Raw genomic sequence first — 72,089 nt, forward strand, 5'->3', positions numbered from 1 at the left:
ATGTGATTTGGGATCTAGTTTTGACACTGTTTTATCTTTGTGGCATTTGTGATGATGATTTTTTAAAACTTTAAAAAAATTTGCTGAGGCAGTGGCATATGCAATGATGTCTAGACTTTTTATGCTGAGGCAGCGGCGATGATGATGAAATGTCCCTATGCTTGTGTGCTGCTAAACTAGGATGGCTTGTATCTCATATACAAGCAACCAGTGATGACAATAATGGGCAAATCTGAGCCAAATATGTAACTGATTCAACAATGTACTACTACTGTCTACTACTATGTGCTTGCTGCTGCTGCTGTTCTATTGATCTACTACTGCCTACACTCTATTGCCTACTGTTGCTGCTATACTCTGAATTCAATTGTCTTACTACTGCTGCTGCTATGCTCTGAATTCAATTGTCTTACTACTACTTATACTACTACTACCTACTCTACTACTCCTGCTGCTGTCTATACTACTACACTACTACTTATACTACTACTGCCTACTCTACTACTCTTGCTGCTGTCTATACTACTACTTATACTACTACTGCCTACTCTACCACTCCTGCTGCTGTTTATACTACTACACTACTACTTATACTACTACTACCTACTCTACTACTCCTGCTACTGTCTATACTACTACACTACAAGGATTTTGTTCCATATATTTTGTTCGATGCAAAAGAGCTTATGTGTTTGTTCTTTGACTAAATTCATGCAGCGACCACTGGATTTGTATAGGCGTCGATGTCGGGTGGAGCATGGCATGGGTCTTTGATTCAGCAGATTTTGAACGGGCGACATACAAGGATTTCGTAGCGATTGTCAAGACGTATACATATCAACAATCCTCATTAGCTTTTATATGTGTATATATACTAGTAACTTTCACATTTGGATACTAACAAGTTGCATCTGCTAACATCATTCGAACAGGGCATTCAGGCACTATGTCACATTCCATGGAGGGAGGCATCATCCAGAAAGGAAGAAAAAGTTGGTTGTCAAAACTATGTGTGCGGTAAGTGTAACTAACTTTGGTACTTCATTACATGGCTTTCAATAGCATTACTTAACATTTCGATATGCAAAACACACAGTGCCCCAAATAGAGGCCTGGGAGTCTACATTGTGGATACTACGTATGTGCTATGATGAGTAATACAACTGCCTACCGGAGACACCCTAGTCTGGTAAGTTTGAACCACTTCGCCCGTATGTAGTATAGCTCATGTTATGAAGTACTAGGCCTAAACTTGTTCTCTTGTAGTGGAGAGAAGAGAAGCACCATAGAAGGGACGTGTACAAGGATGACGAACCCTTAGAGCTAGTCGGCGACCTTTGCAACTTCATATTGGACCAAATTGTGAATGTCAAAGGCGATTACCATGATGTACTATCCGACTTAGGTAGTAGTCCTACATATCAACACCTTCGTGAGCTTGAAAGGCTAGCTCTAGGCCGATGATAACAATTTGATGGACTTGTGATTTTGAACTTGTGGATTGGACTATGTAATGATATACTTGTGAATTATGACTTGTGATTTGAACTTGTGGATGTATATATGTATAAATGTGGTGGTTCAGATCTGAATTTGAATTATATATTCTATAGATGTATATATGTATAAACTATGGATGTATATATGCTATAGACAGATTTGAATTTTTTAATTATTATTTTTACTAAAAATTGCACTATAGGGGCGGTTCTAGATTGAACCACCCCAACAAATAACAACTATAGGGGCTACTGGTGCTTCCAACCGCCCCTACAAATAACCTCTGTAGGGGTGGCTAAAAACACCAGCCGCTCCTACAAATCTATTTGTAGGGGCGGCTGGTGCCGCCCCTACAGAGGTATTTGTAGGGGCGGTTAGGGAGCCGCCCCTACAGAGGTCCTATTTGTAGAAACCCCCTGGGGGGACCGGCTGGCGCAGCCGCCTCTACAGAGGCTCTTAAGCCGCCCCAACAGAGCCTTATTGGCGTAGTGTCAATAGATTCGGTACATGCACTGTTTGGTTCGGCTCTCTCAATAACCAAACTAATTTCATATGAATCATTCTTCTCTTTGCTAATTTTATCAACTAATAATGATTCTTTCATAATTCTAGCTTTAATCTCATCACAATCTGGATGCTTTTGACCTTCTTTTATACTTTCAACAAAATAACTGTAAAACTTACTCATCCAAGCAACAAAAGCATCCGTTCCAACATTATCAAACTGCCACCCAACACTTGACTTATCGTATGCTACACTGCTAGTTGATGGCATATGCTTGCTTGTTGAAAATTCACTAATTTGGCTATGGTCATGAGCTAAGTATGAAGCCGAATTGTGAGCATCAACATGTGCATATGGTGCTGAAAAATAGTAACATGAGCTGTAGCATATGATGGTTGAGAATAATTAGCCGGACAAGTAATAGAAACGTGGCCAATTCTCCCATCCATCAACATATCTTGAGATGAACTCACGTATTGGGGATTAGTTGTCCATGAATAATAAGCTGAAACATCCCTTTAAATGTTATTAAAATTTTCGTCATGAGATGTTTGATAATGATTAACTGAACTTGTAACACCCTAGGTGTTTGTCACCAGTTAAGCAGTGGGTTTGAGCTAAAACATGACATGTTAAGTGGTGATGAAGGTGTCAAGGTCAAACTTACGAAAATGAGCCCCAACTTAAACTTGGACCATGCATCTTTGCTTACATGTTGACCCTTTTCTAAATATATGCCTGAGTAATGTTGAAAGTGCTTGTTTCATGTGTCCCACATCACACTTTATCTATATTGATCCCTGAAAAAGTTTTGTGGAATTTGGAATAAAAAAGTCACATGAAATGATAAGTTATGTCCTTGCTTGAATGACTTTACTAAGTGAATGGAAACATTGGTCATCAACCAAACCTTACAACCTTACCCAAAGGACTCTAATTGAACTCTAAAACAAAAGTCATGAGGGGTTTGTGTTGAGCAAATGTCAAGAAAACGCCTCAATCGGTCTAAAACTCTAATTTAGGGTTTATCGTGATCCTGCTTTGACCAAAGTGGAACTGTAGATTATATTCAAGATATGAGGTTTGACCTTTAAGTAAAGTTGTAGAGCTAGATGTGTACAACAAACTTTATTTTTGGACCAAGCCTTGATTCAACTTCTATGTATCTCAAACACTGGACTCAAGATAGGAAGTGATGATGTTCTGTCAGGCTCAAAATATTCTAAGTCCCTGAAGTGATAACAGTAAGTTAACTTCTTTGCGATATTTTATCATCTAAATTCATGTGGTAGCTCAATTTGATTCCTTAATATGAGTTGAATTACCTTTCATTGTGGAAACAATAACTCAAGTCTCGTCAAATTTAGAGTTCATTTGGATCTTCAAAAATAGTTTTCAAAACAGTAAAAGTTTACTTTGTCACTAAACTAACATTGACATTGGCATTCCATGTTCTCCAAAATTTGTTAAGTAAATCAAGTGGATCCAAAAATAAAAGTAGGACTATATGTTTTGGAGAAGAGCATGTAAAAAATGGCACCAGTTTGACTTCGTTTTGACCATCAATTTGGATTTTTGCTCAGCACTGTCAACGTGCTAACACTATCATGTTGGGCGCTAATTACCCACTAACCTATTACTCTAATGGACAAACACCCTAAATAGGAGTTGAAGAGCATCAGGGGAGGAACAATTTTGCTTCAAGGACCATAGCCCAGTTCAGCCCATAACCAGCCCAAACACATCCTCCAAGATTGGATGAATCACGCCCGCCACCTATTCGACCTCGTGCCCGCGTGTCGTCCATGCATGAGCAGCGCCCCCACCTCCATTGCCATGTGCTGCCCTGCTCCATGTGTCCTCTAGAAGTGGAGGATGACCCCCTCACGCACCTCACTCACCTGCGCCCTCACTCACGCTCGCCTCGCTGCCTCCCATCGCTAGCGCCGCTGCTGCATGAGTGCACACTCACCATGGCTGCCAAGCTTGGAGCTCCACCATTGCCTGCTCCTTCTCCACCGCATGCCCTCATGTCCCGCCGGCACTACCATCGCCTTCCTCAGCTAACGCCGCCTCCCTCACGATGTTTTTCCGACCGCCTCCACCGCTGCATTGCGCCGCCGTCGCGAGCAGCAGCCGTCACTCGCTGCTGCACATGGGTAGCCCACCACGGGCGGCCTCTGGCCGAACTAATGCCATCTGCAGGTGTGCACAAACCCCACATAGGTAGCTGGCCACTCCATCGCCGTCGGCGCCGCCCCTCCCGGACTCCCCGATGACTTCCCCTGCTCCAAGTTCGCGTGAGGACCTCGCGCAAGAATTAGAGGAAAGGGAAGGGCCTAACTATGAACCCTAGAATCATATGAATAGTACTTGTAGGGACCTATCCGCTGTGATCTATTTTGTGAATAGTTGAGGGGCCTCGGTGCAAGATATGTTTTCCTTTTCTTTTGTTTTATGCATTAAATAGCTGAAAATCCAAAGATTCATATAAAATCATAGAAAAATTATAAAATAGTAAATGAGGACTTTTTGAATCTTTATGAAATTATCTATGCAATGGATCTATAATATGGCATGCTTTAGTTTAAAGTTTTTGTTATAAAAATAAATTTATGCAGTTAGGTTTTTAATACTAGTTATGTCTTGTCTTTTTCATAACTGTAGTTGTCGTGCTCAAATAAATGTGAATTTTTTAAGGAATGCTAGCCAGGTGATGGTTGATGTCTGGTAAAAATTTCAAGATTTTAGGCTTGATGGTTTAAGAGCTATAAAAATAACAATTTCCCTGTGTTGCTTTGCTCCTATTCTGAATAGGCCTGCATGTTTGTGTTAATTGACTCAGCTAAGTTATGAATCATGCCTTAATGACAATAAATGAGTTGTAGTACTTTTCTTAAGCTTTTTAAAAAGCTAAAGAACATAATTTTTTGTTTAAGTAGATTTTTAGTTATAGTTGTTTAAATTTCTGTGGTTGTTTCTGTTCAAACCCAGATAGGGTTATCTTGTTGGTAATGTGTAGCCTTGTTAATAGTAGAATTAGCTTAGGTGTTTATAATAAAATTGTTTACAACTTTCTAAGCTTTCTAAAAAGTCTAGAACCACATTTATTGGACATGTGGAACTCTAGTTATAGCTGTTTAAAGTTGCATACCAGATTATGTCCATGTTTTGGATAGAGATGTATTTATTGGATTAATGGATCTTATTAACTGTAGAATCATCTTAAGATGAGAATAAAAAAGTTTTAGGTAACTTTATAAGCTTTTCAAAAAGTTATGAGTCATGTTTGTTGGAGGTCTAGAAATCCAATTATGCTTCTTTGAAGTTCCTATCAGTTTTCTGTCTATAATTGTACCACTGCTATTTGGGCTGCATGTGCAGTTTTGGTTGTGCAATTATTTTTGTGGCGTAAATGATGTTTGCTATGGTTGTAATGAATACCAAAGTTGTAGTTAATTTCATAATCTTTCTTGTGTTCAAATTGCATGACCATAGGCCTGATAGTTTAGGAGTTATGAATTTGACAAATGAACTATCATGTTTGGTCTATGCTCTGTGCAGATTTGAAGGATTTCATTGTTTGACCTAGTTAGGTATGAAATTATGTCTTAGTGATAATATAGGAGTTATAGTGCTTTCCTTAAGCTTTCCTAATTATCCTAGATCACCCCTTTTTGGTGTTGTAGAGCTCCAGTTATAAGCTTGTGAAGTTGCATGGCAGAATCTGTCCAAATCTGGGCAGAGGTACTCAATTGTGCTTGATTGACCTTGTTAATTATGGAATAACCTTATGATGATAATAAACATATTTTAGATAATTTAATAAGCTTTCTAGAAAGTTAAGGTTCATGCTTGTTTGATGTCTGTAACTCCAGTTATGCATTTTTGAAATTACTACTACTTTTTTGTCCTAGTTCTGTACAGATCTGAAACATTGGCATGTTTGACCTGGTTATCTTTGGAATAAGCTTTCGGTGATAGTAACAATGTTGTAGAGAATTTCATTAGCTTTCCAGAAAGTCTAGGATCACCTTCTTTGGATGTCTGGATCTCTAGTTATGGTTAAAACACGTGGCTGTTGTGCTGTTGTCTAGAAACTGTATGTGTAGGTTGATTGCTTTAGCTTACTCTTGCTTGGATAAATATGATTAACTAGTTTTTGTTTGATAAATACTTGTAGCAGCTTGAATGTACTTATCTTTTGTGTCATGCTGGATGTACTTGCCATCTCCTATGTTATGCTTAAGTGATGATTAAGTTAAATAGCTCTACGTGCTTATGCTAAGTTTGGTGTGCTTTCATGAATGCTTTGCATATTGTACTTCTATGCATTCATACATATGTATTGTTGCACCTCATTTAGGTACGCTAGATGCACCACGAGAAGGACGTGATGTTGGAGCCGAACCCGAAGATGGTGTTTGGAGATCTGTCCAGAAGACGGGAGGACTAAGCAAGTGTCAAGATGGGAGGTACTCGCCAAGCGAGTGCCATTTAGCAAACACTGACCTAGTGTTGGATCCTAGGCAAGCCCCGGAGCATTCTAAGCCTTTTATGTTTTTACAAATATCAAATTGAGTTATTTATGTTTGATGCATTAGGTTGTAGGAGTTGGATAAAAACACTTGATGCATATATCTTCCTTGTCTAGATATATATATATACCTTGAATCCTATGTAGGTCCAGGATCGAATACATATGCTTAGCCATGCTTAGTCGGTAGAAGTCGGGTGATTTCCTGTCACCTGTGAGATATAGGGAGATATCTGGTCATGGTTGGCTATATTTGCTATCGTGGAAATAACCATGTGTTAATAAATGAAGGGAGACCGAGCGGGATGGAGATAGAAAAGCGACAGGGCATGGAGGTCCTAGGTGCCTATCTATTCCCGTATATGTCGTTTAAGGACCGATGCACTGTATGTCCTCATGTCATGTTGAACGCATGCTTAACACTTAGTTGACCGGATAAGTCGTTCCGACCGCAAAGCCGTGTAGCTCAACTTAGACCGGAAGTCGATAAGTAAAAAGTGTGCACTCTGGAGGAGGTAAGGATGTGCGGGGAGCTATTGGCGTGAGTCCAAGGGCGGGTAACCAGTCCCGAAAGTCCTGGCAAAGTGGCGTCCTTGAGAGTGCGGCGCTGATCGGGCCCACGAAGTTGGTTCCTGAGTTGTACCAAAAGTGACCTTAGGCTACCGTGGCTGGTAGACCGGGGTTTGTGTTAAGAATAATTCCTCAGCTGGGTAGGAATCGATTTGAGTCGCCGTCTCTCCAGGATAGTGAGAACTTGACTGAGCAGCGGCAACGTAGAAACACCTAATTAAACTTAATGGTTATGATGATGATGATGATTCACCATGCTACACCGGATATGCTTACTAATGCTTGCTACTTGATCAAGTGATTGCTATAGTACATGTGCTAATCTAGAGATGTTAAATGAATAGGTTTTAACTTGATGCTAAAGATATATTATGCAAAATATGTAATTAACCTTTTTTGCAAAATATTGTCAAGCTAGCTCCATCCATAAAGCCTTGCATGCTCCTTGGTATCATTTATTTTGGTTTATGACGGGTAAGTCTAGCCGAGTACCCCTCGTACTCAAGGTTTATCCCACCATGTTGCAGGTGTAGTTCTCGGCCTGTTGAAGATGGTGGCTAACCATCGGTGGGCTCGGTGATTCTAAATAATGTTCTCGTCTATATGCTATTGTTGGAGGATGTCACTTATGCTAGCAATGTATTTGGAACTTATGTTATTGTACTTATTTGAAAGCTATGTTGTTTTTCTCTAATTGGTTTTGACACCCAAATTTGTACTTGTATTTGTGAACTCTTTTGTAATATTATTTCCGCTGCAACTCCATGTATGTGATGTGTGTTTGTTTAATCTATTACAGTCCTGGTTGTGAAGTTGATTTACCGAGGTCCTGCATGACACTCGGCGGACTAATGGGTTTATATGAGTGCAAGTATGTGCGTGTCAACGTCTTAAACGGGGACAGTCATACTTAAACTTGTATAAATTGAACAGTTTTGTCACAAAACTCATCATGCTGTTCATCGGCATATGAATTTGTGGGGTTGCCGATGCATGCAAGTTCAGAGACATATGTTGCCTGTTGCCTGTATCATAATAACTTGAAGCATGTAAATTATTTTGCATCACCTTTTGCATGTAATCAGATTCATAATTGAAAACATGAGGCCTAGCCGATATACCATGCTTATCAAAAAAATCTAGCAATATCAACATATGAATTATTTGCATCTACATAATTAAATTGGGTACTCATACCACCGTTGTAGATTGCAAATCCTTGATGACGACCTCCTCGCAGCAGCAACGATCACGGAGATCGTCGAAACTTCTTTTCCCAGCGGAGTCACCAAAAAGTGTGTTCGCACAGGAACACGTCACCGTGTGCCCCTGGCGATGAGCGCGATACGCAGGACACATCGCCGGAGAAGCCTCGCCGGGAGCGTGATACGCATGACACGCCGGCGAGGTCTCTTGAGACCTGAAACCCCACACGCCTAGGAAGGACCCCGTCAGGGCGTGCGGCGGCTATGGGGTACCCTAGCCAGCCTGACCGCTCTAGGGCCTTGCCTTCGTTGAAGCAATGAACATCGCCGACAACGAAGAACGAGAAGAAATAGTAGATTGGAAAAGTAAAATAAAAGATAAAAAGTAGATGTATTGATAGATTCGATTGTGTGTTGTCAATCGGTCGTCACCTTTTATATTTATATAGGACGGCTGGTCTTTCCTATACAGAGTCATCTAATCTGACTCGGTTAAACATCGTCCGAACAGAATACGCACGCAAGCCAAAATCTCGTGTGCACGTGTATATGCTTTCCGGGAACCAAACCTGTTTACGTAAGCTTTCCATCTTTAGCTCCCTAGTGATCACGGCATGCATGCTGCACCTGTAGAGTCCGAATCAACTTAAGCTGCTTACGCGTCTTGCATGCAGTGCCAGATCCCCGCGGGGGGGGGGGGGGGGGGGGGCTGCAGCCCTCCGTGAGGGTGAGCTTTGTATTTACTGTAGAAAAACGTGATTTCACCATTAATCTTCGACATTTGTTCTAAATCTCTATTAATTAGCCCCTCCGAGGTGCTCATCTTGGCTCCGCTAATGCATGCATGTTCACGTGTTAGACCTTCCATCTTTTCTCCTTATGTGATCACCGCGGCATGCAGCGGCATTGTAGAGCCCGAGTCACACAATTTCTCTTTTCCTTCACGTGAACAAACAATCAAATATAGCGCCTGAATTTCTTTGCACCGTCCACGCTGTTGAAGTCGATGAACACCACAGACCTTTGTAGTCCCTCGAAAGCTCAGACATAATCAATCATGTTTGATCCACATCCCTGCATGCTCCTATTACCTGACCCGTGCAATCTATTTTGCTGCTGCTACTTTCCACTGGAAAATCATCACCGGCTGCCTCCTGCCTTGGTTCCTGGCCAACGAAGCCACCTGAACATGCACTCAGCCAACCAAGCCAAATGACCACATGCACTCGGTCCTTCGAGCTCTGTCATCAAGTAATCGGCCAAACAACTAGATATAGCCAGATTAATCAAACTAAAGCACTAATCAATAAATCATTTTAATAATCAAATTTGGCTATTAGATGTGTTCACGTGAAATACGATCCGAGCCAAATTTGGGTATCAACAGGTGCTTCTCCACCTTTCAATTCTATATCATCATAGTCGTCAGCTCATGGCATACACCTGTGCTGCAGCCCTGGTTATGTACATGGTTTCTAAAGCTTTGCTACTTCGTTGTTTTGGTTCATCAGATTGTTCTGTTTGAATCAGAGGAACTACTGAAAGAGCAAAATTATATAATAAGACTTGAGATCATCTGATTTTTGAAGGCAGCACCAATTAAACATAGATGTCAGGGCTTATAGTATAGAACAGAGTTCGCGGATTGTAAAAGGATAGGGTTAGATATGTAAAAGAGACAAGCTTGGATTGGATTGAGCACCTTAAAACATTCTAGTGGTTTATTTGATAGAATAGCATGATTGATGCAAGAAATAAGAGAGTTTATGAGATTTGACATGGGTGATTTACACGACAAACATTCTAGAATAGCATGACAAATATCTTCTCTCATGTAATATCTTAAGATCTTTGTAGAAATTTCTTGCCATCTTCAACACACTCGTTAAATCAGTTGCTCTTCAAAGCCGACTAATTTTTGCACGGGTACTGCTTCTACTTCTACCTAGTGGCAGGTCCAACAGCAACAGTACACTTACATCCCCGTTCTCTTAGGGCAGCGCTAAAGCGCGACCCATCGCGCAGAACGGGAGCGAGTGACCCCAGTCCCACTGCCCCGGCTTCGTCCTCCGCGCGCGACCCCGGTCTTCTTCCTCCTCGCCGACATCGTCCTTGCCCCCACCCCTGCTCCGGCTTCCACCACACACGGCCGGCGACGGCCGCCTCACCGCTCCACCCACCTCCCGCCCTCACCCATCAAGTCCGCCCTCTTCTAATTACAATGCCAGTGAGCTCCTATGTCCTATCCTAGCTACCACCATCGGCGTTCCACAGCTCCCGCCGCCCCATCGCGCCGCCCTCCTCCCGCCCCTGCCCGTCAACCCCACCCTCCCCTAAAGATAGGGCAAGCTCGTGGGCGAACTCCGGCCATGGCGTCCCCTCCCCGACCTGGCTCGGCCGCCTACACCGCCGCCAGGGCCCCTAAACCACCGTCCCCACCGTCTGGCCGATCTGGCTCCCCCCAAACCCCGTTCTAAGCTCGCCGGAGTTGCAGAAGAAGAGAGGGACACGGGCTGCTGAAACCCTGGCCAGAGTTGGGGAAGAAGAGTGGGGCGCGGTCGGGTGTGGGTCAGTGGGGCGCGGACGCGAGCGAGGGGCGTCACGTCGCGAATTAACTTTTGCGTTCTCTTACAGCAGTTGCTCACACAAAAGTAAGCCGCAAGTAGACTTCTCTACTCGTATGCATATCACAAAAGCGAGGAGGAGGTATATATTCTAGTAGTAGCTAGCGCACTCACCGTTTCAAAACCGACCCCCTTTTCTAGCCAGTAGCTTACCTTTCGGATTCGAATGTTGTCTCAGTTTGGCTCTCTAACCGAGGACGGAGCTATATGACTAACTTGTCATTAAGTTCTACGGGTGCTACCGTCGGATATATGGGCCAGGGGTACCCGCACCACCTGTATATTTGACTATGTCCATCTATTGGTCCAAGAGCTACGGCGAAGGAGGCCCACGGAGGCCAGGTGAGTCCATCAGCTTGGGGATCAAGTTATTCCAAAGATATCTGGAGCCGTCGTATCTGGACGATAGAGTAGGATCAATCTATCATGTATTCTATGTAACAAACTAGAAAATCAATTTGTTAGTCGATCAGATCTGTAACCCTACTCCCGTAGGCTATATAAGGAGGAGTAGGGGCCCTGATCAGGATCCAATCCAATCTACTTGATTCTAGCACTGCGTTAGAAGAAGCAGCAGCTCCTGTAACCGAGCATACGAATACAAGAAGAGCAGCATCACCCTCGATTGGACTAGGGCACCCCACGTGCCTGAACTAGTATAAATCTTGTGTCTTGTGTGCTACCATCTGATTCATCTTACGCGATTAGCTGCTAGGTATTGCCGGAGCTAATTCTTCCGACACTAACCCTTTTGCTCTAGTGTAAATTGTGGTTTGTAGGGAATTTTTATAGGCTATTCACCCCCCTGTGGTCATTTAGATCCTATCTATGATGCTTAGGTTAAAAGAGTCTTCCTTAATGAAAAACTTCCAATTTTTTTGGTGGGTAAGTCATGAGATCATTCTTGGAGATAAAAATCAAGGTGTGAGGTATCCTTCAACAGTTGTACACATCTTACCTTGCCCTTGCTTGACTCTTTGCAAAAAAAATTAGTGAATAATAAAGGAACATCGTTTAAAACATGAGATAAATGTTCTATGCTAACTGCAGGTCGCCACTTTCTTTAGCTTTGGTTGCAAGAGAACGCTGCAGTTAATACTACTACTATATTGTATTTTTTTCCTTTTTCTTCTTAAACCATCTGAATTCAAAGCTATCTTTTTTCCTTTTTCTTCTGAAGCAATCTCTGTATGCAAAGCTTACAGATTATACGTACGCCCATTATGATGAATTTAGTCACCTATCATCCACAAATTAAATTGTTGACTTCATATGTCATTAGGAACTCCAAATTGGCCGTCTAAATTATAATATCAAGTGGTCACCTAAATTATAACCTCAAACTCCCGCAACAACGCGCGGAGAATTCAACTAGTTATATATATAAAGACGTTGCCATCCGCTTGATTAAAGGGGAATTGCTTTCTAAGTGACAAGTAATCTTACAGTACATATCTAATTTGGGTACAAATTTTTAATGTTTCTATACCTATATTCCAAGATAGAGTATGGTCTGTTTATTGGAGCTTTGGTGGCTTTGCACCGTTGCAAGGTGCTGTTTTTATATTTCTTTTGAAAATAAACTAGGAAGCTCCATCACATACTGTAGCAAGGAGCCAAAGCTGTTTGGAGTCGCAGAAAACAACATATAAATGCAAATATAAAAGTAGTGTGACTAGTAAGTGCACAAAACGACATTAAAAAATTGATAGTTGAACATTACATAATTGCTCTCTGCAAATGCACTTTGATATGGGACCATTTACTTGTGACTTGAATTATGTGAGGTCAGGATTCAGGCAATGCATTATCTCTTCGGGAGTCATGCGTGTCTAATTAGTGGTGATATCATCAAAGATTGTGTGTTTAATAATCGATTACTACTAATACATTATGTGATTTTGCCGTACAGAGGATGGTTAGATTATTGACGATTCATCAATACTGCTACTGTACTAGTATCTCACTATATCCACACCATGTGCTGTTAGGCTCCGTTTGGCAGAGATTCCATAGCTGATTCTCTGGCCAAACAGTTTTCGAGAGAGAAGTAATTATTTGCTAATTCCGTGAGGTGATTCTCTGAAATGAACTAGGAGAGCTGAAAAAAGTAGCTTCTCCTGATTATGTGAAGTGATTCTCCGTTATGATTTTAAGAGTTTATGCTAAAGAATCAAAGAGAATCACTTTCAGCCATAAAATCACTTCTCTCAGAGAATCAGCTTCCATAAAAAATCAGAATTAGATAGAGCCCCACTAAACATGCCTTTCGTTACAATAAAAAGCAGCAGAGCACGGAGGAAGACAACAAACCAAGAGCGAGCTTGATGATAGGACCTGGCTCGGCTGACCACGGGTGGACGCTATGGTCAAGGCCGTCCACGGCCACGGGTGGACGTGTTTCAGGACAGCGCCTCAAACTGGACGTTATTTGGTTTAACGTCCTTCTTGATTTTAAAATTCCCCACAAACATTTACTAAAATTATTATTTTAAAAAATTTTGGGATGGACGGCCAGTGGGCAGCGTGAGGGCGGTGATGACGAAGGAAACGTCGACGGCGGGAAGTGGCAGCAAAGGAGGTGCCGGGCGAGAGGAAGATTATGAAATTGCGCCGTCGGCAGTGGAAAACAATCTGCAACTGTCTCCAAATTGCCGCATTCTATTTTTCTTCTTGACAATATACTCATGTTTAAGACAAAATGTATGCTTCTATTGCTACATGTAGTTACAAAAATGTATACGATAAAAAAAAATAATTATTGAAAAAAAAATGTGTCCGATCCCCTGCAGTGGAGCGAACATATCTGGATTTTCATGCCAACATACGAAGAATGTACATATATCGAACCTGTAGCACATTCATTCTCTAGAAAACATGAGCAGAACACGATTGCAAATTACCAGCACCTGAAATTCTGTTGCGCTAGCGCAGGTCTGTTGGACTAAATTGAGCCGTATGCAAAACTCCGATAGGAAAGAATCGCAGGGCTACAAGAACCCTAAGAATAGCAGGGATACAAGAACCCTACGCAAAGCAAAAAATTATCAAACCCTAAACAAATTCCTTGACAGTGCTTTCACAAGTTGGTTCAACTTAGAAAGGCAGACAGAAATCCACAAGCCGGTCCTCCATGGCAAACACAAATCCACACAAGTTGTTTTGACTTAGACAAATAAATCCACAAGCTGGTCCTCCAGCATAACACCAAGATTATTAGAACGGAGTGAGGCACCACATGCGTGAGTGGAGCAATATATAGCCTCATGCAGCCTCCAGTCCACCGCAGGCCTCCAAAGCACTGGCTTAATCATTTCATTCCTCTGCATCATCACCACCTGTTAACAATTAAACATGAATACTTGCTGAAGCATGAAGCAGCACATAAAATACTTGCTGAAGCACATAAATCTACGTACCTGACGAGCCTGGCTGAGTGAAGCCTCGTGCATGCCACAGGCCAGGCTGGAGTCCTAATTCAGCTAACCAATCAAGGGTGCACTGCATCCGACGGGCCTGGTTGGGCTGCATGCAGTCAACCAAACGTGCCCATGGATAAGGAGTTGGTCGCTCACTTGGTTTGATCCCAACATGTAACTGTTCTTCGTGAGTTTCTTTGCTTGAAATTGGGAAGGAACGGCCTGCAACATGATGAACAAATCAACAAAAAATTAAATAGCTGGACAACAGGTCAAATCTGAGGTAAGAACAAGTGATCAACAACATGAATAAAAACAACAAATAAATGTGAAATAAGGCACCGGCACTCCAGCAGCCACAACCAGACATGGCCAATTACTAAATAGTCAGACGGTTAATCAACGGATCGGCCAACTAGCCAATAAAATCGAATTGATGCACCTGAACAGTGTTATGGGACTGTTTTTCTATTAACACTCAAGTGATTTGAAAAGCACTGGGTCCTACGTTACATGGCACACGGTGCCCAGATCACACCAATTGGTGGCAGAGGCAGCAAATGCCTGATCTGACAAAACACACAAGCTCTCAATGGAGAGCACCCTATCACACGTTTTTGTCACCTAATCTGACGAAGACAATGAAAGGGGTGAGCAAAAAATGAAAGCAACTTTTCTTATAGACCAGTGGTCTGCATTGTGCGAGATTATTAGCCTGAATTCTCCTATTGGTACATGGGCTGCAGCTTTAGTAGAGGCCAGCGATTCTAGTAGTTGTCATGGGCCTGCCCTCAAGGACTCAGCTGGCATCATCACCATTAATCAACACACGACACTACTTGTATTTAAAACTGTGCTGCTACAAATATACTAATTGTGCAATCAACCCTAGTAAACTTTTAACAATGTCCCCTGGCCCTAATATCTATTTGTGCAACCAACACAGGTTATGTTTACAACAATGTCAGCACTAGTTAGATTTTCAACAATGTCGACACTAGTTAAATTTTCAACAATGTCCACTACCACTGATATCTATCTGATTAAGCAACCAATTTTGTACATTTTGAAACTGAGTTGCAATAAAAGATAGTGTCCAGGCACCAGCCATATGAGAAAGCCATACTGAAAGCAGAGAAGCAGATGCCATGTAAAAACAAACAAATCGCAATGGACGATTAATTAGAAAACAAGCAGATAACATAAGCATTTGACTGATAGATGCCATGATAGTGCTGAGCACGCATCAATATAGTAGTAGTTATTCATAATAATTAATTAGAAATCAAACAGTTAACAAAAGCATTTCACTAGTAGGTGCCACAACGAAAATTTAGAGCAAACATCACTATGTTGTTAATTTATAATGGAACATGAATTAAAACACAAACAGATGGAAGTCATATGCATGATACAGTAGAGGAGGGAAGTCACAAGATGCAGTACAGGCAAGCATTTGAAGCAATAATACAAGAAACTAATTACCTAGGGTAGTTGGTGGATTCATCATATATTGGGAAATCATACTAGGGTAATATATGATAGATGAAAGAAGCTGTCTTTCAGTAGTACCAAACTCCTCTACAGCTTGTACTTTGGCATTCTTCATATCAACAATCAGAATCCATGCCGCCGGGTGATTATGTTTCTTCCTGGCCACCAAGCAAACGACTTCTTCTTTACCATTCATGCACTGAGCTGGCTGAGACATTACGAGGTTCTGCAGGGCCAGATGCTCTCCTGCAAGCAATCCAGACTCGAGCACCTTGGAAACAGCTGGGTTGTCGATTGTGATGTCAGAAGCATGGACCGTGCAGTCCTGGTGCCAATCCTCGTACGAGTTGGTCATACGTGTGTTGCTCCATGTGGTGAGAGCCCAGCTATCCACTTTGAAAGAGAGAGACCCTGTTTCGGGGTCCTTGTAGGGAAGTCGAGTGGCAGTAACCTCCAAGTGAACAAGCTTGAGGACCTTGTCTCTGCTGAAGGCAATGCCACGGCGTTGCCATCCAGGTCCAAATGGAAAATCCTTCCCGCCGGTATCCCTTAGCTCCTTCAACGGCAGGGGAATAGGCACACCACGAAGGGAGGGCTTTTCGAGCAGCACGTCACATAAGAGGATGCCACGCCAATGATCAACCCAGCCAATGGTACCACCTTCACCTCCGATGGTTATCACGCCGCTTGTTAAATGACTATGAAGCTGAGTTGAGCCTCTGGGGAGCTCCATCGGAAACGGCTCCTGTGGCACCTCCACACACAACGTCCTGCAACTCCAGCTCTGAGTATGGGAGTGGAGCACGTAGAGTTTGTACTGGTTTCTAGTGAATGTGGGAATCAACGCGGCGACGGTGTATTTGCCATCCGAACGAGGAAGGAGGCCGACGCCGTTGTACTTGAAGTAGGGGTCGTGAGGGCGCTGCAGCCGCTGGAGCGACGGGCCGCTGGTGTGAGCTTGGTAGATGAAATAGTCGAAGTCGTAGCGCGAGAGGGAGGACGGTCCAGATCCAACGTTGACGGAGACAAGCACGAGGTTCTCCACCGCGCAGACGATGTTGGGGGGCACGCACGGGTTCATGTCGGAGCTGTGCACGTAGAGGATGGAGGGATGTGGTGGGTGCTCGAGAGAGAGCGATACCTCGATGGTCTTCCCATACCTCGTGCAGCCTGTGGCAGTGATAGCGTCGCTGTTGCGGCCGGCGACTGCTACAGTGTTGAGGAGGATCCAGTCGGGACGGCGATCCATTGGATGGAGCCAACCTAAACTGGTGTGGGTGTGGAGAATCGGATCTGATCCGATACGCTGGGGGGGGGGGGGGGGGGGGGGGGGGGGGGGGCAGGAAGAAGCGGATGGGTGGAGATTGAGAACCATTGGGGGCTAGGGTTATATGTATTAGTACATTCAGAGACCACAGGCCGGAGTGGGGAAAGGCCCAGACACCCCAGCCTGGCCCGTCTCCCCTCGTTCGTCTTGCCACGGCAAGTTTGGCTGGGCTTGCTGGCTTTGTGAATGCTTCGCTTGTTCTCTGACGGAGAAGTAATTTCTCCGGAAAAATATTGAGAAAAAACGCATCTTCCATCTATGATCTTTTTTCCTTCGAACTTATCTCTATGTCCTGAAAACGAAAACCCCTTCCCTGTTTGGTCTTCCGTCCGATCTGTTAGCGTCTACCATTAGTTTTCCCACTGATAGGCGCGGATCCGTCTCCAGGGAACCGAGAGGGAGTGTCGATCAGCGCGCGGAAAGCGTGCCAACTTGATTTCGGTTTAGGACTAAACCCGAGGAGTGCCTCGATCCGGTGTGCTAGTGGATCCGAACCGCGAACCATGAGGGTGCCGTTCGCCCGTTCCAGGGCACGGGGCCCCGAGGCGGCATCCATGGCTGAGGCATGGTGACCTCGCGGAGGTGTAACTGGCTCAGCTAGTCAGTCACGAAGTTCACTGCTCCGAAGTGGAGATCTTGATCGAAATGAATGGCAAACGTCGGCGCCGGCGCCCGCTGCAGAGGCATGGCGGCTACGCCAAGATATGGCTGGCCCAGGCGGTCAGCTGCGAAGTCCTAGCCCCCGAGGAGAGCCTAGTTGAGGTGGAGATCGGAGACGAGCGTCCGCCCGTCGATGTTGACAAACTCGAGGCTCCCAAAGCGGATGCGGCCACCGGGGGCCACACTGAGAGCGAGTCCGAGGTGGGTGAAGGATGCCATTGACGCCCTGATCACCAACGTGAGTGCGCGAATTTCCCCTACCTGACGTGCCCAACTGTCGGTGTTTTGAGAACCGACTAGTAAATTTATCACCGCGTTGCTCAAGGGATTCGATGGCTAGCATAAAAAACAAAGAAAATTTATACTGGTTCAGGACTGAGCCCTATGTCTAGTTGCCAGAGACCTATGAGTACGTGTTCCTCAATGCCAAAGTGCTCCAAAAGGCTTACAACAGGGAGTATGCAAGCTATAGTCCTACAAGGAGTAAAAATTCAAGAAATGGGAAATATTTGAAGGAAGCCGAGCGAGAGAATTTGATTAGATCGGAGCTACCTATAGAAGAAGGCATGGCTCCCCTTATATAGTCACGGGGGCCAGGTTACATGCAGAGAAGGGTTCTCCTAGCCCGAGTGGCGAGGAACCCAAGGGATGGAGAAGCTAGCGTGCTTGCTAAGCAGTCTATCTAGTCTTGTCGTCGGTATGGTCGACGTGAGCTTGCTCCTTACGCCAAGGGATGTCGTATGGTGAATGTACAGTTTCAGCCATGGTGGCGCAAGGGGAGTGGTGGCTGCTTACCAACTCCCTTGCCCGGTATGTCATGCTTGCTGTCTCTAGGCCTTCATCCTGGCGCTTCGTTTCTTTAGGGAGAAGTTGTGATGTTACTGTATAGGGAGTGTCGGTGTTTCGAATCCGTCGGCTAGTAAATTTGTATATTACGCGTCAAGTTTCAGATGGTGTGCTCAAAGGACACGGGGTTTATACTGGTTCGGGCAGAATGTCCCTGCGTCCAGTTTCAGGCTGCTTGTGTTATTGGCACTTGGTTTGTAGTAGGGGGTTACAAACGGTCGAGAGAGGGAGCCAGTCCCAAGTCTCTATGGGTTCGTGATGGAGCTTAAGTGCTCAGTGCGTGTGTTCATTTGTTCGATGATCAGTTGATCGTCCCCCCATGGGGTGCCCGCCCTTCCCTTTTATAAACTAAGGGTAGGACCTGGGGTACAAGAGAGAGAGAGAGAGAGAGAGAGAGAGAGAGAGAGAAAATGGTGGTACAGCTACTGTTTGGTGCTGCCCTTCTCCTCCACGGGCAGGTCCTGCAGGCTCTGTTAACGATAGTGAAAGTATGCGGGCGGCGCCTCTCCTCTCCCTGACGTGCGGTATGGGAAGATCTCGTGTTAGGGGTGGCTCGAGAATCGAGTGGTATAGCGCCGGTCCGCCTGACACTGTTGGAGACGTGGGTGTCAAGATGCAGCTTTTCAGAGGTGGCCGGTTATGTCGAGGTGTGCCGGGGCCCTCCCTAGCATTAGGACACGATTTCGAACCTGCACCCTTTGGTCAAGGTGGCCAGGCGTAGCGGGGGACTGGTGGCATAGTTCCGACCTGTTGGGAGCGTCAAATCCGTGCGTCCTGGGCATTTAATGCGGTACAGATCCTGCCCTTGGATCTTATTTTTGCGTGGGGGCGATCCAACCCCCAGGGGTCGAGCGATGTGGAGCCCACACTCTCGGGCGAGACGGGGCCTGAGCCCTTGGGGTCGGTCAAGATGAGACTCGTGATCCCAGTAGCGAGCGAGGTGGGGCCCGTACCTCCTAGGGCCGGGCGAGATGGAGTCTGTGCCTCTCGAGGGTCGGGCGAGACGAGACCCGTGCCCCCGAGGTCGGGTGAGACGGAGTCTGCGCTTTCTGGGGTCATCCGGACTCGGGGCCCATGCCCTCGGTCGGGCCCGAGTCTTCAGGGTCGGACGGGACAAGACCCGTGCCTTCGAGGTCGGGCGTGATGGGTCCCGCGCTCTGGGGGGGTCGGGCGAGACAGGACCTGTGCCCCCGAGGTCGGGCGAGACGGAGTCTACGCTTTCTAGGGTCGGCTGGACTTAGGGCCCACGCCCTTGGTCGGGCCCGAGTCTTCGGGGTCGGACAGGACAGGACCCGTGCCTTCGAGGTCGGGCGTGACGGGTCCCATGCTCTGGGGGGTCGGCCAGGGCCGTCACGTTATCCTTAATCCCCGGTTGGATCAAAGTAAGCGGCAGTCATCCCATAACCGTAGGACACCTTGATATTTATATCCGACAGTAGCCCCCGAGTCTTTGGAGGAGTGGGACACTCCTTCAGAGGCTCTTTGAGGTGGTCCATTGTTCGTCCTATGACCGCATGTTTGGTCTCTTTGCGATGCCCAGCCCCCGAGCCCCCATGCGTAGCAGGGGTCCGGTCGAGGGTCGTTTCGTCTTGTGATCGCTATCCCTTGCGCGTTCATTCGTTAGAACGGAGGGGTTGAGCCGTACCGCGCTTTTCGTCGTTGGACGAAGCACAGTGCTCGGTGAGTTGCTAATGGGCTTGTTCGAGTGGAGCCCCGGCATCCCCTTTGCGGGGGCCCGGTTCGAGGTCAGCTGGTGACCGACTCCAAATTCTTGGTGGCTAGTTCATATAGTTCTCGGGTCCATTCAGCCGGTCCCGAGGGCTCGCTGCCTCCCTTCGAGGTAAACCATGAACCACGCATCATCCAAGACTCGAAACGAGGGTTGGGATGCCCGTAGCGCTCCACACGGCTCGGGTACTGGCCGCTAGCGGGCCTGTCTTTAGCCTCCCCTTACTCTTAAGGTGCCCTGGAGCGGCTGCGAACCCACCGGTGGGCCAACCTTCAAACTCCTGGGCGGTTAATGGGCCATAGGGGCATTTTCAGCCCCGTATCCCTTCTTACCTGTGGCGGCTCGGCCCGTTTCGTGGGATTGAAATACCTTTTGTTCGGCGTAACCTTCGAGGGAGAGGTTTAGGAGCGGCGTGACCCCTGGAATCTCGAGGTAATAAATTCAGGAGGATTTGTTACCTGGACTTACCATATGGGGCCGTGCGGTTCGGGCGCATTTTTCTGTGAGATAACCAAAGGGGGAGGATCCGGCGAGACCTGGCCGAGCACATGGAGGAGGAGATCCTCCCGCGTGGGGGGAGTTAGTTTAGTCGAGTTCGGAATTTAGGATATGTAATAAACTTGGAAAAGTTCTGAACTTCCATTTTGACCGGAAACGTCGTCTGACTTTTCTTCTTTCCATCTGTATGGAAGGGTCATTGCGATCCGACCCTTAGCATAGCTACTCGATATTCCGTCGGCGCGTGCGAGCTTGTGGATGCTTTGCCCGATCCTTCGGTGGGTGCGCACGAGCGCACCCGGTGGGTGTAGCCCCCAAGGCTTTGAAGGGGTAAGATATCCCTTCAAAGGCTTGACTCGAGCAGGAGAGGAGGTGCTTAGCGATGCTGACATCGGGGTGGATGAAATCGAGGAGGTAGTGGCTTCCTTGGCGCGGATCCCTATAGAGGAGACAGATAGCGAAACTTTGGCCCTAGGGGGTTAATTAGTCGGATGAGTTCGGCATCGGGGTTGTTAAGGATCTGAACAAGACTTCTGTTTTCTAGACAGAAAGGTTATCTGGCTCTTCTTTTTATGTGTATAAGAAGGTTATCGCGATCCGACCCTTAGCTCATGATAGGACGGTAAGAATTTGAGTTACGAGTGACCAAGCGCCGATCACGCTGGTGAGCAAGTGGCACCGTAGCCGCTGGGGCATAGGCTTCTTGCAGTCCGACCAGTTTTCCTTGGTGCTTAATTTTTCGCACCTCTCATCCGCAGGTCTTATCATAAGAAGGGGTCGGATGGAAAAAAATGTTTTCGAGTACGTGTAATTATATCTTAATACGATCCAATCTCTCCCGACATTGAGGTTTCAAAGCTCGAGGTATGGGAAAGAACTCTGGTTATACTGGTGAGCAAGAGTGCCATAGCTGCTGGGGCGTAGGTTTCTTGCAGTCCGACCGGTTTTACCCAGTGCTAGTTTCCGCAGCTCTTACTTTTAGGTCTCATCATAAGAAGAGGTCAGATGTAGAAAGAAGATTTCGTTAAGTATAGTACGCTTGTCAACCCCCGAGTGAGGCCCGACCCCAGGCCATTGCTAGGGTCGGGTGTCACTGGAAATTGGGCAAATGCGAGTGAAAATGTTAGGAGATAACACTTTTCTTTTCTTTTTCGAAAACATCATCCTTAGCTTTTATGATCATAATGATAGCCTTTAGAAAGTACTAAGGGTAAAAGCGATGTAGCTGTTCGATGTTCCAGGCATTGGTGAGGACTTGTCCATCGGCATCCTTGAGCTTGTAAGTGCCTGGGCGGAGTACCTCGGTGATGATGTAGGGGCCTTCCCACGGCGGTGACAGCTTGTGGCGGTTTTTGTTGCTCTGCATGAGGCATGGTACCAAGTCACCGATGCCGAAGGCCTGACCTTAGACACGGCGGCTGTGGTACCGATGCATTGCCTGCTGGTACTTGGCCGATCGGAGGAGAGCGACATCGCGTGCCTCATCGAGTGGATCTACGGCGTCTTCAATGTACGTTTCGTTGGCCTAGTCGGTATATGTCTTCACCCTTGGCGCCCCGTATTCAAGGTTAGTGGGGAGGATAGCCTCGGCACCGTAGACCATGAAGAAGGGCATGTGGCCAGTTGCCCGACCACGAGTCGTCCGCAAGCTCTAGACTACCGAGGGCAGCTCCGTGACCCATCGTTTGCCATACTAGTTTAGCCGATTGAAAATCTGAGGTTTGAGGCCCTGCAAGATCAGACCGTTGGCGTGCTCAACTTGCCCGTTCGTGTGAGGGTGCACCACGGTGGCCCAGTCGACTCGGATGTGGTGTTTGTCGCAGAAATCAAGGAATTTCTTCCCTATGAACTACGTCCCGTTGTCGGTGATGATAGAGTTGGGGACTCCGAAGCGGTGGATGATGTTGGTGAAGAATGTCACGGCCTCTTCCGATCGAATTCTGGAGATCGGCTGAGCTTCTAGCCACTTGGAGAACTTATCCACGGCGACAAGGAGATGGGTGTAGCCCTCGGGTGCCCTTTTGAGGGGTCCGACCAAATCAAGCCCTCAAACCGTGAATGGCCAAGTGATGGGGATTGTCTAGAGTGCCTGGGCTGGCATGTGCGTCTGCTGGGCATAGAATTGGCACCCTTCGCAGGTGCGCATGACCTGCTCGGTGTCGGCCACTGCCATCGGCCAGTAGAATCCTTGCTGAAATGCGTTTCCGACCAGGTTATGTGGCGCGGTGTGGTGCCCGCAGGTCCCATAGTGGATATTCTTCAGCAGCCTGACCCCCTGATCGACCGGGATACAACATTGCAGAACCTTGGTATGACTTTTCCTGTAAAGCTCCCCAGCGATGACAACAAAGGACTTGGCTCACCACGCGAGCCGTCGTGCTTCTGTTTTATCGGAGGGGAGCACTTCACGGATTAAGCAGTCAAGGAATGGCGTCCTCCAGTCAGCCTAGGGGTCAGGCTCAATTGCCATGTCCCCATCGGCCTACGGAACCACGAAGGCTGCGGGGTGAAAGGTCCTTGTTTGGTTTTGGTAATTGAGTGACAACTTAGGTGGACTAATTGTGTTTATGTGAGATACACAGGTGATTAGTCCACAGGTACATGTGTGTGAGCAACATATGCCATGAAGGTAAAAATGGCTTGGAGATGTTGCAAAGCTCACACATGTGATGATGAAGGAGCTTAAATGCACATGAGACATGACATTGAGTCATGTGATCAAGGTGGAGAAGATCAAGACAAGACTTGGCTTGATGGACCGGTTGTAAGCGTGAAGGGCAAGTCGAAGGCTTTGGAAGTGATGGACCGCGTGGTGGTGAAGCTTGAGCAAGACTTGGCGCCGATGGACGATGGCAACGGTGAAGAGCAAGTAGAGTCAAGATCAATGAACCAATATGATCATGTGATGATATGAAGTGGATCATATCATTGTTGATCGTGTTGGTGCATGTGTTGCATCGACATTGAAGGAGATGGAATGGAATGCGCAAGGCAAAGGTATAACCTAGGGCATTTCATTTCACCGGTCATAGGTGTGTAGAGAAGTTTATGACCGGGTTTAGGATAGATGGCCGTACTATCAAGAGGGGCAAACTTGTTTGCATATCGGTCATCTAGTGCCACTCGAGTGATCTAACTTTGCATTGTCGCTAGGATCGAGTGGCATGGCAAGTTGAGTGGCTAACATCCTTTGGGAAATGATTGTGAAAATGCTAACACACTTACACATGGTGATGTACACTTGGTGGTGTTGGCACATTTACAAAGGCGGTGGTGTTCGGCGCTTTTGCGAAAATGGAATGCCTATTTTCTATTGCGCCGGATGCAAATTCTTGTGGTTAGCACACTTGAGCAAGGGTGAAGAGAATGGAGAAGATGCTGGCGTCGGTCAACTGACCGGACGCTGGATCTGAATGCACTGGACGCTGGAAGGCTGCGTCCGGTCAGGCTGACATACGGTGACGCTGTAGCTGGAGTGTGACCGGACGCTGGCTGTGTCCGATCACGTTCGACCGGACGCGTCCGATCATGCTCGAGAGCTTACTGGAAATGACCGGACGCTGGGGGTTCAGCGTCCGGTCAGTTGAAGCTGGAGCGTCCGGTCAGGTCAAGTGACCGTTGGAACCGGGACACGTGGTCGTCTGCGGGCGACCGGACGCTAAGGTCCAGCGTCCGGTCAACACGACCGAAGCGTCCGGTCGGCCCGACCGTTGCCTAGTGAAGGGGTAACGGCTAGTTTAGCCCTTGGGGCTATAAATAGAAGTGGCCTTCGGCCATGGCTGGTGTGGAGCACCTCAAGAGACTTAGTGTCCATGCTTGTGAGTGCTTGGGAGCCCTCCATCACACATATACTTGATAGTGATCATTCGATTGTGTGAGTGAGTGATTCTAGTGCGATTGCATCGTGAGGTTGCATCGAGTGGCACTAGGTGATCGAGTTGCAAGCCGGTGGTGCTTGTTACTCTTGGAGGTTGCCACCTCCTAGATGGCTTGGTGGTGGTCTCCGTCGAAGCGCGCAAGAAGCTTGTGCGGCGCTCCGAAGAAGTGCTTGTGAGGGGCATTGTGCTCGCCCCGCGGGAGCCGCGAAGAGCAACTCTAGTAAAGCGTGTCATTGAGCTACCCTCACTCATGGGGTAGGTTCTTGCGGCGCCCGACGTGCGGGCTTAGCGGGTGATGCTAATTAGCCGCCGAACCACCAAGTGAGCGGTCGACACAACGGGGACTAGCGTGTTGGCAAACACGTGAACCTCGGGAGAAAAATCATCGTGTCAACCTTATTCTTCCCGTTGGTATGCATCCCCGTTACACAAGCTTGCAATTACTTTTATACATATTAAGCTTGTGTAGTTGCTCTTGTAATTAGATAGCTTGTGTAGCTTGCTAATTTACCTTCTTGCTTGTGTAGCATAGAAGTAGCTACCTTACGTGGCTAATTTGGTTTTAGTAACCTTGTTAGTCACATTGCTTAGTTTGTGTAGCTAAGTATTTATGCTCTCTAATTAGGCATTGGTTGCCTTGTTATTGAGCATTGCTAGTGAGCTTAGTTAGCTTTGTGCTTTTGCTTACTAGCATGTGTAGGAGCTCCCTTGTCACTTAAAGTACTAGTGGCATAGGTTTGTGTAACCTTGCTCCTAGAATTGTTTAGGAGAGCTCTAGCTAGCCCGGCACCTTTATTGCTTAATTGTTATCTTTGCAAGGTGCTAGTGAACATATATAGTGGGGTGTAGTCTTGGCTAGACCGTTAGTTTAAATTCCGCATTTGTATCGGTTAGCCGACGCGATTAAGTTTTAGAAAAGACTATTCACCCCCCTCTAGTCACCATCTCGACCCTTCACGGGGGCCAACGAGGGATCAGCCCCCAAGGGTGGTCGGTCGGCGTCACATTCCAGGGGGGTGGCGGGCTGCCGACCCCTCCTGCTTCGCTATAACGCACCACGAGTTGGTCTTGATCGCTGGAAAAGACACCAGTCGGGACCGGGTCCTAGTTGGACATGATCTTTGCCAGAGCATCAGCCGCCTCGTTGTCCCTTCATGGGACATGATTCAGTTCGAGGCCGTCGAACTTTTCTTCAAGTCGGCGGACCTCCCGATAGTACGTGGCCATCTTGGGGTCGTGACAGTTTGAGTCCTTCATGACCTGGCCAACAACGAGCTGCGAGTCGCCCCAGACTTCCAACCGACGGATGCCCAGCTCGACGACGATACGTAGACCATTGACAAGGGCCTCGTACTCCGCTATGTTATTGGAGGCAGGAAAATGAAGGCGGACCGCGTATTGCATACGTACACTGAGCGGCGAGACGAAGACCAGCCCTACACTGGCGCCCTTCTTCATTAGTGACCCGTTGAAGAACATTGTCCAGTACTCTTGGTCGACGGCTGCCGGTGGCATCTGGACCTCGGTCCATTCCGTGACGAAGTCAGCGAGCACCTAGGACTTGATAGCTGCTCGGGGGACATAAGTGATCCCCTGGTCCATCAACTCGAGCACCCATTTGGCGATCCTTCCCATCGCCTCGCGGTTCTGGATGACCTCACCGAGGGGAAAGGAAGATACTACTATCACCAGATGTGACCCAAAGTAGTGCCGGAGCTTCCTCTTGGTGATGAGGACCACGTACAGGAGCTTTTGAAGCTACGGGTACCGAGTTTTAGAGTCGGAGAGGACCTCGCTGACAAAGTACACAGGGCATTGCACTTTGAGGGTACGTCCTTGCTCCTCCCGCTCCACTACAAGGGCGGCGCTAACCACCTGGGTGGTGGCCACTATGTAGAGCAGGAGCGGCTCCTATCCGATCGGTAGGACCAGGACCAGGGCTGTAGATAGGAGGGCCTTGAGCTTGTCAAGCGTGTCCTGAGCCTTGGGGTCCACTTAAAGCGGTTGGCCTTTTTTAGTAACCTGTATAGGGGCAGCCCTCGTTCGCCGAGGTGCGAGATGAAGCGGCTTAGCACCGCTAGGCACCCCATGACCCTTTGCACCCCCTTGAGGTTCTGAATCGAGCCCATTTCGGTAATGGCCATAATTTTTGTGAGGTGAGCCTCGATGCCATGCTCGGAGACGATGAACCCGAGCAGCATACCCCTTGGAACCCCAAAAACGCATTTCTCGGGGTTGAGTTTGATGCCGTTCTTCCTGAGCCTTTCGAAGGTCAGCTCGAGGTCGGCTATGAGGTTTTTGGTTCGCTTGGACCTAACCATGACGTCGTCTACATATGCCTCAACGGTTCGCCCGATGAGGTCACCGAAACACTTGAGCATACATCATTGGTATGTAGCCCCGGCATTTTTTAGACCAAACGGCATGGAAATGTAGCAGTATGACCTGAATGGTGTGATGAAGGAGGTCGCGAGCTGGTCGGATTCCTTCATCGTGATCTAGTGGTAGCCGGAATATGCATCAAGGACACATAGGGTTTTGCACCCTGACGTTGAGTCGACTACTTGATCTATGCGTGGTAAAGGAAACAGATCCTTCGGACATGCCTTGTTAAGACTCGTGTAGTCAACACACATCCTCCATTTCCCTTTCTTTTTTCTTACAAGAACAGGATTGGACAACCACTCAGGGTGGTACACTTCCTTAATGAACCCGGCCGCCAAAAGCTTCATGACCTCCTCACCGATGGCCCTGTGCTTCTCCTCGTCACAGCGGCGCAGTCGCTGCTTCACCGGCTTGGAGCCCGGCTTGATCCATAAGGCGTGCTCAACGACTTCCCTCGGTATGCCGGGCATGTCCGAGGGTTTCCATGTGAAGACATCTTTGTTCGCGTGGAGGAAGTCGACGAGCGCGCTTTCCTATTTTGGGGTGAGGGTGGCGCCGATGCGCACCATCTTCCCCTCCAAACCGCTTGGGTCAATAAGGATTTCCTTGGTGTTCTCGGCCGGTTGGAACGATCTAGAAGCCTTCTTAGCATCGAGCGCCTCCTCGTCGTCCACTTGGTGGACAGCCAGCAGCTCCTCCGAGGCAATGACCGCTGAGGCGAACTCACAGCATTCCACCTCGCACTCGTAAGCGTGCTGGATGGAAGTGCTGACGGTGATGACGCCCTTTGGCCCTGGCATCTTTAGCTTGAGGTACATGTAGTTGGGTACCGCCATGAACTTCGCGTAGCATGGGCGCCCCAACACGGCATGGTAGGTTCCATGGAACCTGACTACCTCGAAGGTAAGGGTCTCCATCCTAAAGTTGGAAGGAGTCTCGAAGGTAACAGGCAGGTTGATCTGTCCGAGTGGTACGGCTTGCTTCCTAGGCATGATGCCATGGAAAGGCGCCCCGTTTGGCTGGATGCGCAAATGGCTGATGCCCATGGCATCGAGGGTGTCGGCGTAGATGATGTTGAGGCCGCTGCCCCTGTCCATCAGCACCTTGGAGAGCCGCTTGGTGTCGACGATGGGATCAACCACAAGCGGGTACCGGCCTAGATGCGGCACATGTTCTGGATGGTCAGTCCGGTCGAACGTGATGGGCGAGCTGGACCACTTGAGGAAGGCGGGCGTGGCTGGCTCGACACTGTAGACTTCTCGGTGCTTGAGCTTCTGCTGGCATCTCGAGGCATAGGAGTCGGATCCACCGAAGATCATGAGACACGTGGTCTCAGTTGGGTAGACCACGTCTTCGCCCTCGGTGTCGTCGCCACTGGGGTCGAGCTTCTTCGGCTCTCCCTTCTTGGAGCCCCCCGCCAAGAATTTCCTCATGAGACCACAGTCTTTGAGGACGTGCTTGACGAGATAGCCATGGTTCAGGCATGGCCCCTCGAGCATATTCTCAAAGTGGTCAGGGGTGCCCTCGGTGGGCGCCTTTTTGCCCTTTCGCTTGACGGCGGCCACGAGCGAGCCCTCGCGCCACCGCTTGTTCTTCTTCTTCTTGCCAGAGGGGTTGGAGGCGTCCTTGCCGATGTCTTCGTCCTGCCTTGCCTTGCCCTTGGAGCGGTCGAAGATCGCTCCTACCGTGTCCTCTCCGAAGGCATGACTGGTGGCGATGTCGAGGAGCTCCTTGGTGGTCCGAGGACACTTGCGCCCTAGCTCATCGACCAAAGACTCGTTGGAGGTCCCAGAAAGGAACGCGCTGATGACATCGGCGTCAGCGATGTTAGGGAGCTCGTTGCACTGCCGAGAGAAGCATCGGATATAATCCTGGAGGGACTCTTTCGCCCTTTGGCGGTAGTTTTTGAGGTCCTAGGGATTTCCAGGGCATGTGTAAGTGCCCTAGAAGTTTCCCATGAAGGTTTCACGGAGGTCCGCCCAGTTTTGTATGCTGTTGGGCGGGAGATGCTCCAGCCACGTACGAGCCTAGTCGGCCAGATATAGGGGGAGATTGCGGATGATGAAGTCGTCATTATCTACGCCTCCGGCCTGACAGGCAAGTCGATAGTCCTCAAGCCAGAGGCTGGGATTCGATTCCCCGGAGTACTTGAGGACATTGGTCAGTGCACAGTACCGCTGAGGGAATGGTGCATGGAGTATGTGTCGACCGAAAGCCCAAGGCCCTGGTGGAGGGGGCTTGGATTTCGGTCCTCATTGACGTCGTAGCGCCCACCCCGGCGAGGGTGATAGCCGTGGTCGGCGCCCTACCGCCTGTCACGCCTGCGGGCATCTAGGATGACACGGGCATCGCGGATGGAGCCAACGTGTTCTCGGACCGGGGGTAGGCTGGCGACCCTCGCACTGGGTGGCGCTTGATGGACGGAAGCATTAGCCGCATGGTGCCCGAGGGAGGTGTGACGACTGATGTTGTGCCCGTGCCGTCATGACAGCGAGCTCTCTGCCTGCTGCTCTGCTGCATGCCCGAGCAGCTTGCGAATGTCCCGTTGAGCTTTGCGCTCTTCGGGGGTAGCAGGTGTCGGGAGACCACAGAGCAAAGCCATTGTGGCGGCGATGTTTTGGCTGGCTCGAAGGAATCATGGGGGACCATCGTCGTCCTCCATGATTCACCGTTGTACGTCGTGAGCCATGGCCCGCGCTCACCCTTGCTCAGCGCGATGGCGCTTGATTTCTTGCTCGAGCTAGGAGTGCTCTCGCTCCACCTCCCGGAGCGCCTCATCTAACTCCTGCTGCTGGGCCTGCAGTTGCTCTAACCGTAGCCTCCCTTGTAAGGGTGGCGCGGAGGCTGCTGGAGTTGGTGGGTGCGATGCGGCCACCCTCTCCACTGGGACGCGGACGGGGACTCCCCGTGGGTGACCCTCGGCGTCCCCAGTGCTCAAGGTGCAGCTGTCGTGGGCCTTTGCCACGAAACACTTGCGAGAGGGATGGTGGCTCCTATCACCCGAGGGGGAGCTGAAGAGAGGCTCGGGATCTGTCTCTAGGTGGTCGTAGACCGACTTTGAGGCGTAGTCTACCATCCCCATGAACTCGTCGTTTGTGTCAGACGAGCACATTCGCTGCGCCACATAGCTGCCAATGACTCCCGCAGAGTTACGGAGGCCAAAAGGGTATGCAGTCGAGGCGTCCCCCGACGAGGCCTCTGGTAAGAACGGTTCTCCTTCCTCGTGCTGCGCCGTGGCGCAGGGGGAGGAGAGATGCTCGCAGCTTTCCTGGGACGGCATCCGTCCTGGAGGAGCATCGAGGAGGTAGTCGTAGTTGCCGAGAAAATGCCACAGAGCCTCCGGGTCGCTGAGCCTGGAGAAGTCAGCGTCGCCCCAGCTGTTGCCGTACTCGCAAGAGTCGGCGTTCGAGGCTGCCTTAGAACTCTCGAGGAGCTCTAGGGTGGCCTGTAGATGGAGGCCCCCCATTGATTCAGCGACGAGGTCAATGTCAGAGGGCGGGTCAGTAGACCCAGTCTTATGGAGTGTGGTGTGCCCCTCCTCCATGCCAGTGACACGGTCAACCGACACAGAGGGAGGGAGCAAAACCAAGTCGTATTCCATCCCGGTGCAGAGGAAGTGTAGGCTCCCGAACCGAATGTGGGAGCCTAGGGCGAAGTGGATGCGATGGCTGGCCATCCAAAACCGCGTGGTTGAGATCGTCGTGACACGCAAAAGGCCCCTACCTGGCGCGCCAACTGTCGGCGTTTTGAATTCGTCGGCTAGTAAATTTGTGTATTGCACGTCAGGTTTCGGATGGTGTGCTCAAAGGACACAGGGTTTATACTGGCTCGGGCAGAATGTCCCTACATCCAGTTTTAGGCTGCTCGTGTTATTGGCACTTGGTTTGTAGTAGGGGGTTACAAACAGTCAAGAGAGGGAGCTAGTCCCAAGTCTCTGTGGGTTCGTGATGGAGCTTAAGTGCTCCGTGCGTGTGTTCATTTGTTTGATGATCAGTCGATCGTCCCCCCATGGGGTGCTCGACCTTCCCTTTTATAAACTAAGGGTAGGACCTAGGGTACAGGAGAGAGAGAGAAAACGGTGGTATAGCTACTATCCGGCGCTGCCCTTCTCCTCCGCGAGTGGGTCCTGCAGGCTCTGTTGACGATAGTGAAAGTACACGGGCGGCGCCTCTCCTCTCCCTAACATGCGGTATGGGAAGATCTCGTGTCAGGGGTGGCTCGAGAACCGAGTGGTACAGCGCCGGTCCGCCTAACACTGTTGGAGAGTGGGTGTCAAGATGCAGCTTTTCAGAGGTTGCCGGTTACGTCGAGGTGTGTCGGGGCCCTCCCTAGCATTAGGACACGATTTCGAACCTGCACCCTTTGGTCGAGGTGGCCAGGCGTGGCGGGGGACTGGTGGCATAGTTCTGACCTATTGGGAGCATCAAATCCGTGCGTCCTGGGCATTTAATGCGGTACAGATCCTGCCCTTGGATCTTATCTTTTGCGTGGGGGCGATCCGACCCCCAGGGGTCGGGCGATGCGGAGCCCATGCTCTAGGGCGAGACGGGTCCTGAGCCCTTGGGGTCGGTCGAGATGAGACTCGTGACCCCAGCAGCGAGCGAGGTGGGGATCGCACCTCCAAGGGTCGGGCGAGACGGAGTCTGCGCCTCTCGGGGGTCGGGCGAGACGGGACCCGTGCCCCCGGGGTCGGGCGAGACAGAGTCTGTGCTTTCCGGGGTCGGCCGGACTCGAGGCCCATGCCCTCGGTCGGGCCCGAGTCTTCGGGGTCGGACGGGACGGGACCCGTGCCTTGGAGGTCGGGCGTGACGGGTCCCATGCTCTGGGGGGGCCGTGCAAGACGGGACCCGTGCCCCCGGGGTCGGGCGAGACGGAGTCTGCGCTTTTCGGGGTCGGCCGGACTCGGGGCCCACGCCCTCGGTCGGGCCCGAGTCTTCGGGGTCGGACGGGACGGGACTCGTGCCTTCAAGGTCGGGCGTGACAGGTCCCGCGCTCTGGGGGGTCGGCCGGGGCCGTCATGTTATCCTTAATCCCCGGTTGGATCAAGGTAAGCGGCAGTCATCCCATAACCGTAGGACACCTTGATATTTATATCCGACAGGGAGAGTGGCTTGTCTCGTCGTAGGTTGCCTACTCCCGAGGTCAGGATCCCGTTGCCCCAACCTTCTAGGGTCAGATCGGAGGCATAGGATCCGGTCAGAGTGGAGGGCTGACTCCTCATTGTGGTCCCCACGTCTTGGTGGGTACGGTCTTACACCCGTCCATTAGGCTGGACAGGACTTGGGTGGTGCGGAGCCATGCGACGTGGTGTAGCTGTGCCCCAGTGTGGTCTTGTCCGTCAGCGGGGTGCTAACCAAGGCAACACAGGGCCGGACAGTCAGAGGGCTGTCGTCCTTCCTGTGCTTGGCGGGGTGGGCGTGCGCGTCCCGTCTGAGCGGGCGTAATGAATGCGCTCATCCACCTCTCATCCTTTCCTTAGCTGCTAAGGAAAGGGGTGGTCGTGGCACCGCACGGTTGTTGGTATTTGTTAACGCAATCAGATAAATCTGCAAGCACACAGATATCACTGTAGCTTTCATCTGAGAGTATTCTAGGTATCGATTTCCACGGGGAACGTGAAGTGTACTAGAAAGGATCAAGGTCGTTCAAGAATAAAGGTAGAAAAGTGTTTTTATGGGTACAGGGATTTTCTAAGGTTTTTCCCAAGACAAACTAGATAACCAGGTTCAGGCTTACTAAACTTACTTACTTTGGAGCAGCAGTACCTTTTCGATCCTCAAAAAGACTGGTAAGGGGTGATGGGAGGAAGGCTGCCAAAAGCTCTACGAAAACACCAATCCGAACGTGGTGGATTACAAAGGCCTGGTCAGAGCTGTCACCTCTGGGGCTACCACAACTATTCGTGGGATTGGACGCAAACTCAGGTAAACACTAGCCTAGACACCACGTCTATGCTAACGATTACTACTCTAATCTGGACCTTATACTAGAGCACTCGGTCGAGCAGAGTTCCCATAAGTAAAGTGAAGTAAAACTTGAACTTAGTCAAATAGAAAACTTGGAATTACCAAAGTATAACCTGGATATTACTCAAGAGTTGAGTCAGCTCCGTAGAGGTACAAAAGTCGAGGATGATCTAACAGACCTAGCTCCTACTCCGCTATCGTCCTCCCCACTCTCTCTATTTTCTTTACTACAACTAGGTGGGAGCACCTAGAGGGACACTACTACTAAATATAGATGAAGAATGGAGCTTAAGGTAGAGTGTGTTACAAGTGAGGGAGAGGGTCTCTATTTACAGGTGGAAGTTTGCTTAGGAGAGCGGAGATCCTTTGCATGATTCTGAAGAATATTCCCACCTCCTATACTCAATGGCGCCACCTAAAATAGAAACCGACCTCCAACGTCGGTGGAAGCCAAAACTTGCGCCTCTGAATTTACTCCCACCGACATGCAAGAAAACCGACGGAGAATGTGGGCCAAAACGGGGTCGCCTGGGCTGCCTGCGCCTTGCGTTTGGGTGCTCACGCTGCTTGCACGGTGCTAGCTGCGCCTTGCGTTTGGGCGCTCACGCTGCTTGCCTGGGCTGCCTGCCCTGCCGGTCGATGGCTTGCTGGCTGCATGGGCTCCAGCGGGCCCATCTGGCCCTGTCTAATTTGCGTGGACAACGAGCAGAGCAGCTGCTGCTGCATGCACGTCGACATTTTGAGCACTTCTTTATAATTCTCAAAATTGATATCTTTTTTATTTCAAACTTCAAATATATCAAATAATATATCTGTTTTGATCGGTTCGATGAGCTCTTTGCAATCGTGTACTCCAAATATTTATTTGAGTCGGTTTTGCAACATCAAAAATTTCGAATTCCTTTTCATGGCCGATTTTTGTCACAGCTGCGTATGCATTGTATATCATCTTTTAATGCACATTTTTTTTTGTATATCCTGCAAAATCACTTAGAAAGCCAAAACTCGTGGAACTTGTTAGATAAAAGACCTATATTGCTCAAATATATTTTATTTGTTGTTATTTTAATATACTTTGGCGGGTAAAACATTTGAGTTAACGTCCGCCAACAGCGGTGAGAGAGGTGGGAGAGGTCGAGACGAACCTTGTACGGCCCGAAGCTGAGAGGTCGAGGCGAGCCGTGTTCGGTCAGGCCGTGGCCGGCTGGGTTGTCCTGAGTGATACTTAAGACCGTGCTTTGGGGTATCTCATTTTCATAACCCCGACAGTAGCCTCCGAGTGTTTTTACGATTCGGGAGAATCATGAAGGCACTCTTCTCGAGCGGTGCTTTGAGTGGTCGAGGCATTTATTGGTGTTTCTTAGCGTAAGCAGAAGGAATCTACAAGCACACGGATACACAGTTGTAGTACTTCACCCGAAAGTATTCAGCGTATCGTATTTTCCCAAAGGAACGGATGTGTAAGGTCCCTTAGCTAGTTTACCTAACGAAAACAAAAAAAGAGTAACTTGGGTAGTGAGATTCTTCTAAGGGTAGAGATCTTAGGTGAAGATAACTTTATCACTATAGCTTGCTTCGAGCACCGGATTGCACTTGGTCTGCCAAGTGATGCCGGCCTACAGCTCTACACCGAACCCGAACGTGGGGGATTACAAGGGACGGACAGGCTGTCACCACCTGCCGCCTACCCCTCAACCGTGGGGAACGAGGCAAACGAAGGTAACTTCTAACTTAGACACCACGTCTACGCTATTGGTTACTACCCTAGCGTTGGCCAGGAACTTCCGTTTTTATCAGGAGTCCTCTACTAGAGTACCCGCCATGGGGACGAACGACGAACCCGCAAGTTTATAATGAACAAAGATAACTTTCTTAGTAAATCAATACCAAAAGATGAACACGAACTTATTACTCCAATTTGTAAGATGATCGTAGAGGTACAAGTGTAGAGGAGCCGTTAGCTCCGGCACTCCTTCCGCTGAGTGTACCAAGCACACTAGTGGAGTGTTGGTATTTGTTAACGCAAACAGAGAAATCCGCAAGCTCACGGATACCGTTGTAGCTTTTACCCAGGAGTATTACAGAGTATCGTATTTACCCTCAGGGAAGCAATGATTAAAGAAGTTGATAATTAACCACCATGTATCCACTAACTAATATACCGACTAAACTAATGTGGGGGTAAGTGATAAAAATAGGAGTGATGGATAATGACACACACAGGAGAACCCATTGTAAGATAGAAGAGTAGATAAGCTGAGTTGAGAGGAGAACAGACGAATTTAAGGTTCATATATACTTCTCTATTACTATGGTTCTATTCTAGTTCAGACCAGAGGGGATAAGTAAACAACGGATGAGATACAGGACATCAGAACATTAGCCACGGAAAGAGATGAGAAGGGGGCTAGGAAGCTCCGACTACGGTCCTGCAAACACCAACCCGAGCTACCACACCTATCCGTAAGGTTGGGTGCTATCTCAGGTAACCTATAAGCTAAACACCATATCTAGTCTATCGATTACTACTTTAGTCACGATCTATAATTAGAGCACCCGATGCTGGCGGAGATCCTATGCTAAGGTGTAGCACCACTATACTAACCACGCTTAGATAAACCACTAAAGTATGAGCCAGATAACCAAGGTTTATACCAAACCTCCGGAAACTCCTCTGGAACCCGAGTACTCTACCTAACTCTCAACAAGGCTAATCTAATACTACATCTTGGAAATATAGTAGAGGTTGCTCCTTGTGGTGTGGTCCGTGTCAATTGAGAAGGGGGTAGCCTCTCCTCTCGCATGGAAGGCAAAAACCGACCTCCTTATGTCGGTGGGCGCTAAACTTGCGTGTGCTGATTTTCTCCCACCGTCATCGTTGAGAACCGACCAACGCTGCCGACCTGCTGCCGTGTGCGCTGGGCTCTGCGTCTGTCCTTCACGCTGGGCTGCCTGCGCCTGCTTGAGCCACGCGTGGACAGATGATGGGCCAGCGCCGTCGAGTCGTCGACCTTCACGTAACCGCGCTTGCGCTGACCTGGGCTGGCTGGTGTGTCCTCGCGTCGTGTGTGGATGCGCCTGGACTGCTGCATTGCCTCTGCTAAGGCCCCGTTTAGATCCAAAAATTTTTGGATTTTGGCTCACTGTAGAGTTTCGTTTGTATTTGGTAATTAGTGTCTAATTATGGACTAATTAGGTTTAAAAGTTTCGTCTCGTGATTTCTCGACCAACTGTGTAATTAGTTTTTTTTCGTTTACATTTAGTACTCCATGTATGTGCCGCAAGATTCGATGTGACGGTTACTACGCAAAAATTTTTGGATTCTAAACAGGCCCTAAGGGTGCGTTTAGATCCAAAAAAATTTTGGATTTTGGCTCACTGTAGCATTTCGTTTGTATTTGGTAATTAGTGTCTAATTATGGACTAATTAGGTTCAAAAGTTTCGTCTCGCGATTTCTCGACCAACTGTGTAATTAGTTTTTTTCGTCTACATTTAGTACTCCATGCATGTGTCGCAAGATTCGATGTGACAGTCACTATGCAAAAAAATTTTTTGGCAACTAAACGGGTAAATTGGCCAGCCGACAGCTGTTGGGCTTGGGGCCCAGCTGTCCCTTGCTGCTCCCGTGCGTAGAGAAATGAAGCTGCATTCATGCTGCTGTAGGTGTGGGGATGCCTGGCCCACCATGTCTCCTGCACGTTTGGTCGTAAATGCCCACTTGGGTTGGTTGCACAGGCCACTGACTCTAGGGGTGCTAGACGTCTGTATGACGTCAGTGCCTCTTTTTAATTTGCGAAGTTTGTATCTTTCTCATCTGATCTCCGAAATATATGAACAATATGTCCCCTTTGATCGAGCTCTTCGCAATGGTCTACTCCACATATTTATTGGAGTCTGCTTTGCAACAGTAAAAATTCGAATTTCTTTTCCTTCCGATTTTCACCAAGCTGTATATGCACTATATATTATCTTTTGACGCGTATTTTGAGTATATCCTGCAAAACAACTCCGAGCACTAAAACTCGTGGAACTTATTAGATAAAAATCTATTTTTCTCAGATATATTTTATTTGTTGTCAGTTTAATATACTTTGGCGGGCAAAATATTTGAGTTAACGACCGCCAAAAAGCTTCCCCACACTTAGATCTTTGCTCGTCCTCGAGCAAAGTTATATGTAACTATGAAGCATGACTTAAAAAGATGTGATGCTAGCATAAAAGATATTCCATGTCATTCCTTATACCTGTGGATTTTGTTGTGTCTGACATGTCGCCTTGAGCGGTTGAAAAGCGGAACGACTTTTGACACCAAGTCATCACTATCCCATTATGAAGCATACTTGGAGTTTTTTTGTAATTTTTTTTGAAATTAAAAGCATAGTGCATATTTCTCCTCAAATGGTACTCTTAAGTCGCTCAATTGTGTATATTTTTTTACCAAAGGCTTTTGAATTTGCCTTCTTTTTCATCCTACTTCTAAAAAGGCTTATGCGGAGCTTTGGGTAGGGATGAAGTGTGGGAGTATACTTGCATTGCGTATTTTGCTAAGTCAAACAATGGATCCAAGGAGAAAGATGTCATACAATCAAATCAAGAGATGCATGTGTGTGAAAAATTTATGGTGGCTAACCTAATTCTACTATGCTCTTTAAAACACATCTCTCTCTTTATTGGGACTTGAAAATTTTTGTGAGAACATGGGCTATCTTTATTCTCATCTTTGTTCTTTTTTTCCCTTTCTTATCATCTCTTTTTTCTTTCTTTTCCTGTCTTTCTATTTTTCTTTTCTTTTCTTTATTTTTTTTCTTTTTATGATAGCCTCATGTCTCTTTTGGCAACAAAACTTTTGTGAGAGATATGAAAGAATATTTATTTTGATGGAATCTAACAAACATATTTTTGTTCACTCCCAGTGTAGGAGTAAAATATTTTTGGGTGAAAGGCATGTTTTTGTGCCTATTCCTATTGTAGGAGTAGGGCATATATTTGGTGGCGTGTACGTGATCTTTATTTTAAAAACATGATAACTTTCTCAACATGGGTCAACAAAGTTTGACAAAGCTCAACACAAAAATAAGTAGCATATGTAGAAGGTTTTTATCATGATATTTGGTCTTGGTAGGAAATTTCACCAATGAGAAGAAGTATTGCTATAAATTTTGAAGTTTTTAGCAACACATAAATTCTCCAAGAGCTTACATAGAAAAGATAGGACTTCTTAGTCTTTGTCATATCTCACTCCTCAATAACTTAGTTGACATGTTTTCCTAATAGATATGTATCCACAAGTAACAAGTATATGAACTAGGAATAAAGTTTATGCCGACCAATCTTTATAAAGTCAAGTTCATAGTTTGGCAAGATTTTATTTCATATTTTTAAGTCTGATTGGCATATTTGGATTTTTTTAACGTAATCAAACTTATAGTATCATGGGTGAGAAAATAGAGTGCAAACCAGCGTGCCCGAATGATAGCATGGAAGGGTCGGGTCCCCCACACTTGGATTTTTATGTCATTTGACACTAAAAACCAAGTGTACATGAATGTTGGAGCATCTCCTTAGCATGTATTGCAGCACCCATGTTCCTAAACATCGTTCATCCTTCGTTCCTATAATTGTTAGTGGCAAAGAGTACCCGAAGGGAACTTGTCTAGCACCAAGATTTTGTTTATTTGTGGGAGAAAAGGAGGTCATAGCTTTATTCTAAAAAATGTAAGTCTAAGTTAAAACAAGTTTATTATGCAATCAAATACTATTATTATATTTTTTTATTAAAAAAATTCTAGTAACTGAAAAGTGATTTTTTATTTTATTAATTTTTTATGACTTTATCATAATGAGTAAGGCATAAAGGTAAAACAAGGTAGCGACAACCAAAAAGAAATGAATGAATGAAGCATGTCATGAAATATGTTTAGAGAAGTTCACCCCACACTTGAATTTTGCAATATGCAAAATCAAATCTGGGTGGTAGCACTCTCCGTCGAATGTGCTTCATTGTTGAAATAATATTTGGTAGAATTTACCTTGCATTTTACCCCTTTGTTCTTTTTTCTCAAACCTAAAAGGTTAGTGACAAAAATACCTGAAGGAGTAATCTCATAACTATGTCCTTAAGCTCATTTTCAAAAGTCATTTAATTGTTATTATTATATTTTTTTATTCATTTTATTTTTATATTATTATTATTATTTTTGAAAATGAAAGGATTTTTTTTCAAATATTGATGTATTTGAAAATGAGGTTAAAACAAATTTATCATGCAAATTTTAATTTTCTATCTTTAAGGTAAGATTGCTTTTAGTTCTTATGCAAAAAGTATTTTTGTTGAAAGCTAAACATGCAAAATTCAAAAATCAAAAGTTGTTTTGAAATCAAATATGAGATAAATACCGATTTACCTTCGGCAAGGGCTCATCGTTTTAAGTCCGTTGAGCAGGACTTCTCCATTGCATTTTTAGCTTGAATTTGCATCATCTCATCCTAGAGATGGACAAGGATGACCGCACTTCTTGTTTTCACCATGCCATCGTGATCTTCGTGTGGTATTAGCTTGGTGGGCGTGTGATTCATTTTTTTCTTCTTTTGATCAAGGTTTCATTCAAAGTTCACCAAATGAATTTGGATTTACCTCCGTTATGAATTCATCTCAAAGACTTACCCTCATGGATTCAAGAATTTCTTGCAAGGGTTAGTCCATGCATACAACCAAAGTCTATACTAACAGTTTTGGTTCAAAAATCAAACTAGACTCCATGTCTAATTTGATTCAAGTAGGGTAATTAACCTAAGCACCATGCTTAATTTAAAAAGCCTATGGAAGCATGTCCAGTAACAAACTAGTGTAGAAAAAGGAAGCATGAGAGGTTAAACATGAGATCCATTCAAATGGATGTGCGAACATTGAATGATGATGAACCAGAGAACCAATTTTTTTCATATGCAAGCAATGCAAACGGGGTGGATGAATGTGATTAAGCAAACATGCCATGGTTTTGAAAACAAGGAAGTTAAACGAGTGATATGCATGAAAATCTAGGCTTTAGCCAGTTCCTGTAGCGCGGACCATCTGACGATATCATACCGGTTGGCAAAGCCAACATATGAATCCGATGGTCCCGTTTAACATCCGTCTACTACGAAGCTAGACTAAGAGCATCAACTAGTACATAACAATAAAAATTGCCATCTACCTAGACTAGGCATGGCGCCCGAATACAGCTCAAAGTCTAGGAGCCACCCAAAGAAAGCGCTAGATATATAATGAATTAAACAAACATGCAGTGGTGAAAAGAAAATAACAATCCGAAAGATATTTTTGGGTTGGTTCTCTCATACCTTGATGGATTGCACCCTCACCCATAATTTGAGATGGAATTGGTGAGTGGTGCAACATCTTTGTTCCGTCACATATGATGGTTTTGTTTTCTCTTGACGATGACCTTCTCTTTATCTGGACATAATTAGTTTGTATATACTTTCTGGTAGGGTGGAAGTATTGTTTTTTTCATGCATGATTGGGCACCCTGGGCTCATGATGATTCCTTTTTTTTCTTGTGGAAGTGTGCTAGAAGGTCAAACGGTTGGTATTGCCCTATTTATTCCACATTCAATAGGGCAAGGATAATCCCACAAAAGCTAGGGGTAAACTCGGTTAGCAGATATCAAGGTCAATATCAAAATCTTTACGCCAATTACTTTCCCAGTAACGGCGCTAGAAAGCTTGTTGGTATTTGTTAACGCAAACAGAGAAATCCGTAAGCGCATGGATATCGTTGTAGCTTTCACCCAGGAGTATTCCAGAGTATCGTATTTACCCTCAGGGAAGCAATGGTTAAAGAAGTTGATAATTAACCACCATGTATCCACTAACTAATATACCGACTAGACTAATGTGGGGGTAAGTGATAAAAATAGGGCAAGGTATATGCATCTAGCATTGGTATAAACAAGATTACATACTTGCATGATGGACATAGCTTATGATAGGGGTAAAAATGGTATATCATGGGTAGTGGACACACATATGGGCCAACCTCAAGGATAAAAGGAAAACAAAGAATAAAAGAATAATCCTAAGTGGAGCAGATATGATCTAATATAGCCGTGCAAAGGGCAGTTAATGATCATACAAGTTACATGATTAGAGCTAGGGCTAAGTGTAAGATAGGTCAGGAGGCCACTAAGTACTGGTCTGCCAGCAACCTCATGTGATGATTTAGACTCCTACACCCTAGATGAACGGTGGGGATTACAAGGGACGGACAGGGCTGTCACCACTTGCCGCCTACCCCTCAACCATGAAAAGGGAAATGTATTCATCCATCCCTCCATACCCAAGCACCATGCTTACGTATGTAGAAACTACCCAAGTCCCCTAGGTCCCTGACCCTATGGATCGACAGGTAAAGGACTTGGGCACATCCAAAGGCATGATGAACCGCCACCTCAACTTAGCTCTAATTCTACTCATATAAATTATATGAATGTTGAAGAACAAAGATGAACATGTCAAGATCATAGCATACAAACTAGGCTAGTTCATATATCATGATTATAACATGATCAAAACTATACTCTAGTTCATATGCATTGCTATATGAATAAGATGAAAGCTTGAACTTGAAAGAACTCATTGTATTCATACCAAGAGTTGCTCTTTCTTTCAAGGAGACAAGCTCTCCTTGTAGCTCTTGCTAGCTCCAAAGAATAAGACTAAAACTATGAATAAGAGTACAAGATGTGTGTGAGGAGTGGCTCCAAGATGAAGTGTGTTCAGAGGAGAGCCCTAGGCCTTGTTTTATAGTGAGTGTATGATGGTTTGGCGCTGGTAAAAGGAGAAACCATCGGGAACCGCCTCCACCCACCGCCATACAACCGCCACTGAAGAGTGGGGCTAAGAGGAGGCGGTGGGGGTGCGGCCGCACCCTAGGTGCGTCCGCACCTAGGTGGGCCCACCTTGCGACCGCCTTTGCCTGGTTGGTTCTCTGGTGGGCCTGGGCCTCCCCTGTGGTGGTGTCTCGGCCCCATTGTGTAGAATTGTTGGGCTTCCGCCACTGAAGAGTGGGGCTAAGAGGAGGCGGTGGGGGTGCGGCCACACCCAGGTGGGCCCGCCTTACGACCGCCTTCGCCTGGTTAGTTCTCTGGTGGGCCTGGGCCTCCCCTGTGGTGGTGTCTCGGCCCCATTGTGTAGAATTGTTGGGCTTCTCCTTCTCCAATATGAATTTTGCACTGTGCTTTCTTTCTTTATTTTGTGTATTTTCACTTATTTCTGGGTATGTGTCTTGCAAAACATGTTTCTCCAAAAACAAGTGGAACAAGGTCAAAGTATATGCATATGTGTCAAAGTTTGTTTAGTTCTCCTATTTTTGGACTATAATTAACGGTTCTAAATATGCAATAGTGACCACCAACAAGAACAAGTTCCATGCATATTTCTATAGTGGGACAGGTGAGAAGAAGATTACAAACTTGATAAGCATGAGGCAGAAGAACAATGAGCCAGGCTCTAAATTTGTCTAAAGATTCGGAGATGTAAGGAGCCATTGCTATTCATTGAATCTGTGTGATGGCCAATTGGCTGAATTGACCTTTCAAGTGATGTCTTCATTAATCAGAGAGAAATTTGATGGCCAGGAGTATGAAAGCTTGGCCCATTTAGTTCAGAGAGTGTGTGGTAGAACCGCCTGATTTAACACACTTTCGGAGGCACTTGTAATGGGGACGGGGTTCCCGATCTTCCGTCAGGTTCAAGATAAACAACGATTTGTTCGGAGCGCGACACACCGATCCAGCTTCAGATCACAAAGACCCAAACCCTGCAACCTTAGCACAACATCTCCTCTGGTTATCAACCATGTCACAATCCGGTTGACCTCGCCAAGAAGGCTAATCCCTGCTACGAATCGAAGAACACAAGCAAGAACAAGATAAAACGCAACTCAATTGAAGTGACAATTGCAGATGAATGATTAAGCACTCAAAGTTGGGGTCTTACAAACCGATAACAACGACTGTTCAATGACAGATTGATCTAAAACAAAACCCAAAATCTAATGTAGGTGGTGCCTATTGATTATATAGCCTAAGGGATGTCCTAAAGGTGTCCCAACACATTACAAGGCCCAACGGCCCAAAAGACGACGACGCAGCGCCGTGACAGATTCTAGATGTCAACTTGTTTCAACTATTCCTATTGATTCTGATGTAATTTTGATGTGGTACCACTTCAATTGGTTTCCTTATGAAATTATCTTTCCATCCATATGTGGAGCATCAAAAACGGAGTTCGTATGCGACCTGGACATCCATTTTACTACACGCTGGTCCTGGAGCCCGAGATGGACTCGAACTCAAGTTGGACTGGGCCTCCGGCTTGGCTTGAACGTCCTTGCTGGCCTCCTAAGATGGTGTCCAAGGAGGAGGATGTCCAAGGGCTTTCTTGGTGGGTTCTCCAAGTCCTTGGGGTGTGCTCCCACTTGGGCCAGGGTCCCAAGGATGAATAACAAGCCCATAACGATAGTGTAGCTCCCAGTAGAAACATCGATAGAATATCTTGATGGTTTGGAGGCCTTGCTGATGTGATATTGAGATGAGACCAGATCTATTTGAAATCTTATCAAACAAGCTTTCCATCAAGTGCTCATTGACCTCGATCACACTCCAGATGGCTAAGTTATGGCCTTTCGAATGAAGCACTATCGAGCTACCGATGAACCGAAAATTCAACTTTGATGAACTTGCACGTTGAGACATATTTGTACCTACATTCAAATAATGACATATACATGTAGAACCAAGTGAATTGTACCAAAAATCACTATGCAAATGTAGGAACAAGCTCACCTTATAAACAATGGTCGTATCCGATGGTGTCATGTCCTCATCATCCTCCCCTTCTTGACAACAAACCGTCCTCGGTTTGGGATTAGCTGAAGAAAACATTGTTGGTAGTAGCCAACATTGCTCCCCTTCTTGAAATTTAACATGTTTCTTTATAACAAAACTAGGGGAACTCAACATGACAAGATTATAGCAATTGCAATCCTTTGGTTGATCATACTTTTGCACAATATAAGGAGATTTTAGATTTGAACAAATATAGACACGATGCACCATATACTCTCCTTTACAATTATATTTTCCAATAAAATGATATGTACAAGTAGACAACCATGACAATTCAACACATTTAAGTTTCTCTTCTAAACTACTAAGAGCATATAAAGTATCAAACTCAATATAACCCAAAGTATTTGAAGAATACAATAATTTCTTTTCATCTTTTTCGGTAGCAATGGGAAGCAAATTTTTATGTTCACCATAAGTAATTGGTTCCAAAGCCAAAGCATCATACTCATTCACTAGTTGTGGCATACGTATAATAAAAGCATTTTCACACAGCTCTTCTTTATCACTAGCATTATTAGAATAATTATTTTTTGACAAAGGCAATTCAGATTTAACATCCAATTTTTTCCTTTCATTAGCAGCTCTATCTCTATTAGTTTGTGCATTTTCAGCATGGTTTAAAGTTTTACCAGACTCCAAAGTATGTGTGGGAGGTGGTGGTGGTGAAGATGTTGTAGTGGCGAAAGTAACCACTCGCCTTTTTATCACAGTCTCAACCTTCGCAAATGGTTGCTCCACCCTTGCTAAAATCTGGTTGAGGTTGTCGCCAATGTTGGTATGGTTCTTTTGCTGACATTCCTACAATTCTTTTTCTACAAGCATAGCAAGCTGGAACAAACGTTTGAGAGTATAAAATTCTATATGGAAAACAATATCTTGTATTTCATGCCTCAAACCACCAAAAAAACGAACAATGGTATCTTCCATGTTCTCTACTATCCCACAACGTATTGCACACTTTTGAAACTCTGTATAATATTCTTGGACAGACATATTGCCCTGCTCTAAGCACTGCAATTTGTTATGCCATTCATGTTTATAAGAAGGAGGAATAAAACGATCACGCATAGCTATCTTAAGTTCTTCCCATGTACCAGGTAAAACATCCTCTGCAACTAGCCCATACCACCAAATAATGGCAAAGTCCTTAAACTCACTAGTAGCTTGTTGAACTCTATATTGCTCAGGTACAAGGTGGGCACTAAACTTTTGCTCTACTGTCATCTCCCAATCAAGGTATCCCTCAGCATCATATTGTCCCGAAAAAGAAGGTATGGTAAATTTAACCTTTGCATAAGAATCATCGGGAGCATGATTATGATTACCTTGATGGCGGTTGAAGTGTCGAGCGCCACCCATACTTGTGGTGTTTGTGTGAAGACAAAGATGTAATCTATTTCTCCTTGTTGCTGCTCGATCAACATTACCATCGGTATCATACATCTCGTCATCGTTGTTCACATCTTCATCGGGTGCTGGATGGTTTTCTAATGCAACTATCCTGTCGGTTAACGTGGACACTCTTTTGTCCAATCTCTCAAGAGTGCTACCAAGCTTGAGGTCATTGAGCGTGTTGGTTACAGCCTTGGCAATTGCCTCGCTCATATCCTTATGAGCATGTTCTATAACAGATTGTAGTTGCTCTTGGCTGACGCACTCCTTGAAGTCTTTGGGCGTCTTATCTTCATCATCACCTACCATCGTAGACACAAAACATAGCAACAAATAGTGAAGGTTATCCCTAATAATCCTACTACGCAGGTGGAGTGGTGTTGCCTCTTAAGATCACAGCAAAAGGAAACACCTTATCAAGCTCTTACAAGGTTCTTACCAATGCAAAGCAGTGGACGGTACAACCGGTGGCTGGTACATGATACCTGTGAGGGTGTGACACCAAGATTGCAAGGGTCTTTTTCTATACTGATCTAAAGTATATGTGGAGCTTGGGAGGCACGCAAAAGAACAAATATGTATATGTGGCACACAAGTCAGTGACAGACAGCAATATTGAATAAATGTCCAGAGCACTTGTCCTAGTTGCTGGCCTATACGTGTTCCTATCACCAGTTGTGATAAACAAGAGAGGAAACAAGGATGAAAGGAAACAAGTATCAAAGGTAGCAATGGATGTGAAGAAGGCAAAAGATATCACAAACAATAGAGCTATTGAGTGTTCCTTATGTGCTCCTTTTCGATATCTTCTATTCTCTTTTACTATTTTTTTCTTTTATTTTTTGTCCAATCTTTTTGTTCTTGCTTTTGCTCTTTTGATATTTTTTCTCAGCAAGGAGCACACAAGAATAAACCACAAAAAATTTGAGCTCAATTGAATAAAAGATGTGGCCTATAGAAAATTAGGACTGTGCTAAAAAGCATACCAAAACTTGTGGGCCCAGAAACTCAATTTTCCTAATCGAATTTTGCAAATCTAATTTTTGCGAACCTAGCAATGCTAGGATGAAATAGATCTAAAATTTTCTGGCGTTCTCCGTAGATATAAAATTTTTCCCGTTTCGAGTTCGGATGCAAAAGTTATGACTGTTTTAAGGAAGCTGCTCGAATCAGGGATTTAGTGGACACAAGATGCAAACCGATGGTGATACGGAATAGCGGAGGGTGGAGGTATCAACACAAACTAGAAAAGAACACAATCTAAACCAGCAACAAGACTTTGACCTAGGACACAAACTCAACAAAACGGACTCTGAAACTGAATCATGCAAAGGCTATGGCGCGGATGGTTATAGGATAGGAAACAAATATGGCATTGTACTATGGGATAAAAGCAAAAACACTTGAACTAAGGGTAAGATGCGAACTTGACGGTATACCTGAAGCTCTGATTACCACTTAATAGGGACGAGGGTCCCGATCTTCCGTCAGGTTCTAGATAAACAACGATTTGTTCGGAGAGCGACACACCGATCCGGTTTTAGATCACAAAGACCCGAACCCTACAACCTTAGCACCACATCTCCTCTGGTTATCAACCGTGTCACAATCCGGTTGACCTCACCAAGAAGGCTAATCCCTACTGCGAGTCGAAGAACACAAGCAAGAACAAGATAAAACGCAACTCAATTGAAGTGACAATTGCAGATGAATGATTAAGCACTCGAAGTTGGGGTATTGCAAACCGATAACGGTGACTGTTCAATGATAGATTGATCTAAAATAAAACCCAAAACCTAATGTAGGTGGCGGCTACTGATTATATAGCCTAAGGGACGTCCAAGGACCCCTCTTCATGTCCTAAAGGTGTCCCAACACGTTACAAGGCCCAACAGCCCAAAAGACGACGACACAACGCCATGACAGATTCTGGACATCAACTTGTTTTGACTATTTCATTTGATTCTGATGGAATTTTGATATGGGACCACTTCCATTGGTTTCCTCATGAAATTATCTTTCCATCCATATGTGGATCATTGAAAACGGAGTCCTTATGCGACCTGGACATCCATTTTACTACACGCTGGTCCTGAAGCCCGAGATGGACTCGAACTCAAGTTAGACTGGGCCTTCGGCTTGGCTTGGACATCCTTGCTGGCCTCCTAAGGTGGTGTCCAAGGAGGAGGACATACAAGGGCTTCCTTGGTGGATTCTCCAAGTCCTTGGGGTGTGCTCCCACTTGGGCCAGGTTCCCAAGGATGAATAACAAGCTCATGACGATAGTGTAGCTCCCGGCAGAAACAGCGACAGAATATATTGATGGTTTGGAGGTCTTGCCAATGTGATATTGAGATGAGACCAGATCTATTTGAAAGCTTATCAAACAAGCTTTCCATCAAGTGCTCATTGACCTCGATCGCACTCCGGATGGCTGAGTTATGTCCTTTCCAATGAAGCACTGTCGAGCTGCCGATGAACTGAAAATTCAACTTTGATGAACTTGCACATTGAGACACATTTGTACCTACATTCAAATAACGACATGTACATATAGAACCAAGTAAATTGTACCAAAAATCACTATGCAAATGTAGGAACAAGCTCACCTTATAAACAATGGTCGTATCCTATGGTGTCATGTCCTCATCAACTTGTCTTCCACTAGACACTAAGTACCCCGAAAGGGAGCTAAACTGAGCAGTTTCATTGAGCACACCCAACGGGAGAACTCAAACAATCCACATTTTACATCTAGGATCCAATAACGAGTACAAGCTTACAATACATAGTCCATTTCATACAACATAGAGTCTTAGGAATTATTTATTACAATTCCAGAGTTCAGAGTGCGATAAATTAAACAGTGGAAATAAAATAAACATCTAGCTGTACGATATAAGGATCTATCTGTGTCCACCAGAAGAATCCTCCACATAAGGCCTAACTTCTCAAGGTGCACCAGCAACAAGGGTAAAATAAACCCTGAGTACACAATGTACATGCAAGACTTACCCAACTAGGGAATATATTTTCCGACTCTCAAGGAATATGATAGGCTTTATGGCTTGTGGGTTTCTTGTTTTATGGAAAGCAACACTAAGAGTGTGTCCTTAGATTATTAGCAGCCATGTTTTATTCATTATCCAACATTCTAGGTAAGCGCCTGTTCTATATTCAAGCAAGGGTTGAGCAATCAGAGCCACTTTCCATCCTTCATATGCCAGTTCTTACTACGGTGCCAGAGCGTAGTCAAGCCATACCGTCACGTAGAAACGGCGATTCACGAATCAATGTGCCCAGCTGGGTACCCCGATAAACACACGCCCTGCTCGCAACCTAAAAATTGTACAAGCAGGACCAATCCACTACCCTCTTGTCACGGGGTCTAGGTCCCCATCCAAACTGGGACTCCAAGCTCCCAACACCTGAGGCCCGGCCTCAGTGCGGTGCTTAGACCTCCAACCCCATAATCCACCTATAACAGTCGGTTTGGAAAGAGCCGGAACCCATGACAAGAGAGGAACAAGTCTTCCCGCTCCCATAAGCAAGTATGTGCTCGGGATAATAAGTCTGTGACTTGACCAGGGTCCATGCCACGAACGGTCCTTAATCGACATGGACAGGGAAAATAGTGCAACCAAGCTACTCGAATCTACACTAGTAGGACTCATAGGTAGATATATATATGCATGTGGGTATCATAAAATTCCTTAAATGTAAGTGCATCACATATAGATAGGTAAAATTTATAAAAAATACGGGTTTTGCGCCGGGGCTTGCCTTGGGCAGGTGCAGCGTCAGTGGTGTCAGTCATGGGCAGCTCCTAGAACTCCTCCAGCACGAAGATCTCCTCCTCGTACTCCTCGATCACCTCCTTGAACTCTTGTTCTCCTGCGGTCATGAACTCCACTAACTTGTTATCTATATGCATGAAATGACAATGCAAAGCTTAATAATATGACAACAACAGCTCTAACAATATTAATACGCCCACCACGCTACTAAGTTAACTCTAATGGCTAAGATGCTAAGCTACTCATCACTTCTACAAAACATGTATCACCCTAGCCAAGTATTACTTAGCGACTAAAGTGCATATCCTTCTTTTATTCATGTTTTAACGTATGTAGTAAAACAAGGAGAACTTAGCTACCCTTTTTCTCAACCTAATCTAGGGCTATAAAAATTACAGAGAGCACATAATAATGTAATGAAGCTAATGTAAAAATTTCACGATCAAAGCTACTACCAATTTGCCACAATAATTCCTACAATTATTATCATAATGATATTAAGCATTTTAGAACGATTTAATAGATCACAACATTATCACAGAAACATATTAACTAACTTCACTAACTGATAGAGCATGAATTTAGGAACCTAACAAAATTGGTTTCACAATTTTTTGGATATCTATGTGAATTGATATTAATTACCAAAGTATAGCTCAGAAGATGAAATATAAAACTATTTCTAATTCCTTAAGAAAAAGAAAAACGAATTCCACGCCATGGCCCACTACTACGCGGGCGTGGCCCAAAGCGAGGCGGCCCACGACGGGGAGGCCCACGCGCGCGGCGCGTTTTGCAGAAAACCCCTACCCTTACCACGAATCGCATGACCCCTAGGCACCCTGTTCCTACAGTCTGCACTCTTGCTCTAAGGCCCTCATCTAACGCTACCTTCGCATCAAGGAGGTCCCCGATGCCCTAGTGCTCACCGGCGTAGCACCAGGTGGCACTGGCCGGCCACGCCGACCACCAAGGTCTCCCCCGACCCAACTAGCGGGTCAACCTCCATCTACAGCCCTAATGCCTACGCTAAGCGGGGGTACAGGAGCAGCGGAGCTCACAGAAACAGTGGCCACGGCGAGCGGCCATACACGATGGTGGCGCGGCCATTCCGTCCACCCTAGGCCACCGCATGGATACCTAGCTAGTGCGTGAGCATCCTCAGCTTACCCTGGACTCCGCCGAAGCACTCGCTGAAGCTAGGGGGTGGTGGGGAAGGCTGGCCGTGTGCGACCTGAGGGATGCGGCGACGCTCCACAGAGGCATGGCCATGGCAGTAGCACCGGTGAGGCGGTAAGGGTACAGGTGAGGTGCACAGGGTGGTAAGGGAGTTGAGGCGAAATAGGTGGTGCAGGTGGATTGACTCTAGTGGCTTCGAGGGGGCCGTTGCAATCGGCCTACGCCGCTCACGGCCTTATCTAACCGGCGGGGAGGAAACACCAAAATTGGCGCTTGCCTGTTCATTGATTAATGCGGGGTGGGGTTGGGGAGCTGGGGTATTGGCCTATGAATTGGCATACAGGGCGGATTGGGCCAAGGTGGCACCACCATGCCACAACAGACAGCGCGGGCCCGATGGCCATGGAAGCAGAGGAGGGAGGAGGGGTCAGCGCTCAGGTCACGTCCAGGTGGGACTGGGTTGGTACGGTCGGAACGGCTCACGCATTTGGGCCAGGCCATGACGTGCGCACGCAGTGACCAAGTCACATGGCAGGAGTGGCAACAGTCGACCGGCCAGCAGCGAAGCTAGGCTAGGACATGGACGCGACGCGCGCGCTGACCTAGGACAGCGATCGTGACACTGTGCGCATGTGGAAGGGGGTAGCAGAACAGTGTAGACAGGCTCACGCGCATGCAACAACAGCAGCAGTGGTAGGGTAGGAGCAGCTATGGTAGTGGGATAGTGTGCAGGGTGGCAGCGGGAGCAGGGCACCATGGCCCATGGCGAGACACGAGTTGACCTTGGTGGCAACCGCGACACTGCCCACAACGTAGGGCCAGTTTGGTTGCCAAAAAATTTGGCAAAACGCTACTATAGCGTTTTCGTTGTTATTTGACAATTAGTGTCCAATCATAGTCTAATTAGGCTTAAAAGATTCGTCTCATGGATTTCATCTAAACTATGTAATTAGTTTTATTTTTTATTTATATTTAATGCTTCATGCATGCGTCTAAAGATTCGATGTGATGGGGAATCTTGAAAAATTTGGCATTTTGAAGGGGAACTAAACAGGGCCGTAGTGGGGGGGGGGGGCAGCGGGACAGCGGCAGGCTGAGGCTGACCACAGCCATGCCAGGGTAGACTAGGCTAGCCCAGCGGCAGCGCGGCCAGGCACACGGCACCGGGTGGCCCCATGGGGTGACCTCGCGCACACAGATAGACAACCGAGTAGGTGATCATGCACGATTTTTAAAGCTTGTAAAACAACAAACTCGATGCAAACGAAACTCAACTACCTACACCCTGCTATACTCGGTACAACAAGCTATCAACACCAGCAACAACATGCCACCACCCTCATGCTCAATTTGATGGAATTTGATCACCAAAGTAGCACTGTCCACTGTTTTTAAACGTCGAAAACGTTCTAAGTGTTGGGCTGATTTTCGTTGCACGTTCAATTTTCGAACTACTAGAACTATCAGCTAGCAATAACACCTTGCTAAGACAACCATTACATTATCATCTATGAAGTTTACACTTCAAACGTTATTTAAGGTTCGCATATGCATTCTATAGTATTTTTGCTCAAATTAGTTTCCAACCTTAAGTGATATAACAAGGATTATCGCGTCAACTTTCATTTGACAATTTTATTAATTATTTCAAGTTACTAAAATGGTTCTACACACTTCAACACATGCAAAATCACATAGACATGATGCTCATGACATGTTTTAGTGAGTGGTTTGGCGCGGTAACACCGAGGGTGTTATAGCTCTACCCCCTAAAAGAAAATCTTGACCCGAGATTTCCTGTGTCTAGTGTGGAAAAAGGGTAAGAAAATGAATTTTAACTACAACAATTACTTTCAGGAACTAGGAAGGAGATGAGGGTAGTGCTTCAAAATATAGCTCTCTAGTTCCCATGTTGCTTCATCTTCCGAATGGTGTTGCCATTGGACTTTGTAGAATTTCACCACATTGTTCCTAGTCACTCTCTCTTTTTCATCCAAGATTTTTATGGGATGCTCCATGTAAGAAAGATCTGGTTGGAGAGAAAGTCCTTCAATTTCTACTACCTCATCAGGAACTCACAAACACTTTTTCAACTGGGATACATGAAAAACATTATGGATAGCTGACAATATATCAGGGAGCTGAATGCGATAAGCCATAGGACCACGCTGGGCCAAAATCTTGTAAGGTCCAACATAGCAAGGAGCTAGCTTTCCATGGACACCAAAGCGATGCACACATTTCATGGGAGACACCTTAAGATATACATAGTCGCCAACTTCAAATTGCAAAGGCCTCATTCTCTTGTCCGCATAGGTCTTCTGTTGGTTCTGAGCTGCCTTTAAGTGACTCCGAATAATTCCAACTTTCTCTCTTGCTTCTAGGATAAAGTCAGGCCCAAAATACCCATGATCTCCTACTTCAACCTAGTTAAGTGGTGTCCTGCATTTCTTGCCATATAGGGCCTCAAATGGGGCCATCCGAATACTTTCTTGATAGCTATTATTGTAAGAAAACTCAGCCAATTTCAAGCATTCATCCCACTTTTTAGGAAAAGAGATGACACAAGCTCTCAACATATCCTCAAGCACTTGGTTTACCCTTTTAGTTTGACCGTCAGTCTAAGGGTGATAAGCTAAACTCCTGAGAAGGCTAGTACCAAGACATTTCTAGAGTTGCGTCCAAAAATGCGACATGCGAACTGACCCGCGATCAGAAATGATAGTAAGAGGAACTCCATGGAGGGTTACAATACGATCGAAATATAGCTTAGCATACTACATGGCTGTATATCTTGTATCCACTGGCAAGAAATGAGCAGACTTTGTGAGATGATCCACAATGACCCAAATAGAATCGTATCCTTTGGCTGTGCGGGGCAAACCTGTAACAAAATCCATGAAAATATCCTCCCATTTCCAAACCGGAATAGACAAAGGCTATAGGAAACCCGATGTACGCAGATGGTCTGCCTTAACTCTTTCATAAATGTCAAATTCTGCAATATACTTGGTGATGTCCTGCTTCATATTTGGCCACCAATACAACTAGCGCAAATTATGGTACATCTTGTTGCTTCCCGGGTGAAGGGACAGCTTGGATTGGTGAGCTTCATCCAAAATTTTTCTTCTAAGCTCATCACTCTTGGGGACCACCAACCGGTGTTTGTACTTCACTACACCTTGCTCATTAATGCAAAAATGTGGAGCACGCCCTTTGGCCATCAACTTCTTGATATGGGGAATCTCCAATTCATCCTGCCTTTGCTCAGTAACAATTTGTTCAAGTAACTCCGAGACTAGAGCAATATGTGCTAAAACTGCAGAGTGAGAAAGGGGCAAAGGCTCTTCATCGGACAATGGCAACTTATGGCTCAAAGCATCAGCCACCACATTGGCTTTTCTAGGATGGTAATGGACCTCTAAGTTATAATCCTTGATCAACTCAAGCCATCTCCTTTGCCTCAGATTTAACTCGGGTTGAGTAAAGGCTCTTGTGATCCGTAAAAATATGCACTTTGTTCCCCAACAGATAATATCTCCAAATTTTTAAAGCATGCACCACTGTAGCCAGCTCCAAATCATGGGTTGGATAATTCACCTCGTGCTTTTTCAGTTGGCGTAAAGCATACACTATCACACGTCCATCCTACATAAGCACACAACCGAGCCCAGTCCTGGAAGCATCACAATAAACATCAAATGACTTCTCAATATCTAGTTGAGCGAGAATAGGAGCAGAGGTAAGAAACTTCTTTAGAGCTTGACAAGCCTCCTCACAGGCCAGACTCCATACAAATTTGGCATCCTTCTGAAGCAACTTAGTCTTTGGGTGAGCTATTTTGGAGAAGTCTGGAATGAAACATCGATAATAACCGGCAAGTCCAAGAAACTGACGAATCTGATGCACTGATTCTGGGGATTTCCAATTTAGCACATCCTGTACCTTGCTAGGATCTATGGATACACCTTCGAGGGTTAGAATATATCCCAAAAACTGCACTTGATCCAACCAAAACTCACATTTGCTAAACTTGGCATACAGCTTGTGTTCTCGGAGTTAGGTCAGGATGATGCGAATATGCTGTGCATGCTCTCCTTCATTCTTGGAATATATCAAGATATCATCGATGAACACCACCACAAACTTGTCCAACTCTGGCATGAAAACTGAATTCATAAGATACATGAAAAATGCAGGAGCATTGGTGAGACCGAAAGACATGCCTAGGTACTCATACAGCCCATACCTAGTAGAGAAAGCTATCTTTGGTACATCCTGTGGCCGGATTTTTATCTGGTGATAACCCAACCAAAGATCAATCTTGGAGAACACTTTTGCACCCACCAACTGATCAAACAGAGCATCAATGAGAGGCAAGGGGTACTTGTTCTTAATGGTCACCGCATTGAGAGGGCGGTAATCTACACACATCTTGAAACTACCATCCTTCTTCTTCACAAAAATGGTTGGAGAACCCCATGGTGAAGAGCTAGGGTGGATGAATCCTTTGTCCAATAATTCTTCCAACTGCTTCTTCATTTTAGCTAACTCTTTTGGGGCCATGCGGTAAGGATGCCATGAGATAGGCACAGTGCTAGGCTCTAACTCAATGATGAACTCCACATCTCTTTCTAGTGGTAACCTAGGTAGATCATCAGGAAAGACATCTAGAAATTCATAGACTACGGGAATAGAGGCAAGATCAGGAGAAACTTCCACATTTGCAGCGACTGGTGAAATAGAATCAGAAGACATAAGGAGAGACATCCTATCCTTAGAAGAAGGAAGTCGCAACTCAATAACTCTCTGCTTAAGGTCCAAGACTACCCCATAAACCTTCAACCAGTTCATGCCTAGTATTGCATCAATGCCATGCCCAGGCAACACCATGAACCAGAGATGGTATGTGTGAGTGGCTAGCACTAAACTGACAGTGTCTGTCTGGGTGTTAATAAGCATCTGCACACCCAGAGTTCTGATTCTATAGGCTTTAGAAATAGCCATAATAGGTGTATTATGCCTTTCTACAAACCCCATGCTCATGAATGAATGTGATGCACCAGAATCAAACAACACAAATGCGGGGTGGGAGTCAATGGTAAACATACCAGCCATCACCGGCTAATTCTACAAGATCTCCTCAGCCTTGGTGTAGTTAACCTACCCTGAGCGACTCACTGTCACTTTCTTCTTGATAATCGTCCTCTTGATCAGGCGAGAGTTGGCGGACGGTTGGGCAGACTGAGCCGACCAGTTCTTGGGACACTCCCGAGCAAAGTGGCCCTCCTTGCCACACTTGAAGCAAGCAGTAGAACTGACCATCTGCCCCTGATGAGGTGGGAACTACTGTCCCTATGGTGGCTGCACCTGTTGAGTAGGCGCACGGTACTGAGTTGGCGGTGTCTGACGAGTCTACTGAGGCTGCTGAGACGGCTGTCCACCTGGGGAATGGTAGGACATCCTCTTGACAGCTGTATCTTCTAAGCCTGCGAGTGACTAGAAGACCCAAAAATCCCCCGCTTGTGCTTCCACTCAGCCTGAGTGTCATGCTACAGTTCCTCCATAGCAATGGCATCATTCATCAATGTACCAAAAGTCTGGTAGTTCCTAGTATAAAGGTCCTTCTATGAAGTGCAAGAGAGGCCATGATAGAAATGAACCCTCTTCTTCTCATCTGTGTCCACATGAGTCCCTGCATACTAGGCGAGATGGTTGAATTTGTTGGCATACTCCATCACGGTCATGCTTCCCTGCTTTAGGTCCAAGAACTGAGACAACTTTCTGTTCAGCACCCCCGTAGGAATGTAGTACTCCCAAAAGGCAGTGGTGAACTCCTGCCAAGTCATAGGATGACCCACCGGCTACATGGCACTAAAAGTGTCCCACCATGTGCTAGCAGATCCCAAAAGCTATTGTGCGGCAAAGTGCACCTTCTGCTCGTCGGTCACCATGAGTAGCAGAAACTTCTGCTCTAGCACACGAAGCCAATGCTCCGCATCCAGAGGCTCCATAGTTGGCATGAACATGGGTGGGTTGGTCTTTAAGAAATCCTGGTAGGAACAGGGCCTCTCAAGACCACAGGCACCACCCCTATTCCCGCCGTTGCCACCGGGGCCTCCACGGGCAAGGCCACCGATAGCCTGTGCCATCATCTCTAGGGCACGGGCTATCTCACGTTGGGCCACCAACATTTCTGCCATCATCTCCATAGGAGTCATCGGAGGTGGTGGTGGAGATGGAGGAGGGGCCAAGAGTGGGGCCTCATGGCTCTCCTCGTTGGCATTGTCGTGACCAATCTCACCATGGTCCACAGGGTCATGGCCTGCTCCAGTACTGGTACTCCCATGGACACACCCAATGCCCCCATGACCAAACCTCATGTTCATCTAAAATAGATAAGAACTAACCCTTAGGGGCACCTTCCAGATTAAGAATATGAGACTTAGGAATGATAAGGCCTTCATTAAAGTTGAAGCATTTCATTTTAGTTCTTATTCTACCATAACCCTACCTAGAATTATACGTGAAGGGGTTCTTAACTTAACAGATTTTCTTTTCATGATGTATGCATCGGCCTATTTGTTCACTCAAGCCAGAATATAGCGGCAAAATGTAAGGAAATTTTTGGCACATCAAACACTCATTCCCGAACACTAGCACTTTCTTACGTAGCGTAAATTAGTGTACCTATAGAAAATGGTTAGATAAACCAGTGCCACTATCCTAGATAGACCATATTGCTAGGGCTTATACTTATTTATGTCGACTTTATCGTATCCTATTTTTCACAAACCTTTTGTTGGTCAAATTTTTAAGTCTTTTGAAAAAGGTGATTAAGCTTGTAACTCATTATTGGCTCTGGTACCACCTGTGGCAGAACCACCCGATTTAACACGCTTTCGGAGGCACTTGTCTTTCACTAGAAACTAAGTATCCTGAAAGGGAGCTAAACCGAGTAGTTCCATCGAGCACACCCAACGGGAGAACTCGAACAATCCACATTTTACATCCAGGATCCAATAATGAGTACAAGCTTACAATACTTAGTCCATTTCATACAACATAGAGTCTCAGAAATTATTCATTACAATACTAGCGTTCAGAGTGCGGTAATTAAATAGTGGAATAAAAATAATCATCTAGCGGATGGTACAAGGATCCAGTCTATGCCCACTAGAAGAATCCTCCACACAAGGACTAACTTCTCTAGGTGCACCTGCAACAAGGGTAAAAATAAACCCTGAGTACACAATGTACTCGCAAGACTTACCCAACTAGGGGATATATTTTTCCGACTCTCAAGGAATATGCTAGGCTTTATGGCTTTTGGGTTCCTGGTTTGTGGAAAGCAATACTAAGAGTGCGTCCTTATTTCCTTAGATTTTTAGCAGTCATGATTAGTTCATTATCCAAACATTCTATGTAAGCACCTGTTCTATTTTCAAGCAAGGGTTGAGCAATAAGAACCATTTCCCCTTTGTTCTTATTCCATTTCTTACTGCGGTGCCAGAGCATAGTCAAGCTGTACCATCATGTAGAAATGGTGATTCACGAATCAATGTGCCCAGCTGGGTACCCCGATAAACACACGCCCTGCTCGGAACCTAAAAATTGTACAAGTAGGACCAATCCACTACCCTCTTGTCACGGGGTCCAGGTCCCCGTCCAAACTAGGACTCCAAGCTCCCAACACCAGAGGCCTGGCCTTAGTGTGGTGCTTAGACCTCCAACCCCATAATCCACCTATAACAGTCGGTTTGGAAAGAGCCGGAACCCATGACAAGAGAGGAACAAGTCTTCCCGCTCCCATAAGCAAGTATGTGCTTAGGATAATAAGTCTGTGACTTGACCAGGGTCCATGCCACGAATGGTCCTTAATCGACATGGACAGGGAAAATAGTGCAACCAAGCTATGCCCTGTGGCTGCGGGTCACACCCTGTTACACCCACCAATACCTATACCACATCCCTGCCTAGTCACCATTTTCCTTTCTCCCATTTTTATTATGAGACCATGATAATAATAATCACCTGTTGTGGGTAACACCGGGTTACCCACGCTACCGATAAACCTAAGCAAGGCACTACTCGAACCTACACTAGTAGGACTCATAGGTAGATATATATGCATGTGGGTATCATAAAATTCCTTCAACATAAGTGCATCACATATAGATAGGTAAAATTTATAAAATATACGGGTTATGCACTGAGGCTTGCCTTGGGCAGGTACAACATCAGTGGTGTCAGTCACAGGCAGCTCCTAGAACTCCTTTGGCATGAAGATCTCCTCCTCGTACTCCTCAATCACCTCCTCGAACTCTTGTTCTTCCGCGGACACGAACTCCACTAACTCATTATCTATATGCATGAAATGACAATGCAAAGCTTAATAATATGACAACAGCAGCTCTAACAATATTAATACGCCCACCATGCTACTAAGTTAACTCTAATGGCTAAGATGCTAAGCTACTCATCACTTCTACAAAACATGTATCACCCTAGCCAAGTATTACTTAGCGACTAAAGTGCATATCCTTCTTTTATTCATGTTTTAACGTATGTAGTAAAACAAGGAGAACTTAGCTACCCTTTTTCTCAACCTAATCTAGGGCTATAAAAATTACAGAGAGCACATAATAATGTAATGAAGCTACTATAAAAATTTCATGATCAAAGCTACTACCAATTTGCCACAATAATTCCTACAATTATTATCATAATGATATTAAGCATTTTAGAACGATTTAATAGATCACAACATTATCACAGAAATGTATTAACTAACTTCACTAACTGATAGAGCATGAATTTAGGAACCTAACAAAATTGGTTTCACAATTTTTTGGGTACCTATGTGAATTGATATTAATTACCAAAGTTCAACTCAGAAGATGAAATATAAAACTATTTCTAATTCCTTAAGAAAAAGAAAAACGAATTCCACACCGTGTCCCACTACTGCGTGGCCTGCGCGGGCGTAGCCCAAAGCGAGGCGGCCCACGATAGGGAGGCCCATGTGTGGAGCGCATTTTGTAGAAAACCCCCCGCACTTACCGCAAATCGCATGACCCCTAGGCGCCCTGTTCCCGTAGTCTGCACTCTTGCTCTAAGGCCCTTGTCTAACACTACCTTCGCATTGGGGAGGTCCCCGACACCCCCGCGCTCGCCGGCGCAGCACCGAGAGGCACTGTCCAGCCATGCCGACCACCAAGGGCTCTCCTCGGCCCAACTAGTGGATCGACCTCCATCTATAGCCCTAGCGCCTACGCTAAGCGGGGGTGCGAGAGTAGCGAAGCTCACGGAAATGGTGGCCACGGTGAGCGGTCATACACAACGGTGGCACGGCCATTTCGGCCACCCTAGGCCACCACACGGATACCTAGCTAGTGCATGAGCATCCTCAGCTTACCCTAGACTCGGCCGAAGCACTCACTAAAGCTAGGGGGTGATGGGGAAGGCTGGCCGCGTGTGACCCAAGGGATGCGGCGGTGCTCCGCGGTGGCATGGCTACGACAGCAGCACCGGTGAGGCAGTAAGGGTACAGGTGAGGTGCACTGGGTGGCAAGGGAGTTGAGGTGAAATAGGTGGTGCAGGTGGATTGGCTCTAGTGGCTTCGAGGGGGCCGTTGCAATCGGCCTACGCCGCTCATGGCCTTATCGAACCGGCGGCGAGGAAATGCCAAAATTGGCGCTTGGCCGTGCAATGATTAATGCGTGGTGGGGTCAGGGAGCTAGGGTATTGGCATGCGAAATGGTGTGCAGGGTGGATTGGGCCAAGGTGGCACCACCATGCCGCAACGGACAGCACGGGCCCAGTGGCCATGGAAGCAGAGGAGGGAGGAGGGGTCAGCGCTCGGGTCACCTCCGGGAAGGACGGGGTCAGCATGGTCGGGATGGCTCGTGCGTTGGGGCCAGGCTAGGACGTGCGAACACAGCAACTAAGTCACGTGGTGGGAGCGACAGCAGCCGACTAGCCAGCAGCGGAGCTAGGCCAGGAAACGGACGCGATGCGTGCGCTAACCTAGGATAGCGACCGTGACACCGTGCACACGTGGAAGGGGGAGGGTAGCGAAACAACGCGGACAGGCTCACGCATGTGCAACAGTAGCAGCAATGGTGGGGCAACATCAGCTGTGGTAGTAGGACAGCGTGCAGGGCGGCAGCGGTAGCAGGGCAGCGTGGCCCATGGCGAGACACAAGTTGACCTTGGTGGCAGCCGCGACACTGCCCGCAACATGGTGGGGGGGGGGGGCAGCGGGACAGCGGTAGGCTGAGGCCGACCATGGCCACGCCAGGGCGGATCGAGCTAGCCTAGCAGCAGCGTGGCCAGGCGCATGGCACTGGGTGGCCCCGCGGGGTGACCACGCGCACACCGACAGACAACCGAGTAGGTGATCATGCATGATTTTTAAAGCTTGTAGAGCAACAAAATCGATGCAAATGAAACTCAACTACCTACACCCTGCTATACTCGGTACAACAAGCTATCAACACTGGCAATAATATGCCACCACCCTCACGCTCAATTCGACAGAATTTGATCACCAAAGTAGCACTGTCCACTGTTTTTAAATGTCAAAAATGTTCTAAGTGTTGGGCTGATTTTCGTTGCACGTTCAATTTTCGAACTACTAGAACTATCAGCTAGCAATAACACCTTGCTAAGACAACCATTGCATTATCATCTATGATGTTTACACTTCAAACATTATTTAAGGTTCACATATGCATTCTATAGTATTTTTGCTCAAATTAGTTTCCAACCTTAAGTGATATAACAAGGATTATCGCGTCAACTTTCAATTGACAATTTTATTAATTATTTTAAGTTACTAAAATGGTTCTACACACTTCAACACATGCAAAATCACATAGACATGATGCTCATGACATGTTTTAGTGAGTGGTTTGGCACGGTAACATCGAGGGTGTTACAGAGTGTCTGCCTTTGAGAGTCAGTACCGGCCCCTGTGCAAAGAGAAGTATTTAAAGGGTACTGCTGCTATGACTGATCCCTATGATGTAGACTCCGATGGGGATGATCCAAATATCACAATTGCTGAATGGACATGGGGCAAGGCTCCTGTATCTTGTCCATGGGTGAAGGAGTCAGAAAACACCTATGACTTCGATGTTAATGTTGGTGGTCCTTAACTCACAATTTTTATCGCCAACATTCGTATAAAATTCATTCAAATGAAAACCAAACCTAGAAATAGGGCTTTAAACTAATGATTTCCATAAGTTTTGGTGAGTTGTGCATTTGTAGGACACAAACATGGAATACATGTAAAAAGAATCAAAATGCATAACCAGGAAAACATAAATGCGGACTCTTCACAAACAAATAAAGAGAAGGCCTGCTTACCTGACGAAACTGGGTAGAATACCCATGTGGCTACGCTCCAGGCCCATCAAGCAAACCACTTGGCAAAGGCAGTGCCGAGGCAGCCTAGCCAAGCACCGCCACTGGCGCCCCTCAGGCCCACCTTTGCTGAGGTAGTACATTGAATGCAGGGGAAGGTGGTTTGGGAGGTTTCCATGTATATCCCCCTCAAAACCGACCTCGACCCACTATATAAGAAGGGGGAGAGCCCTCTCTCAATTCATTCATCAAATACTTGGGTAGCAACACAAAGGATACACAATGTAGCAAGAAGAGAAGAAGAGCCACACTCATCTTAGCTTCTAGCTAGAATAGAATAGGGAGTAAGTGAGGAAGAGAAAGAGTTGGAGAAGTACCGGGAGCCACTTAGCATGGCCTGGTGAGTTCTACTTTAAGTAGCCTTATTTACTATTTACTTGTGGGTTCATCATCTGTCCTCATGGTGTATACTCTAGTAAAGGGCTCCTGATAAAGACGGATAACCCTGTACAATGCTAGAGTAGTAGTTGATAGCATAGACGTGGTGTCTATGCTAGAGGCTACCTTCATTTGCCTCATATCCTCCAGTTGAGGGGTAGGCAGAGGTGGTGGTAGCCCTGTTCGTCATTTGTAATCCCCCATGTTTGGATACGGCGTAGAGCCGTAGGCCGGCAACGCTTGGTAGACCAAGTGTTATCCGGTGCCCGAAGCAAATTTATAGTGGCAAAGCTATCTTAGCTTAGGATCTCTATCCCTAGAAAACCTCGCTACCCGAGCTGTCTTTCTTCTTGTTACCATAGGTGAACTAGCTAAGAGACTTTTACACATCCATTCCCTATGGAAATACGATACCCTGAATACTTTCGGGTGAAATGCTACAACGGTAATTCCGTACGCTTGCAGATTATTTCTGTATGCATTAAGAAATACCAATAGTTAAGAAAGCCGATAGGATCTTTGACTTGCTGCTAGAGAAGAAGCAGTTGAGATTACCTGCAAACCATGTGATCCCTTCAGCTGAAGAACTTAAAGGAAATAAATACTACAAGTTCCACAATGTTACCAACCACAATACCAATGAGTGTAGAATCTTCCACTTCCACATTCAAAAGGCCATCGAGTAAGGGAGAATCAACTTTGAGCCAGCTAAGAAACCAACAATGGACATAGATAAGCATCCTTTCCCAAGGGTGCACATGGTGGAGTTCCAATTGGCTAAAGGAAAGATGGAGATCTTGATGTCAGCTAAGGCCAAAGAAGATGGGTCAGTCGACCCAAAGATTCAAATATCAGCTGATGAGTATGAAGGAGCTAAGAAGCAACGCGATCAGCAAAAGAGTCGATATGAACAAGGTGAGACATCTAGAGCTGGTGCTTTACGTCCTTGGGTCACTTCCAAGATCTTGTTGAACAAGTGGCAATGCTAGAAGGAGAAGGACTATCAGTGCCAGTTTAAAGAAGAAGAATATGAGAGTCGGTGTGAAGAAGAAAGGTACAAAAGAGAACAAGCCAAGCTACATTGGAGTTGTCCTTTCTTCAGGCACTGTTGGAACAAAGGATTGAAATTGCCTACAAGACGTAACTACCTAGAGTGCAGTAATCAGTATGCAGAATTTAGGCAACCTCAATCCAACCACCAGTCCATCCATGAGCGTTTGAATTATTGACCTAACAACATGGATCGGCGCAGAAAAAATAAAGGAGTTCATGATCGGTTAGACAGGCGTGTTCATGATCAAAATTGGGCCGATCATGATGAAGAAAAAGAGTATGTTTGGCAAGAGGGCCAATGGTGTCTAGGAGGTCTGATAAGGAGCCATAAAAGAAGAGTTCAGTGTTTGAGGAATAGAGAATTGGAAGCTTTGAAGTATAGTAGACCCCGGACATGGCGCGTCAAACAAACAGCCGACAAGGGCAAGCCATCAGCTAATATTGATATGGTCTTCATCTACCTATAGAATTCAGAGCTCCCTCCAAGTATGAACAAGAATAATCTGATGGGGAGGAGTATGATATAGAAGAATTAGGAGAAGCAATAGCTCAGTTAGCCCTCCAACCTCAGCAAGCTATGTTTGATAAGCCATCTCAGCATCGGCACTTGAAGACTTTATACATGAAGGGATTTGTCGATGGGAAGTCGATGACCAAGATGTTAGTTGATGGAGGTGCTGCTATCAATCTCATGCCCTATACTGCTTTCCGTAAGCTTGGGAAAGGCCTAGAAGATCTGCTTGAAATAGATATGATGTTGAAAGACTTTGGTGGCAATGCATCTAAGACCTAGGGGGCAGTTAACGTTGAATTGATGATTGGAAGCAAGACCCTACCTACTACTTTCTTTGTCATTGATGGTAAAGGAAGATATAGTCTCCTCTTGGGTCATGACTAGATCCACGCCAATTATTGCATCCCTTCAACGATGCACCAATGCCTTATCTAGTGGCAGGGAGACAACGTCAAAGTGGTTTCGGCTGACACGTCTATGAGTGTGGCAACAGCTGACCCAGTATATTAGGAGTTTGAAGACTGAGAATGCTTCTCTAGAAGAGTCTAGGAAGGAGGTGTCATCAAGATCAACGATGAACGTCAACAGCCGATCCAAGCAATCGGCTCTGAGAGTTTATTTTAGTGACTCCTCATATTGGTTATTACAGATCGACTAAACATTACTTTTTGAGTTCATCAAAATATGGCTGTTCTGTTTCAAGGAGTCAGATTTGGATTTAGTTGCACAACACTTTAGAAATGCTTGACAGCTGATGATTCTTGAGTTTTCATGAAAGGTTTAGTGCTTAAATCATCATCGCCTATTTTGAAAGTAATTTTTCATTATGGAGTTTGGCTATGGTGATTAAGGTTAAACATTTGAAGTATGGATCATCGTCGAGTCTGATAGCCGATACTAGCAAAGTGTCACCTTTAGAACAGAAATAAGAGATTCCTAATTCAGCCTAAGGAGGTGAAAGCCAGTTCGGTATGCATCGCCTATAGTGCAAAAATAAAAGAAGAAATACAAATCATGTGAAAAAGAGCATCAATGGTACTCATACAGAGCCAAACAGGGAGACCAACACAGAAGGAGTCAACTATTTTATTCATAATAAGTCCATAAATACAAACTACTGGCCAAAGAAGACCTTGTTCACAATTTCTTCGACTGAAGAAACATTCGTCGCGACATCAGCATGTTCGGCAAAATCCTTTGCCAGTCCATGATGGTCGCCGCCACTCATGAAGCTAGGCTGGTGCCATCGAAGTTCATGTCTAGAGTTCACCTAGGCCATCATTAGGGTGAAGGCGACGCTGTGATGGACGCCATGAAGGGCAATCTCCCTGGCACATATGGGGACATCCTAGAGACGGTTCTCGAACAAATCACCGCGGAGGTTCAGATACCCAGCGACATTGTTCACCGCCAGATGGAGAGCCTCCAATTCCTTCATTAGGGCTGCAATAAAGAAAGAAATCATCAAGAAAAGCATGACAGCAGAATAATGGAGGAATAGGGTTTCTTCTAAAGATCCTACCTATGACCCTAGCGTCAGATTCCACCAATCGCGCCTGGGCAGCACTACTCTCCCCCTCCACGGTAGCGAGGGTGGCTTGAGAAGTAGCCAAGGCGGCCTCCAGGCACTCAGTTTCTTGGGTTGCCTCCCAGTGGTGACCCAACGCCTCATCCCATTCATGAAGGTAATGCTGGGCGTCATCACCATTGTACGAGTCAGTGGAGTTGATGGAGGAAGCTATGGATGCTGTAGGTTGGGCCTCAAACCTCGCTAGAAGATTTTGGATAGCTGAAAGGTCCTAATGGCTAGAGAGGGGTGAATAGCATATAAAAATTTCTACAACAATACTAAACAAACCAGTTAGACAAAAATGCACCAAAGTGAATATTGCGCTAGCCTACTAAAAGAGCAAGCCACCTACCACAATTCTAGTGACTATAATCACTAAGCACACAAATAACTAAATCACTACACTAAGTTAGTGGACTCTCAAAGGCTAACTAAAGAGCCTCACTAACCACTAGACTTGACAAAAGCTAGCTCTCAAAACTAATTACAGTAAAGAGCTTAGCTTACACACTAGGAAAGTAAAATAAGAGAGGATGGCGAAGATTATACCGATGTGTAGAGGTACGAGCCAATCAGCAATGAAGTCAATCAATCAAGCACAAGAAAACCAATGAAATCCTCAGACAAAGATGACATAAGATTTTTTACCGAGGTTCACTTGCTAGCTAGCAAGCTAGTCCTTGTTGTGGCGATTCACTCACTTGGATGTTCACACGCTAATTGGCATCACATGCCAAAAACCCTCAATAGGGTGCCACACAACCAACACAAGATCAGGATCACACAAGCCACGAGCAATCCACTAGAGTACCTTTTGGCTCTCCGCCGAGGAAATGTTAAGAACCCCTCATAATCACCATGATCAGAGCCGGAGACAAGCACCTTCCTCCGCTCGATGATCCTCGTTGCTCCAAGCCATCTAGGTGGCATCAACCACCAAGAGTAACAAGCGAATCCCGCAGCGAAACATAAACACTAAGTGTCTCTAGATGCAAACACTCAAGCAATGCACTTGGATTCTCTCCTAATCTCACAAAGATGATAAATCAATGATGGAGACGAGTGGGAGGGCTTTGGCTAAGCTCACAAGGTTGCTATGTGAATGCAAATGGCCAAGAGAGTGAGCTAGAGCTGGCCATGGGGCTTAAATAGAAGCCCCACGAAATAGAGCCGTTTGACCCCTGATTGCCTGTCTGTGTGAGGTGATCGGACACGCTGCTTCAACATGATTGGACGCACAGGCCAGTGTCCGGTCACTCATAGCCGTCCACGTGTCATCGTGGTTTAACTGTGTGCGTCGGATTTCAATGGTTGAAACACTCCTGTGCTCATATTAAGTGTGATTGGATGCGCTGATCAGTGACTAGACACGTCCGATGCTGCGTCTGTTCTCTAGCATGCCTGCGCGCCCAACACTACGACTGGACTTGTCGGTGTCCATGATGACACCGCATCAGGTCATTTACAGAGTGCTCCTAGAGCGCCATTTCTGTGACCTGACATGTCCGAAGTGGCATGATCGGACTCAGCCCTACGTCCGGTCCTTTGACTATTCACCATCCAAAAGATTTCAACCCAAATCGAGCTTGCGTCAGCGTACATCAGTTGTGACCGGACGCAGGCCCTATGCGTCCGGTCACAATTACTGTGCTAGGTCCGGTAAGGACACAGAGAGAACCTAGGCGTGCCTACCTTTTTATAAATGACCGGACTCACCAACTTAGCGTCCGGTCACCCCGAAGGCTGCGTCCGGTCACTGTTTGACAGTGAAAATCACCTCCTTCACTTCACCAACTTCTCTACCCTTGCTCAATTGTGCCAACCACTAAGTGTATCACCTTGTGCACGTGTGTTAGCATATTTTCACAAACATTTTCATGGGTGTTAACACTCCACTAGATCCTAAATGCATATGAAATGAGTTAGAGCATCTAGTGGCACTTTGACAATCGTATTTCAATACAAGTTTCACCCCTCTTAATAGTATGGCTATCAATCCTAAATGTGATCACACTCGCTAAGTGTCTTGATCACCAAACCAAAAAGCTCCTAACCACTTATACCTTTGCCTTGAGTTTTTGTTTTTCTATTTCTTCTTTTCCAAGCCAAGCACTTGATCATCATGGCCATCACCACCATGATCTTCATCCATTTGCTCCATCACTTGGAATATCTACCAACCTATCTCACATACACTTAGAGCACAAAGGTTAGTAGCTAGAGTTTCATCAATTCACCAAAGCCAAACTAGAGCTTTCAATCTTCCCCTTTTTGGTAATTGATGACAACCCTTTCACAAGGATATGAATTGAAATCATTTTGAATCCATGTTGCTTGCCCAAGCATATTTACCATTTGAAAAAGGATATGGACAAGTTTCATGAACCTGAATTGGTAGCATTGCTCCCCCTACATATGTGCTAAGAGTTTGGATTGAAGCTTGCACATATGCTTAGATAGGAACTATAGGATGCAATGTCTACCAAATGATGCTAAGGTATAAGAGATGGACCTTTGAAGCATGATACCAATCAGAGTGCACCAATATACCATCCTTAGCACCATTAGTAACTAGACATGCACAAAGACTAGAATACCCTATGAGATCAACATTAGAACCAAGGGTCTAGTTTCTACAATATAAACTCAAATCTAGTTACCCAACCTAAGCATGCTAGTTCTTCATTTTATCATTCAAGCCTACAACTAGCATACACCACACAAGCATGTCAATTGAATTTAAATTTGACAAATGCAAGCAAGCATATGAGAATGCACATTCAAATGCATCATACAAGTTCATGAGCTTGCTCCCCCTACTTGTGTGCTTAAATTATAATTGATCCCCTTACTTTGTCATATTTCTCCCCCTATGTCAAAGTTCTCCCCGTTTGTCATCTTTTCACTATCTTTGTGCACTATTTCTCTCCCTTTATCATCAATGACCACAAAAGTTCAATTTTAGATAGTTTAAGATTATCAATATCAATCAATGGGGTGAGGATCATTTTTCTAAATTTGGTTCAATCTAGAATACTTGCCTAAGATATTTAACCCAGTTTGATCCAAGGACATGCTTCTTCACACCTCTAATAAGGGTTATCTTGTACCATATTGAGTTAAACACTTATAGCTCATTTTCTAGATCAAATACTAGGTTCACAAGCCCACAAACATGTCATATGCTACCACTAGATCAAGTCAAGCATAGAAGCAATAGTGGTACCATACAAGCATCAAATTCATTTGATTTTTATGAATGAGCCTATAAGACATGAGGAATGACTAGATGCACTAAACATGTCTTTAAGAAAGGATGTATGCCATGCCAATCAACTTTACCTTGGTAGCGCAAAGAAAAGGCATGTCATATTAGTGGGGGGTGCATCAACACATATTTGAGAAATTCAATATGTTCAACTCATTTCTTAGCTTGCAAAAACCTTTTCTCATCTAATGGCTTAGTGAATATATCGGCAAGTTGATCTTTGGTGCCCACACTCTCAATGCAAATGTCTCCTTTTTGTTGATGATCTCTAATGAAATGGTGGTGGATATCAATGTGCTTTGTTCTTGCATGTTGAACTAGATTGTTGGTGAGCTTTATAGCACTCTCGTTGTCACATAGCAATGGCACATTCTTGAACTTGATTCCAAAGTCATTCAATGTGGTCTTCATCCAAAGAATTTGTGCACAACAACTACCGACGGCAATGTATTCGGCTTTGGCGATTGATAATGCAATACTATTTTGCTTCTTTGATGACCATAAAACAAGTGATCTTCCTAATAGTTGACATGTGCCCGATGTGCTTCTTCTCTTAACTTTGCATCCAGCATAATCCAAATCGGAATATCCAATTAGCTCAAATTTTGTTCCTTTGGGATACCACAATCCAATATTTTGTGTATGCTTCAAGTACCTCAAAATTCTCTTTGTAGCCTTCAAATGACTTTCTCTTGGTGAGGCTTGAAATCTTGCACACATGCACACACTAAACATGACATCCGGCCTTGATTCGGTCACATAGAGTAGGCTTCCAATTATTGACCGATACAACTTTTGATCCACCATGTTGCCACTTGCATCACTATCTAAATTGCCATTTGTTCCCATTGGTGCACTAATGGCCTTGCTATCAATCATGCCAAACTTCTTGAGCATGCCTTTGATGTACTTGCCATGACTCACAAATGTGCCATTCTTCAATTACTTGATTTAAAGACCAAGGAAGTAACTCAACTCTCCTATCATGGACATCTCAAACTTATTAGCCATCATCTTTCTAAACTCTTCACAATAGTCTTGATTGGTTGATCCAAATATGATGTCATCAACATAGATTTGCAATACAAACAAGTCTTGGCCAATTTTCTTAGTGAAAAGAGTGGTGTCAACCTTGCCTATTATGAACCCCTTATAGAGTAAGAAATCTCTCAATCTCTCATACCATGCTCTAGGTGCTTGCTTCAACTCATACAATACTTTCTTCAACTTATACACATGGTTGGGCTTCTTGTCATCTTCAAAACCGGGAGGTTGCTCAACATATACTTCTTCATTGATGTAACCATTTAGAAATGCACTCTTAACATCCATTTGATAGAGCTTGATGTTGTGGGCACAAGCATAGGCTAGCAAGATTCTAATTGCTTCTAATCTAACAACCGGGGTATATGTTTCTCCAAAGTCAAGACCTTCAATTTGAGTGTAACCTTGTGCTACCAATCTTTCTTTGTTTCTACTATCCCATCTTGATCTTGCTTGTTTCTAAAGACCCATTTGGTTCCAATCACATTGTGGTTCTTTGGTCTCTTAACTAATTCTCATTCTTGATTTCTTGTGAAGTTGTTCAATTCTTCATGCATAGCATTCACCCAATCAACATCTCTCAATGCTTCTTTAATCTTCTTTGGTTCAATGAATGATACAAATGAGAAATGCTCATAAAAAGAAGCCATTCTTGATCTTGTTTGTACACCTTTAGAAATATCTCCAATTATAGTGTCCAATGGATGATCTCTTGCAATAATGGTTGGTTAGAATATTGAAACTTGATTGCTTGCACTTGCTTGATCATTAGGTTGAGTTGATGTACTAGCCACTTGTTGATCTTACACATTGTCATGAGAGCCACTTGAACTTACTTGATTTGTATCATTTTGCACATTTGAGTTAGAGAGCAGTTGTACTTGATCATCTTCTTCATCATTCATTTGCCTAGACCTCAATTCACCAACATCCATATTCTTCATGGCATTTGAAAGTTGAATGCCTCTAACATCATCAATATTCTCATTCTCATCTTAGGAACCCGTACCACTTGCCAAATTCCAAACTCTATATGCTTTGCTTGTGGTTGAGTATCCAAGTAAGAATCCTTCATCATATTTCTTCTCAAACTTGCCCAATCTAGTACCTTTCTTCAAGATATAGCATTTGCAACCAAATACTCAAAAATAAGCAATGTTGGCTTTCTACCATTCAAGAGCCCATATGGTGTCTTCTCTTTCAATGGGTAACAATACAATCGGTTGATGTAGTAGCAAGCAGTGTTGATTGCTTCGGCCCAAAAAGATTAACTCACATTGTACTCACTAAGCATAGACCTTGCCATATTAATGAGTGTTCTATTCTTCTTTCTCTCAATAAGGCCATTTGATTGTGGAGTGTACTTGGCCAAGAATTGATGTCTAATTCCAAATTCATCACACAGCTCATCAATTCTAGTGTTCTTGAACTCACTACCATTGTCACTTCTAACTCTCTTGATGGTTGTCTCAAACTCATTGTGAATGCCTTTGATAAATGATTTGAAAGTTACAAACACATCACTCTTGTCCACTAGAAAGAATACCCAAGTGTATCTTGTATAGTCATCCACTATTACAAAGCTATATTTGTTTCCACCGATGCTAGTGTATTGTGTTGGCCCAAACAAATCCATGTGCAATAACTCAAATGCCTTACTAGTGCTCATCATGCTTTTCTTAGGATGGGTGTTTCCAACTTGTTTGCTAGCTTGATAAGAGCTACAAAGTTTATCCTTCTCAAACACAACATCTTTCAAGCCTCTAACCAAGTCATGCTTAATCAATCTATTCAATTGTTATATTCCAATATGACCAAGCCTTCTATGCCATAACCAACCCATGCTAGACTTAGTGAACAAGCATGTTGACAATTGAGCATCACTAGCATTGAAATCAACCAAGTATAGATTCTCATATCTAAAGCCTTTGAAGATCAAGTTAGAGCCATCTACACTTATGATCTCTACATCATCTACTCCAAATATGCATTTGAATCCAAGATCACACAATTGAGCCACGGATAGAAAATTAAAGTTCAAGCTCTCAACTAGCAACACATTTGGTATGCTCAAGTCATTGGATATTGCAATCTTACCAAGCCCTTTGACCTTGCCTTTGCCATTGTCACCAAATGTGATACTATCATAGCCATTACTATCATTGGTGTTGATTGAGTTAAACATTCTTGCATCACCGGTCATGTGTTGAGTGCACCCACTATCAAGAACCCAATGCCTTCCTCTGGCTTTATAATTGACCTACAAAAGAAGATCAATTCCTTTTAGATACCCACACTTGCTTGGGTCCTTGGAGGTTAGTAACCAAGCTCTTTGGCACTCATTGGCTTTCTTCTTTGAGCCCATCCATGGTGCACCAATGAACTTAGCATGAACACCATTTG

General features: G+C 45.7%; 2 protein-coding genes across 3 annotated transcripts; both read right to left on the bottom strand.

Moving 5' to 3' along the window:
* Positions 1-13,745: 13,745 nt before the first annotated feature.
* LOC136451765 (uncharacterized) lies at positions 13,746-17,159 on the bottom strand. 2 transcript variants are annotated; one of them, XM_066452454.1, is made up of 3 exons: positions 15,846-17,159; positions 14,361-14,582; positions 13,746-14,264 (listed from the first exon to the last, which is right to left on the bottom strand). In XM_066452454.1, exons 1-3 carry the CDS (start codon positions 17,101-17,103, stop codon positions 14,257-14,259), a joined length of 1,488 nt encoding a protein of 495 aa, XP_066308551.1. In that variant the 5' UTR covers positions 17,104-17,159; the 3' UTR covers positions 13,746-14,256. The 2 variants fall into 2 exon arrangements, with proteins under 2 accessions (XP_066308551.1, XP_066308550.1); XM_066452453.1 differs by having other exon boundaries at positions 13,749-14,279.
* An 8,785-nt stretch (positions 17,160-25,944) lies between these two features.
* On the bottom strand, positions 25,945-26,307 carry LOC136454409 (uncharacterized). The gene has a single exon (XM_066454845.1). The coding sequence runs from the start codon at positions 26,305-26,307 to the stop codon at positions 25,945-25,947; it is 363 nt and encodes a 120-aa protein (XP_066310942.1).
* Between the last annotated feature and the right edge of the window lie 45,782 nt (positions 26,308-72,089).

The sequence above is a fragment of the Miscanthus floridulus genome, chromosome 5 (genome assembly GCF_019320115.1).
Source record: "Miscanthus floridulus cultivar M001 chromosome 5, ASM1932011v1, whole genome shotgun sequence".
Classification (NCBI taxonomy): Eukaryota; Viridiplantae; Streptophyta; class Magnoliopsida; order Poales; family Poaceae; genus Miscanthus; species Miscanthus floridulus.

Excerpts from the sequence above, each read along its gene's own strand:
- LOC136451765 (XM_066452453.1), bottom strand. The coding sequence starts at position 17,103 with ATGGATCGCCGTCCCGACTGGATCCTCCTCAACACTGTAGCAGTCGCC. Across the intron at positions 14,583-15,845 it reads GAATCCACCAACTACCCTAG|GCCGTTCCTTCCCAATTTCA; the intron begins GTAATTAGTTTC and ends ATCATGTTGCAG. Across the intron at positions 14,280-14,360 it reads CACTCAGCCAGGCTCGTCAG|GTGGTGATGATGCAGAGGAA; the intron begins GTACGTAGATTT and ends AATTGTTAACAG.
- LOC136454409 (XM_066454845.1), bottom strand. The coding sequence starts at position 26,307 with ATGCCACCGGCAGCCGTCGACCAAGAGTACTGGACAATGTTCTTCAAC.